Source organism: Anabrus simplex, chromosome X (assembly GCF_040414725.1).
Source record: "Anabrus simplex isolate iqAnaSimp1 chromosome X, ASM4041472v1, whole genome shotgun sequence".
NCBI lineage: Eukaryota > Metazoa > Arthropoda > Insecta > Orthoptera > Tettigoniidae > Anabrus > Anabrus simplex.
Window position 1 is genome coordinate 85,066,501 of NC_090279.1, and position 72,089 is coordinate 85,138,589.

The window sequence follows — 72,089 nt, forward strand, 5'->3', positions numbered from 1 at the left end:
TTGCCTCCTTGGTTCCCATTTTTTTGTTGTATACTCTTATGGATTTCATCAATGATTGTAATTAAGATTGGAGGGGATAAAACACATCCATTTTGAAGTTCTGTTTCTACTTTGAACCAGTTTGTTTGTCCTATCTTAGTATTCATACTACTTACTCACTTTTCGTTCATGGCTTTTATAATATGTTCTTCACCTCTCCCTGCCTTCTTTTTTATCAATGCATCCGAGACCACTTGCGATGGTACACTGACATATGCCTTCTCAATATCGATAAATATCATCACTGAATCCAGCCTAAATTCCCATCTGTTCTCCGTCACGTTCTTTAGGTTGAACAGATTAAAAACTTTTTAAATTATGTTTACACTGAGTAAGGAGTATGACAACATATGTAAGTGAAACACAGATAATAACTGGTGCCAAGAAAAACAGAGTTTGAAGCCTTTTGAATGCCGTGTTATCAGAAGATCTTGAAGATCATTTTGATAGAACATGTCTCAAATAAAGAGATAGTGAATAAGCTTAATGAGAGGAGAATGGTTTGAGAGAATTTGATCCTGGGAAGGAAAATTTTGATAGAACACATCTCAAAGAACTGTGAACTTGTTCAGTTAGTTTTGAAGCCGATTGCAAAGGATAAAAATGGTAGGAAGATTCCAGTATATGGACCCCGGTGATCAGAGTGATATGCAAACCGTAAGAAAGGTCATCTTGTTGCGGTTTCAGTTGCATATAAAACTGTATGTTAGATAGCTATTAATACGATATAAGGTGTCATGTAATACTTTTTTTTTTGCTATTGGCTTTACGTTGCACCGACACAGATATGTCTTATGGCAACGATGGGACAGAAAAGGGCTGGGAGTGGGAAGGAAGCGGCCGTGGTCTTAATAAGGGTACAGCCCCACCATTTGCCTGGTGTGAAAATGGGAAACCACGGAAAACCATGTTCAGGACTGCCGACAGTGGGGTTCGAACCCACTATCTCCCGAATACTGGATTCTGTCCGCACTTAAGCGACTGCAGCTATCAAGCTCGGCCATGTAATACCAGGGGTCCTTTGACTATGATCTTGATATCGACAGATAAGTTAAATTATATTTCCTATGGAAGTGATCACTGTTTTAGAAATCATATAAAACTGCAGGTCCTTAGCTTTGATTGAAGTATCAGTCATAGAAAACTTGAGGTCCTATAGGTATGATCATAATATCAACTGTCATGTAAAATTTCGGGTTTTTTGGTATGATCATAATATTGATGGTCATATAAAATGACACGATTGTTGCTTAGTTTGTTGACAAACACCATAAGTATCAATGACATCAATAAGGTAATATATTTTTCAGGCTTATGTTTCAGTGTAAGGTCAGTGGAAGTAATCAACCATACCAGTACCTTCTAACTACTTCAGTTTGCAGTGCAAAATGGACCTGAAAGCAAAGATCAAAGAGGAACCAGCCTGGCTTGAAGGAAAAACAACTGCATCACGTGTAAGTCTCATTCCAGATAACTTTATAGAGGTCAGAAATTAACCCCTAATAGCTGAATAAGTTTGGCAGGAGCATTATTTTCTATGTGCTTCCTCAGTATTAACACCAGCAGTCACCAATTGCTGAATGAGCATCTATGCGTAGTACAACTTTGTTTTGCTTATTTGTCTGGGAATACACCACAACGCACTACACAAAGCTGCCAACTCTTAGGAACTTTAGGTTGGGCTTGGATTAGTCTGTACTTTTTACTGTCAGTATTGAAATTACTTTGGTTTAGGGGTTGCACTTTTTTATTTTTTCCCCTCTGATTAAAACAGAGGACGGTTGGCCAATTGTACTTTAAAAAACTAATATCCTCCTACACTACTGCACCATTATTAGCACCACATGTTAAAAATTATTACTCCTACCATAATTAGTGTAGAAGAAATTAAATCGCAAATCTTTCATTAGTGTTTTTGAGCCTGGATTCACGAGTCTGCTAAACGAAATGTCAACACAGGTGTGATTATTCTGGGTTACCCTCACATCCACAATATGCTGGAAGACATTATGTGTTTTAAGGAATGAGCAGATTTGCCTATGACATACGAGGGATGAAATAGCTCAAAATCTGAATGTACATTCTCTCAAAATAATTATTTTGTTCAGATATTGAATTCTTCTAGAAAGACAGAATAGTGATTAGTTCTTTCTATTCCTCAAATACAGGTCAGATTCTATGTTATATGGAGAACCATGTCTAAGGGCTCTAGAATGTATGATTTCTGAGAATGATTTCTTTTATATGCCCCTTCTTAGTGGGCTCTGACACTTTAAGGACTTAAGGCACATTAAACAGATTATTTTCTTTCCTCTTTGTCATTATTTCCCTGTCCTTTTTGTGCATCCTTTTCATCCATTCCTTAGTTCAGCTACTCTTCTCTTCTGTATTGAATGTGTTAAGTTGGCATATTCTAGAACTTGTTACTTTAATTCACTTTTATTAGTTACTTAATTTACATAAGAACATAAGCTTTTAATCACAGTCTCTCCCCCTTGTAATGCTGACAAGGTTTTATGAATCTAAGAGTGAAATTTAAATGTCTCGTATTAGATCATAAAAGATCTTCTGAAACTGCAGATATTAACTCCAACACTGCTGACTCTCCCTTGACGGTGTCCTCATCCCCTCAGCTCCTCACAGAACACTAGATAACATGCTTATAGTAGTGCAATATTTCATTTCCAGCTGCTTTAACTTTGGGTTACATCACATCTTTCACTGTTATATGACTGTGATAAGTCTGCTTCTTTCATGTTTATGTTTTTTATTTTACACTTGGAAGCATTGAAATATGCTGTTTCAAACAGAACTGTATTAATGTTTTATGTAGCCCCTGTGATCTCAGCAAAACCATGGTAGAGAATGTGATTCCATTATTTCAAGTTATTTTAATCTGCCTATAAGCAAACTCTATGCAGAGAACAAAAAATCATTTAGAAATGTTGTAGCACTTCTAATTGGTTCAGACAACTTTTATCATTTGATTGATATGATTGAACATATGAAAACATTTCATACAATTTAGTGTTTATGCCTATGGCTGCGTCCTTCCAAATTCTGTGTGAGATAGCCCCCATTCCATCTCTGGTATTATATCTTCTGGTATGGCTTGAAAACGTTTGGCATTTTATATTTTGTTCTCAGTCTCATCCTTTCTCTGACATAAGGAGTGAGCAAGAATAGTAACACCATTCTCAGTACAGCCTTTGGTTATAACAATCCTCTGCTGGTAGAAATCTTCCTTAAACATTAGTGAAATTCTGAAAGTAACTGTAATACTGGAAATTAATGAATTAAGATGCTCATTTGTTGGTGACTGTATTTGTAGATGTGTGTTATGAGCATAACTAATATTTCTTATTTACCACAGGAAAATTTTGAACGTGTATCAGAAGTGATAGCTCTGAAAGAAGAAGTTAAATCAGAGTTAACGGAGCCAGAGTCATCGCAGGAAGACTCTCTTGAGGTAATGTATATAATATGATAATCCATCGTCAGATAATGGAAATGGTAGAAAATAGCTCAACAGATACGAGGGTTTGATCCATCTTTTTAGTGCACATGATTGATAGTCCTACCGATAATATACTTTTTTATGAGATTGACTGTTTACATATCTAGTTTTCACTTTTCCTTCAAGTTGTTCCACGATCTTGCGTTATGAATTGTGCAGCAGTTAGGATTATTCCAAAGAACTCTACTCTATGTCATTTGGTAGCTGGTATCATTCCTACTAATACTTTTGAATTTGTTAATTAGTTTTGAACACAAAGTAGCTGAAAGGCACATTCTTTTGTTACTGTTACAGAATATTTTGCTAGTCGTTTCCATATGAAACACCTTTGTTATCTTATTGATTATATTAATTATTGTTTTCTAAATAATACAGTAATTTATTGATACAAATTGCAGGTGATATGCTTGTTTAGTGTGAGTGTTCGCTCGTATACTACACACATTGTAGCCATCTCTTGGCAAGAGAAAAATATTCTTTTTCTCCCTAATGTGGTCTGTGATGATACTAGTCCAATGTGACTTATAATATTTGTACCAGGAGGTGCACCTCAACCCCGCACATTGAAAAGAAGTGCCTTAGGGAACACTATCTATCGAACAAAACTTGAAACCACTAATGCATAAAGTTGCGACATTGATCAGAAGATGTCACTACTGAATAACTGAGTATGTTATTTTAACGTTTCCTAAACTGACTGGATTTGTTTGTTTTGTTTTTCTCCATAGATGTCCCCACAAAAAGCTACGGTCATGCACTCTGGTGCAAGGTGGAATAATTACTGATTTAAAGAAGTTTTGGGTTTATAAGTTTCCTCAACTAAATTTACTTTCATTTATTTTGATACTTCAATGTTTTGCAACACTTCCTTCTCATCTCGCCAGCTTTGAAGTCTGGCCAATCACAAAGTTTCTGTATTTATTTTTCAGCTAATCATAAGCTTCTTGTAACTTTTTGAGTATCAAATAAAATGAGAGGGTGTGGTCAGATTTTGCCCAGAGCCTTCTCGAACCCTCCCATCGGGTATAAAAGCTGCGACTTTTTCTAGTCACCTTGTCTTATTCTCGTTAAATTTCTGAGTGTGTGTTAAGACAGGAGGCCTAATTCTTTGGCAGGCAGAACGTCAGCTCAGGTAATGGCCACCAGTTTTCTATATCTGTAGCTATCTCCTTAAACTCACAGGAGGGGAAGCTTCTAATATTTAACTATGTAACCATCTGTTTTCAAAAATGTAAGCTTTCATTCTGCTAATGTAAAATTTCATACAGACTTAAACTGTAAATTGGGGATAGAGAGTGTGTTACCCTCTCGAATTCCCCTTCAGTTTATCTTGAGGTGACTACAATCTTGTAACCTTTTTCTTCTGTAAATCACTCATTAACTTCTCCTTCGAGTCACCTCAGTTGTGTGGAGTTAGCCACTGCATCATCGGGCTACAAGCCCAAGTGGGGTTTCAAAACTTGGTTTTCAAGGAGTGCAAGTTTACGACTGCATACATTTTGAGTTTGGACCAGTAATATAACCTGTTGTTCTCTTCCATGAAGGCTCAGTAGTATGGGTACAATATACCGCTGTGTAAAGGAATTGTAGGTTGTGCCTAGAGATGCCAGAAATTGTATAGTTTTGTGTAATGTTTCCTTGAGTAGGCTGTAAGGAATTGGGAGCACAGAATCCTTGGCTGAATTTAAAGAGCATGTAAACTCTTGTCTGATATTGGTGCAATTTTCAGTCGGGCCTTTGGAAGGCCGTATGTGTAACGTTTGGAGCAAGGTGCTCTGGAACTGTGTCTTGGGAGATATCTCTCGTTATCTAACCAAACGCAACATGTGTGGCGTTGTAAACTTGTAAATTGGAGCTGGAAGCTCAAAACTTTTAATTTCCAACCCTTGGATTTCTATTCTTGTTTACTATTTTGTACCTGATATTTTGTTCCTTGACCTAGTGAAGAATTTTGTTAAATTTGAGATCTGAAAAGAAATATAACCTTTGTTTTAAAGTTTGTTTTAAAGTTTAAATTAATCTTTGATATCGTAGATAGACCCATTAATGCTGACACCTTCTTTCACTTCTCTGCGTTCCACAGATAATCTCGGAACAATATTACTTAAACATGCAATGAATAAATAAGCCATTAAAGAGTTACCTTGCCTTTCTGTTTCATACATCGTAAGGGATAGTGTTTGTGAATAGACGTTGTAAGTTCACCATTACTCACCTGAACATTCGTTACATGAATAATTCATCATTACCAGGATGCACATTTGATCACTGTCATCGTCCACTTCATAGCATGCGTGTCATCTTCTTTTACTATTACTATGTTGCTATGGGGTATTTCATTGCCCATTTATTGAGATATTCATTTCACCATCTCATCCAGGAGTCCTGGGTTAGCTGCTGAAAATATAGCCATGTGGGCAAGGTTGTGATGAGAGAGGAAGTATAATCATGACCAGAGAGTGTAGTAATTGGCTCTCCTATAAGGAAATTGGTTGTAGTTAGGTAAGAAGTGTCAAAAGGTTCATCATTTAGCTTTGGTGAGAGGATGTATGTGTTTCAAGAATGGTACATTCTTTGTTGGTGAAGCGATAAGAATCCATCACTTGTCTGGGGCATTAAATCAGACTCATGACAGCTGCTTCCTAGATTCCACCAAAGTGTGGTGTTGCAGGAGGCATGAAATGCCACATCAGTCCCATGCCTGCAGTTGTGCAAAGAGTTGGTTTTCTGAGGGTTATTTTGCAGGAAGGCCTTGATTTCTGTAGCTGCTCCATTGAAATTTGTGCCATTATTGCTGTAAATGCTTAGGGGTTGACCTCTAAGTTGATAAAGTGCGGAGAGAAATGTTGTTGTGGTGAGATCGGGTATCATGTCTAAGTAGAGAGCCTTATTAGCTAGCAGTCTGGTCTTGTTCGATTTCACACAATTTTGTTATTAGATTTGGGCCAGCATAGACTGTTCTAGTTTTAAGGAATGGGTATGTCGGGGTTAAAGGCACCATTTGTGTATTTCTCATTAATTATTCCTCTATGTAACACTTTGCATAGAGTAATCAGGATCCTGATTTTTATTCCCCCAGGTGTGAGATCATGGCTGATGATGCGTATGCAATGGGCGAAACATAAATTAGTATGACACGATGTAACACCTGAGATGTGTATGAGTGTGGCTTCTTTCTGATCCCCTTTCTGAAGAGATCCTAAACTTGTCTCTCAGTGTGTTGAGTGCTAGGATGAAGTAGTCCAAGGTGTTCTGCCATCATAATTATATTTGTGAGGTGATACAGAATTTCTAATGTTTCCAGTCTGCTAGTATTGTACTATAGTGCAGTCATCCACTGACAAGAAGATGGCCTTCTTGATCTATGATTGGATAAATAGTCTTTATATGGGTTGTTAGTTTCCTGCACAACATTAATATAATATTTGTGTAAAGGGTTCAACTCCGATACAAACAGTGGACTTTAATTTCACTCCGTGGGTTGTTTACAACAATCTCAGATAATTATATGTTTCAAATCTCATGACTGGTCCATATTGAAATGTACATTAATTCAACGAGGTTACAAATTTTATTGAAATCCTCGTATTCAATACACATTGGGTTCTTAAGAGTAAGAATTTCATCTTGTCATACTAATATAAGGGTACATGTTTCGCCCACTGCATGTGCATCATCAGCCGTGATCTCATGCCTAAGGGATTAAAATCACGATCCTGATTAGTCTAGTCAAAGTGTTACATAGAGGACCATGTGTTATAAAATGGAGGAAACTTAGTCCCATGCCTGCAGTTGTGTGAAGAGTTGGTTTTCTGAAGGTTGTTTTACAGAAATGTCTTGATTTCTTTAGCTACTCTGAAGAAGTTTGTGCCATTATCGCTGTAAATGTTCAGCCTACAGCCAACAGCGCATAAGCTCAATGCTCTGCCCATCTCCTCTCCCTCGCCACACCCCCTTCCCTCAATACCACACAGATACAATAGTTGAAGTGCAAGTGTCATTTGTTCTGACGCTACAAAGGCAACTAGTTCATACCAGAAAGGTTGACGGTGTAGGTAAATGTATACACAGTGTTTTTCACAAAATTTAACCCTGTTTTTCTCTGATCATAAATATTGTTCTACCCTCGTCTCGTTACTGATTCTTCATTACACATCCCTCAGTAGTCGATTTGAACATTGAAGCTGTAGCCAACTTCAAGCATAAGCGTCTCCACTTGACTAATTCGACAAAAGGAGGTTACCACATCAACTAGTAAAAACATACATAGCAACACACGATCATGAACCTTTTTTCACTTCAACGAAAATAAAAAGTGAGTGGCCTCCCCATACAAATATGGTTTTGCTGCTGCTTGTTGTTTTAAGGGGCCTAACATCGAAGGTCGTCGGCCCAAATAAGGGTTTAACAGGGTGTCCACCTACATGGAAAACCGCAAAGCAGGGAATGTCAGAGAATTCGATTAATAGCGGGAAAACCAGGAAATGTCAGGGAATTCAGAAAATATCTAGAAATTCGTTCTTTGGCCAGATAAAATGGACGTACCTTATTTATCCCTTAATAGAAGCACATTTATAAATTTTTTTAACACTAATCTTGGGTAGGCTTATGTCTTTTATGCCAGGAATAAATTGTGAAGGAAACTGAATAAACATTCAAACAAAACCAAGTGTGATATTGAATGTGAAGTAACCAATAGCCTCAGTGGCTATATGGGTAGCCTATAGCGCTCTGATCGGTTGATCCAATTTTCAATGATTTGATTTGCTTACTATTGTATATTCTGTGTTGTTGCTGAATGGAGAGGCCTATATTGCATTTTCAGCTTTCTAATCGCTTAAATATATGGCTTCATCAGCGAAATATGCACATAGATAACAGGTGACTCTGTTTGTTTACTATGTAATGACGTGTGCGATAGTCACTACCTCGTAAAATGTAAAAAGAGACAAAAAACACTGACTGAATGGAGGTAAGTGTGAAAATCACTTGAACTTAATACTCATTCAAGTGCTCATTCCTATTGCGTTTATTATTATTATTATTATTATTATTATTATTATTATTATTATTATTAAATGTGCTGTTGTAGGTAAACCTTGTGTAAATGAGTAATGCATCGTGACACCATTCGGGCTGCGCCATGTTGAGTTTCTAACCTATCTGATGAAATGGTTCGTCACGGACGTGGGTGAGTGAGGCTTCTCAGTAATCAAGTGATTTGAAGGTGTTATACAGCAGTGGAAGTGATAAAAACTTGCGGCAATGTTACGTTTGTATTTATGAATCGTACGAACACATTTTGTCGGTATTGTTCTTTTTCTTCCAAATTTGCATTGTAAACAAAATGGGCCGCCAAAACAACAGACTTAGAAGCCCAGCCACTACCAATGATGCCAACGTAGACCACCTCATGAAGTGCACGCTGGACGACTTTATTAACTCGGACAGCTTCCTTAAAAAAAAATTGTGCAGGCCATTTTGACCTGCATAACAGAAATGGTTATAAGAGAACTTGAAAAAAGTTTAATATTTAATGTCGAAGCATTTTCAGAGTTAATCAGAGAAAATCTTGATGAAAAGGAGGTGGAAATCCACAAAATGAAGGGGGATATGGACTCCAAATGTTATTCATTGGAGCGATACAGCAGGAGGAATAATGTAAGATTTTCGGCATCCCCGAATGTTTGAACGAAAACTGAGATGAACTAGTGCTCAGCATGTGCAAAGCAGTAGGTGCATATGTTATACTTAATAATATTGATAGGTGTCACAGACTAGGTCCTTGATCACCATGGAAAACAAGACCTATCCTATTCAAATTTGTGTCTTATCACTCATGGCAGAATGTCTTCACTAGGAAAAGGAAACTGAAAGGCTCATCCACAACAATCTGTGAAGATCTTACAGCTACCAGAATGTCCATCATGACGACAGCAATCCTGTGTTTTGGTCTTAGAAACACTTGGACTGACTCAGGAGACATCATAATCAAGAAGGCTGACGGGATGAAATTAAAAGTGTGCCAGTTAAAGGAACTTTCTATGGCATAAGCTTCTCTTGCAGTGCTATTTGATCACTTGACTATGTGAGTCCAAACCCATCGTTTACCGTAAGTCACAGCTGAGGAGCTAGCTTTTTTATTTTTCCAAGTATTTGTCTATCTATCTATCTATTCATTTACTGTATTTATCTATCTGTCTAAATATGTATTCACTTAATGTGTCTTCTTATCCTACCACCTGTCGATCTACATACTCTTTAATGAAATTTTCCTAACTCGTTCTCTTTTAAGTCAGGCCTCCATATTACGTGTACATAGCTCTAACGTCAACACTACGTAGAAAAAGCTCCTACTTGAGTATTCTGTATGCCTAATCTGCTGTTGCACATTATCACTATTATTATTACTGACAATTTAATGGTACCTAAAATATGTTAATTGCTGACCATTAATAGGGTGTAGTCACATGCTGTGTTTTAGTTTCATTTCAGCAATTGGCAATGCATACCACAAACAGCCAAAATCCCTCTGTCCATAGCAATATTTTCCCTTGCCACACTTCCTCTTCCCCACCTATCCCATCAACCTGTCTATCTGCTAGTCCATTCACCCTAATCTGCCCCTCCTTACAACTCACATTGTCCAGTCAGCCCTAAATAGACATAAAAGCACACTTCACTTATGTCACCTTAGTGCCAAGAGTTTAGTTTCTCAACTCATATAGATGAACTAAATATGTCATAGAAAGAAAGAGATCCACCTAATCAATACTAATTTATTAAAATTTTCTTCTTAACAACAGGACCTGTTTCGACTCTTCACACGTCATCCTCAGCTGTCATGTACATTTACATTATAATACATTTTTTTAATAGTTGTGCCTTGCCCATAAACATTTCATATTTGACTGACATTAGGTAATATGTTTCAGAGTGAATAATACTGTTTTTTATGTCTAAGTTTAGAAAACTATTATATATTAAAAAGTTACCACTTTTTGAACACATTAAAAGGATCACTACGTATGATAAAACTTTGCTATGTACATATGACCTTGAATTATATCATTAACGTTCAAGTTTTACGAGTAAAACAAGTTCCTAGAATGACTTTGTCATATTGCGTTGTTTTTAGTCTTTAGGTCTATGTTACTTAATTTGACAAGGTATAAGCCTAAGATAAAGTATATTATAAAAGAATACGCAGCTACATTTAAGCACATTTTATAGACCTTAAGACTAAAAACACAGCAGGCACAATTTACCAGTCGGTGTTGCGCAGAGATATTGATGTGGACCTGTCTTCAGAACATACTAATGCACATGTCCTATGAATATAGACTTCCTATCTCTAGTCTTTCATGGTGTTCTGGATTTTATGGACATGAGTGTATTTCAATCATTCACAAAATTTACCAACATCAATAAGTAGATCAGAAGCGATAAGAATCTGCAACAGCAGAAAGTAATAGAAAATATTATTTCAAGAATGAAGTTCCTCTGGAAATGAAATTAATATTTAAAAAATTACTTAAAATTTTATGATTGAAGTTGATTTATTCCTGGCTGGTAACGTCTCATGATTGGTCCCTTTACGACCCTTTAGGGTTTGGTGGGATCTTCCCTTTAAGTTAGACATTCCGGAAGAAATATCCCTTGCAAGGTGCACCATGATGAAAGTAAAGATTCCTCTTGCAAGCAGCATGATGATTCCCCTTGTTCCTTGTCTTGCAGGCTTCTCGTAACAGTAGGCTTCCTCTCTCTCTCTCTTACACAAACACACACACACACACACACACACACACACACACACACACACACACACACACACACACACACACACACAAACTCTCTCTCTCTCTCTCTCTCACACACACAAACACACACACACACACACCCTCTCTCTCTCTGTAACTGAAGCGGCACATTGATATGTGTTCCAACCATACCTATTTAAATGTCAGTCGACACTTACTTGCGGGTTCAGATGATTTATGCATACCACACGTGTTCTGGAATTAATATAGTCATGGTTATGTGTTGTAGAAGACGAAATAAAGTGTTCCCTTTATGAGACATCACGACTAATAAACGTCTCTTGGCGAAGAATATCTTGTAGAATTGTAGTGGGAAAGCGAAATGAAGTTGTGCTCTAAAGTAGAGCAGTATGAAATCAGTAGTGTAGGAGCTGAGTAAGTTGAGCGTCGATTACACACTGCTTTTATCTGTTCTCAGCCTAGAAAGTGATTAGTTGGAAACCAATCATAATTTTTTTCACGTCTTCTTAAAGTATGATGGTTCAAAACTGTTCTTGTGAAGAGTTCTGAAAACTTGCCGGGCGGTGGTAGCCTTGAAAATGTTAACTGTTCATATCTGTCGCATGCTAACCTCCTGACCAATAAGAGAAAAGGAGTGGATTGCCACACGGCCATGCAGCAATGAGCCTAAAGGCGAATTTCTCCAGTGTTATCAGATCCTGGCCTTCACCACAGCTGTTGTAAATGACCCACTGACCGAATTAAATTAGGCTTTTGCGGCAATCTCAATTTTAACTCCAGTTATGCCATCTTCGGTTACAATATGTTGTAGGTGAAAGATTTCTTTCCACAGTATACACTGCTGTATAAATGATGCAGAAGTATTAAAAGTGTATTATTTCGATATATTGATGCGGAATTAGTAAAATTGTAGAAATCGTGTGTGTGGTGTGAAAACTGCATTTTCAGTATAAAGTGTTGTGTAGAACTTTAAGGTGAAACTATCTGTAGACTTGTACAGTGCTTATGTAGTGTCATTCTACATTATTAACAGTTAACTTCTCTGAGATGCCCAGCTATCTTTTAGCTGTTAATGTTAATACTATAATTGGTTTTACAGTAAAATAATGATAATCATTACATTTATTATTTCTTAATTGTTATTTCACCCATGTGTCATTGAAATGTGTTTGATCCAACCCTGTCTCCTCACTTTTGGAGATAAATTGACCTGTGAGTATTTCTCTATGCCCAGTTACCTTTGATCCATGATTCCCGTTTACAGCATATACCCTGCAATTGATTGGTATTTTCGTATACTTCTCTTCCAAATATTCCATGCGATAATTCTGGATGTCGGTTTATCTTCACATATATGTGTACTTTGTTTCTTAATATGGATAGATCTGTGTTGATGTAGGACAGTCAAAGTTCATAGAACTATTGTGATAAACCTTTTTCTTTATTGTTGTCTCTTTTTCTTTGTCCCTCAGTGAGAGACGTTGCTTGTTGTATCGTGTGGTACCAAATGTTCACATTGTCAAGAAATGTTAGTTGAAGTGAATTGTTTTACTCTAACTGAAGTGCTGTTAGGTTCAACTTGCATTAGCTTGATCACCTCAAGAATCATGTCTTTTGCTGTTCTTCTGAGTAAGGTTCTTTCATGGGGTTACTTCGGAATGTGTTGCAAGAATATAAGCATAAATTTGGAAGCATTGTATAACGTAATTACAATGCCAATAAGCTTGATAAGTCTCTTAAAGGGATGCTTGGTGAAGGGCATACAGAGAAGCTGCGAAGAAGTAAGGGCCACCTCGATCCTAGATCCGACGAGCATACGTAGGCAGCCCATCTTGACTTCAAGGGAGGAAGGCATGCTCTGCATAGAATTTTGGGAATCTACTTTACTACTTTTGGACATGTATATGAAAACTTACGTCCAAATGTGCATGTACATCTGGGGAACTGTGAAAGCTGAATTTCTAAAATAAAAACTTACTTTTTAACGTATTGTTTGAAATTACATATTAATATACTCTCACAGTAAGTATTGGAAGAGAAGGAATTCAAGCAATTGCTTCCTTGTTGTACTGAATAACTGGCCATGTAGCTCTTGGCCTGCATTTATAAGATGCTGGGCTCGAACCCACCGTCGACAGCCCTGAAGTGCTTGTTTCACATTTTCACAGCAAACAAATGGTGCGAATGTACCTTAATTAAGGCCACAATTGCTTCCTTCTCATTCCTAGCCATTTTTAGCTCATCATCGCCATATGACCTATCTGTGTCGGTGTGAAAGAGAAATGGTAGAAACCATCAAATAAACAATATGCCGTAGGTTATGTTCAATTAACTTTCATTAATATGGCTTAAATTTATGATTATAACTGGCCACTGTTCTTTGACTGATAATTACATTCAAACTATTCACGTTTTTGTCTCTTTGATAAATCAAGGAAACTAAATTTTATGTACATAGTCAGTGAATATTTACATTCTCATAAGTTCCATAAATTTATACTTTAGGAATATTTGTTGCTTCAGTTAAACTATTGTAGTTAGGATACATCTAAATTGGCTTAGAATTATTGTAGAATAGTTATTCTATTAGTAAATATCATTCCTGCTTTATTATTACTTAATCTTTTCATTCTATTGTTCCTGTTAACCTGTTGCAATTTGGATAATGTAAATTAGATGTAATTAGATTTTAAGTTGTTCGCTTTGGAAAGGCCAGAAATCTCATGACATTAAAGATGTCTGTGAACTTATCTGCCAGGTTACATCCAGCAGGAATGGTGTTGATTTCATTGTGTGCGCAAGCATGCAAGATTGAGTTGCTGAGGTTCAGTGCTACTCCGGCAGCCTTATGTGAATTACATTCGACGTTGCATCCTCTCGAACTTGTGTTTTCTATGTCACAATCTGGCTGTGATGACCTGGATAAGGAAGAGCATTGGCAGGAACTACGAGGTCATGTTGCAGCGTATCCTGAAGATGAGTTTCCACTTCTCTGTGATGACCTTAATGCGCATGATGGTCACTAAGAATTTTTATAGCTGCCATGGTGGTAATACTTTCGGTACCTGATATGATGATGGAGCTCATACTTGAGGTTTCACTTGTGGTGACTGCAGTAAGCAAATTGACCTTATTGTTGTTCAGCACCGTGATCTACGACGAAGAAAGGATGTGAATGTCATATCATCTGACTGTATTCCACCTCTGCTTAAGGTAGGCATAGCGGATTTAAGGACCTCTATGCCCATGAGAACATCAAGTGGTGGAAGCTTAAAGACTAGAAGGAGACCCTAGCAACAACATAAATTTTCCTCTTGTTGATTTTAATGCATTTGACAACATGTAGACACATTCTACAGATCTTTCACTGCAACCGTCACAGTAAACTTGGGTACGATATAACCTAGTTCCTCTTGTATTGAATATCTAACGTTCCTATGGATGATTGCAGTCCAAGAAGAGTTGTAGGATAAGACGAAGGCATACTGTATATAAATCTCAATCGAGACGCACTCACTGTAATGACCTGTGTACGAGGTGTATCAGAACTATACTGACAGGAAAATCAGGGATGCTCTTCGTGGAATGTTGTGAATGATGGTGCAGTCAGATTCTCAGGGAAATGTTTCCTTTTGAGGAAATTAAAGTGACCTTGTTACTTCCGGTCATGCAGTTCAGATTGAGACTACTTAGCCACAGGTTCCTCAAAGACAATTCTTTCCCTGTATATAAATTGGCTTTCACAAAAGACTCCACAGAACACAGGGAAAGAATTGTCTTTGAGGAACCTGTGGCTAAGAAATCTGTCGCTCAATTGAGATATTGATTAGAGTATGTATGAAACAGCTATACCAGATGAATGAATACTTAGTGTAGTAGCACTCTGTGTATAGAGAAAATGTGCTAAACTTAAAGCTTGTAATTACACAATAGTCGTCTTGACTTGTGTTGCATGCAAGCTCTTGGAATGCATTCTTTCTGATTATGTTATACACATTTATGAAATTACCAACTGGCTCGATACAAGGTAGTTCAGGTTTAGGAAATGTTATTCCACTGAAGCTCATCTTGTGGATTCCAACAGGATATAGCAGATATATTAGATTCAGGAAGTCAAATGTATCACGATTGACATATCTAAGGATTTTCTTAGGGTAGATCTCGGGAAACTACTGACAAAAAATTAGTGCGTTTGGGATAGATAAAACAATGGCTAAATGGGTGACAATAAAGATATGGCCAAATTATTAAACATTAAAAATTTGAGAATTGAACACATGAGATGTTACCAATTTTTAAGTTCATGACATTAGTACTTGGTATGCACCCCCTTAGCTTTCATGAGCGACTTGATTAGACTGGGCATACCCTCAAACAGTATTTTACACTGACTCTTTAAATCGTCATCATGACACCACATCTGACCGAGCTTCTCAATCAAGCCAATTTTTGTCGTTATTTTTACTTGGACTTTTCTTTGCTATCGGCTAAGGATAATCTATGGGGTTCATGTCTGGACTGTTTCTAGGCTTTGTGGAAAGGAGGCCCATCTTGCATAAAAATAAATTCACTTTGGCCAAACTACTCTTGCACCTGAGCTACCAAACGGGTTCTTAATACTATACTGTTCACATCTGATAGTTCCTTCTACAATATATAATCGTCCACGGCCATACCAAGAAAACACACTCAATCTGGATGGAATGCTTCTCCTTATCTTCTGACATATTGACTTGTCTCTTCTTCGACAGGAAATACCAATTCGTCACTAAAGCAAACCTGAAATAAATAAAACAAATAAGCCTAGCATTAAATGCAATAAGCTGTAAGGTTTAAAAGAAGAATTTCATACATTTACTGTGCTATACGTTTACATCACTTAGATTCGGTTATAATGGAATAATGAATGATAATTTAGGAATTACAGTAATTGTCATGGACTTGCCTGTTTCCATTCATCAGATGACCAATTCTGGAGAGTCTTGGCACACTGGAACCTCTTTGCAGCCATAGCAGGGGTAAACTTCGCTTTGCCTTGAGGTCATCTTGCTTTCATTCCAGCATTAAACAGCTCTCGCCTCAGAGTCCTGGCTAATACAAAAGACCCATACTCTTCTAATTTCTTACGTAAATCCAAACTAGTAACCTTGCAGTTGTTTACTGACAAATTAATCAGTTTTGCTTCCTCCTTGGGTTGGTTTCTTCTTTTGCCCACAGTTTCCAACATGTTGTTGACATTTTGTCTTGGGCCGATGACCTTCGATGTTAGGCCCCTTAAAACAACAATCATCATCATCATCATCATCATCATCATCATCATCATCACATTTTGTCTTCCCGTTATCTTCACATTTTAAAACTCTACTTACAGATTGCTGTGGTATTTGCAATCTAGAATCTATTTCTTGTTGTGAATGACGTTTCTCAAGAAGTAGCTCTCTGACAGTGCCTTTCTTGGGGAAAGGTCTCTTCGTCTTCCCATAACCTCAAAATTTGACAGTTCTCTAGAACCACACTTAAGAAATACAACTGAACTCCTGAATAGTATCAATATTACATGTAATTTACAGAATGCACAGTCTTAACAATAGGTCACATTGTTTACTTCCAAACAGCAACAATATGCAGTTAATAAAGATAAACAACAGAAAATGCTCACTAACAAAAATGACACAAAACCATGTGAATAATGAAATTACATTGTGGTTCTCACTGTAGCCACTGTATGAAAAAATACAATAGTGTGGACCAGGATATCCCAAGTGGAAACTTTGCCTCCAAACAAGTTCAAGGATTAGGCTATAAAGGTCGGTAGTATACATAAAGGTAGAAATATACCTTTTACCGTTAAAATTTGGCCACGTCTAGTGTATTTCTACAAAATAGAACTCAGAGCATAAGAGTAGGTGAAGCTTTATTTGATCCTGTAACAATTATGGGATTGGGTCCCACAGGGCATTATTATGAGACCTTTATTCTCTCATATATATAAACAATATGAATAATGAACTGAAATAAGTGATGAGGCTCTTTGTAATAAATAAGTTTCAGGATTATGAGTAACTGAAAAAGACCTTGGCAATATTGTAAGATGGACATCGGGCAATGCTATATTTGTAAACGTGGTGAAAAGTCAGTTTCTTTGTTTCACAAATAGAAAGAATCCTCTCCGGTTTTATTATTGTATTGATGGGTGAAATTTCTTCATGGGGATCTCTGTAAGTACCTAGCTATTCATAATAAGGATATAGCTTCATTATGGTAAACATTTAAACATATTGAAAATAAAATTTACAGATCTCTTAATATGATTATGAGTTTTTTTAGGGGTTGTAAAGGAGAGGGCATATAAATCTCCAGCAAAGCCACAATGAGAGTGTGAGACCATCACCAGTATTACTTGAGTAGAGAACAGGAAATGATCCACAGAAATAGCTCCATTTCTTGCGGGTGATTTCTAACAAAAGAGTTGCGTTACAGAGATGTTGCTAAGTTTCAGCTGGGCAGACTTGGAGAAAGGAGACAAGTTGTTTGATTAAGCAGTATATCCTGAGATGTCATTGGAGAGATGTCTTGGAATGACATTGGTTGATGAATACATTTAAATCATGTTCTTTAAGTCTAGGAAAGGTCGCAACATGAAGATAAGTTTGAATTCAAGGGGACAAATTTTGGCAAATGTTCACTTATAGGAAGATGATTTAGTGATTGAAATAATTTGTTTCATATATTTCCACAATCTTTTTCCATTTAAACAACCAACAGCCCTAATTGCTGTGGTTTGATTGATTCATTCATTGATTGGGACATTAACTGATTTATGCTTTTGGTCTTAATGTGATGTACAGAGGGGGATGATGGATATATCTATGCTTCTGTTATAAGCATTGTCCACTTGTTGGGAAAGTGGTGGGAGTACTGTGGGATTATGTGATATTACAGTGAAGTGTTTTTGGAAAGAAAGTATATAGGAACATGGAAATGAACAAAGAGGTGACAAGTCAAGTGATATGTAGGAAGATGGGAACAGGGGAATATGAATATAAGAGGATGAAGAAAATGGCTAGTCATTGTGGAATTATAGATCAACAGAAAGAGAAACAGAAGCAAGGAATGGTATTGGGCAATGATTTGGAGATACTGTTTACTATTATTTATTTTCCTAAAATTGTACATGTTCACATACACGTATGTGTACATATACTCTGCTGAATATTCACAAATCTGCACCTGAGAACCAGACTATCTTAAGTCCATTTTTTGCCTTTTTGAGATAATATGGATTGTAGATGATGAAAGAGCGCTTTATTGAGCCAGACTATGTTAAGTCCTGTAAAACAATAATTTTACGAATTAGCAGCGTCAATCTAATCTTTAGTCCTGAGAATCCTGTGAGCCAACTTATCCTAAGTCCACTTACGATACTTTGGTTCTAAGCAAATCATAACTTGCGATAGCCTAAGTCCGTTTAAGATAGTTTGGCATTGAGATTTTGTGTTACCATTGTAGTTTAAGTCACATTATTGACAAGGATTTTGTTGACTTAGGCAGGAATATTACAATTGTTTTCCATGTTCTGCTCGGTTTCATTCATAAGGAGCAATGAGCCGTGGACGGATGTTGGTTGATCTTCCACTGCAGCTAAACCAGTGTCCAGGAGGTAAGAATAATATTGATTAGTACAATATATTTTTGTGCTCTACAGATATTGAAAAGTAATTTTTTGACGTTTTAGGAAAGAGTCTTCCTCTTGTTAATCAATTTCTTTTACAGGATTTAATGACAATGACAATGAGCTTAAGGGAACAGAAACTGCCTTTCCTTCTATGAATCTACAAGTAGATAAAAAAAGTGGAAGTATTAAGTTCACCGCACTTTATAATCATGAAAGATTATACTGTATTTGTTTTTAAGAGCCAATGCAATGTGTTCAAGAACCATTATTCAAGCGTGTGCTCTTATCTGTTGGATAGTAGCTTTAAAATATTTTTGTCCGCAGGCCCCTACTGTTACGATGCCCGATTTTGTGAAGAAGAAGAAGAAGAGGACGAAGAAGATAGTGGAGAAAAGGTGTACACTCAATTAGAATGTGTTAAAGTGAATTTGCACTACACTGACGTAGGTTACAATGATCAAGTCTCCACGCCTATTTACCCGCCGCTTGTTTCTGAAGAGATTAAAATAGAATGCAGTGCCAATTTTCAAGGGCTTGTGGGTAGTTCTGGTAAGAGATCACAGCCCCCACAAGAGCTTCCGTTGGAGAGTGACTCTAATGATACCCCATCCAGTGCCCTTTCTTCTGTTCGTGACATCAAGCAAACAGAGCGCGGAACATGTTTGCTCCCCTCTCGTACAACTGGTGCTAGATTGGTTCCGTACTCAGATTCTGAAGATTAAGTTAAAGATTTTGAAAATAATAAGAATTTTTGTAGGAAAAGGAAAAGGAATACTCTTTTGTGGAAGAAGAATGTGAGGAAAGTAAAGTTATTAGGTGGAGAAGAATGTGTCTCTTCAGCTGGTTAGTTCGTTGGTAAGCGTGTTCTTCGTTCTGAATGTAGAAACTGCAGAATGAAATGTTCAACAAAGGTAACTGAGGTTGAAAGACATTAAATATTTAATGAATTTTGGAGCGCAGAGAAGAGTTGGGACCTTAAAAGACAGTACATTATTTGCAGTTATAAGGCATAGACCACGATGTCATGAGACACAACAGCAAAGAACAGCAACATATATTTACCATTTAAACGTGTCAAACAATAAAATCCCCGTTTGTCAAGGAATGTTTTTAACTACACTGGGGATAGGTATTCAAATGGTGAAAACTGCCTTGAAAAAGGCCAATGGATGTGGTATGATTGAAGTTGATGGAAGAGGTAAACATACGCCATCAAATAAAATCTCAGAAGAGCTTTGTCGTGACATTAGAGCACATATTGACAGATATCCAGTTTATAAGAGTCATTACAGCAGCGAACGAACGAAAAGGAAGTACATAGGAAGTGAACTGAATCTATCAAAAATGTATTCTTTATACTGCCAAGAATGTACCAATGAAGGAAAAATAGCAGCAAAGAATGGTTGTTTCGAAAAATATTCAATGAAGAGTACAACATCGCTTTTAAGTTGCCAGATAACGATACGTGTGACAAGTGCGATGAATGTAATATCCAGATAAACCAACAATCGTCCACACAACATGAAATATCTGAAATTATGAAAAGGAAGAGAGAGCACTTGGAAGAAGCCACCCGACGCTACAAGAAAAAAGCAAATGACAAGGAAACTTGCGCCAAAAATGAGAAAGTCGTAATGGTGGACCTACAAAAATGTTTACTGACACCATATCTAAACAAATTCAGAGTGCTACTACCTCAGGAAGTTATGGACACTAAACTATACTCTATAAGATTCCACACTAAGACAGTCCTAGTGCATGATGTACGATGAAACCTATGGAGGCCGTGGAGGAAATGAGATGGCTTCATGTTTCTTGAAATGGGCAAATAATCATCTAACTGATGAAACACACGTCCTCACTGTCTGGTCAGAACAGAAATCATCAAATGATTATCATGTACTTCTGGCTTATTTCAAAATGGAAAAAATTACAAGTTATTAACCACAAGTACTTGTTGCGTGGGCACACCCACATGGAAGTGGATACTGTACACACCATTATTGAAAGGAAGAAGAAAAGGATCGAGACACAAAACATCTGTACTTGTAATGATTGGATAAACTTAGTAGAAGAAAGTGGAAAAAATCAAAGTTGAAAGAATGTGTTTGGCAGATTTCAAAGATTTCTTGGGTTTTTCAAGCAAAGTCAACAACATGATTGTTCTGAGGAAGAAAAACACCCTGGGAGAAAACGCAAATATTTCTGAAATGGTTTGGATCCAGGTGAGAAAAGACAAACCATACACCTATCAGTACAAAACCTCATTCCTGGATGAAATGTTCAAATAAGTCGATTTGAGAAGGAATACCAGAAGTGCCAGGACATCTTTCCCACAAACTCTTCCTGTGATTAGAACTGTTAAGAAGTCAATTAGTAAAGAAAAGTATAAGGATTTGTGCACCATCTTGAAGTGGGTTCCAGACGAATATCACTTGTACTTCAGGAATATCAAGACTGAAGAATCCGTCACAGGAGACTACCCTGACTCGGAATAAAAATTGCCTGGTTAGCAGTTTAACATAAGCGCAGTAGCGCTCAATGCTGTACTGAATTTTATTGATGTTTTCTTCCATGTGATTTTTATATGTTTATAATAAAGTCGATTTGAAAGGAGTTAGTGCTATAATTATATATTTTAACATGTCTTTTTCCTATCCTAAGTCCTCTCCACATCCTGACAAACAGATATCTTAAGTCCACAAAAGTATTTAAAAAATGAGAGAACAAAAACCCGTCATCACAGTATGAGGTACAAGTGCTTATGATTATATAAATGTAAGATAAATGTTATTTCAGTCTCTTGTTATGACCTTGTAGGGAAATTTGCGAGTAAAATTACGTTTTCTGGTTCTACTGTTAAGCTTACCATTTGGACTTAAGATAGTCTGGTTCTCAGGTACAGAAATATGTAGGTGATTTTAAATTTACAAATTTGCAATGTTCCTCCCTTTCTATGCTACTGTGTCTACTGCTGTCCAACAGTGTGTTCCGTTTCATGTTCTTATATCTCATCAATTGTTTGAAAAGCATTGGCAAAAGGGACTCAGGTTAAAACACAGCAGGTCATTGTGCACGTTAGGTTCCAAAAAGGGTAAAAAATAAAATAAATAAGTAAATGAATGTAAATTTTAACCTAATAGAATTTGTATAGTATTATTTGAAGTAGTTGCACAAGTGGTATGTGTGTTGACTATGTTTGTGAAACAGAAAATATTATGAGTAAGAGTTTGTAAATTCTATACATTTATTAAGGATGAGCTGTGTGCTTAATAGGAAAAAATTGCAAAAATTGTATAATACTGTTTTTAGGAAATTGTCTTCTTCTCTGTTCTTTTAAAATTTAGTGCTTGATAATAATGTATTTTTGGGTACCTTTTGCCACCAAGGTAGACACCTCTCTTGCATTTAATTGGATTTTCATTTGATTGTTCCTTTCCATTATATATATTTTTGAATGGGAGATAAATTAATTATACTCTTCTTGTGCCACTATGAAATTTATTTTCTCAGCTGTTTCTATTTTAGGCCTATATATTTTTATTTCCTTAATTCTTTATTCTACTTTTCTTATTTCTTACTGACAGCCTTCCGAAGATACTAAGGAGGAAATATTCATAGAGGAACAAACTGATGATCAGCTGTTGCCATACATCAAAGAAGAAACAAAGTACGTATACTACAAGTCTTATACAATAAGGAATATGTTGTACCTATTCACTGTTGTGTTCAGTAGTGGTTGGTTTATCTCCAAAAGTGGCCATTTTCATCAGTTCAATCCTGTCTCTACAAGGTTACATTTAAACACTAATATCTGAAAATTCTATTGGTTAAAATTATCTAAAATATTCAGGAACTTTAAGATCATTTTTAATGTTCCATCATGTACTCGTAGTTTTATTCAATATATATCTACAAAAAGAATCTCTGGTAAAGCTACATATTTTTGAAGTGTATTTGTTTACAATACCTTTAAGCAACCATGAAAAAGTGTTCTTTCTTTCACTTTCTCTGCATCATTTGTTCATCACATTTGTATCATCTGAAATGCTATATGAAACTATTGCTTCCAGATATTCTGAGTAATATTTTTATACGTTCATGCCAACAGTGACACACAGAAAAAGCGGTATTTGTAGATTAAAAATTAAATCTAAAAAATTCGAAATTGTTAAGTTTTATGTACATTGTAAACAATAAATATTTAAAACTAACATAATCAGTTTCATTAATCAATATAATGATGGCTGAGTTCAATAATGTGATGACTCGAAGAATGTCATTTTGAAATTATTTGGTTAGATTCCTTTTTTCTGATCATTTCTGTTCTCTTATGTGTTAAGCCAGATTCCTCCATTTGTGGACGCCAAAGCAGATAATGTGTTGTAGAAATGAAACTTTGAGGTCAGTTATGCTACATCTTCGGTATCATAGTTTTCAAATAAAACTTGTGCATTGTTGTAAGCAGAAAAAATTGTGCTATTGAATTTATGTTCATTCCAGTGATGTGGTCACACTTTCTATTTCATTTTAGTGCTCATTGTCAGTCAGGTGCTTCTAGTGTGTTGATTGCAAACATACTTACACAATTAGTATTAACCAATAAAATGGACAGGTACAAGTGGAGTTTTAAATTTGTGCAGGTTGCCTAAAAAAATTCAGAATTCTTCAAGTAAGTGAATTTATTATCTCATAAAAGTAGATAAATAGGCGGTACATTATTGCTTCACATCCGTAGGTTTACCCTCAAAGTGCCCTACACGTGACCCCCGGGTGGTGCTAAGAAAGCAATAACTGTGGCTGCTGGACCTATCTTTTTAAAGATCCTCCAGCAATGGCAGAAGTATTTCATGGAAATGGCTCTTCTCAGGGCTACCAGACAAGAAACATCGGACCTTTCATCCATGTTTTCGAGCTTAATGTAGAAAGCATCAGCAGAGCAAAATGTGACTACCTGTCCAAAGTTATCCTGAATAATAATATAGTTGTTGTGGGTATACATGAAATCCATACAGCCAATAAAGAAGAGTTTCAGAAAAGGGGCCTCATTAATGGTTTCACAGCTCTTGGTGCAACATATCACACTGCACATGGTATAGCTACTTATGTTCGTAATAATATCCAAGATGCCTCACTGCTCTTTCAAAACGAAGACAAAGACGAAGACATCCATTGTGTTGCTGTGCGAGTGGCACATGTTACTATTTTTAACATTTATAAACCCCCAAATGCACAGTGGTCAGGTACCGTACTCCCGACTGCTCAACACCCTGCAGTTTATATAGGCGACTTCAACAGCCATCACGAACTATGGAAGTACTCGAATAACAATGAATGTGGAAAGAAACTCGTAGAATGGACAGAAATGAACAATCTCCATCTGATTTTTTGCCCAAAAGATCTTGGTACTTTCCAGTCAGCTGCATGAAATAGGGATTTCAATCCTGACTTGTGATTTGTTAGCTGCAATGAGGCAGGACAGCCCTTACATATCAGTCGTAAAGTGTTAAGACATTTTCCCCACAGTCAACATGGCCCCATTGTAGTGGACATTGGCATCAACATTCCTGTTGTACGGTCAATACCACATGCTCGGAGGAACTTCAGAAAAACAAACTTGTCAACATTCACCACTGAACTGGATAAATGTGTTCGGTGGATTGCTCCCAAGCACAATTACAAGCGTTTCGTAGATGCAGTTATGATGGCAACTAAGAAGAAGAGTATGCCATAGAAAATAATACATCCCTGGTTGGAATGCAGAGACTGATGCACTCTATAACGAATATCTGCATACTGGTGATGAAGACATAGCTGATGAACATCTTTCGAGCATGGATACTACCCGGAGAGAACGGTGGATTGAAACAGTGGAGAATATCGACATAACTCATTCCAGTAGAAGATCTTGGGGGCACCGCAGAAAACTTGGAGGAAGGACACATTTGGTGAAGGAACAGCCTGGAGTTACTCCGGATGAAGTAGCATCTCACATCGTCACCACTTCCCAAACTCCGCCGGGGTGAGTGGCACAGACGGTTGAGGCGCTGGCCTTCTGACCCCAACTTGGCATGTTCGATCCTGGCTCAGTCCGGTGGTATTTGAAGGTGCTCAAATACGTCAGCCTCGTGTCGGTAGATTTACTGGCACATAAAAGAACTCCCGCGGGACAAAGTTCCGGCACCTCGCCGTCTCCGAAAACCGTAAAAGAGTAGTTAGTGGGACGTAAAGCAAATAACATTATTATTAACTTCCCAAACTCCATCAGATAAGAAACATACCAAATACATACGGCGCCAGCTCCAAACTCTGGGATCAAGAACACCATGCACATCAAGGTATTCACAACCGCTTACGGTGCAAGGCATCAATGCTGCTCTCAAAGACGTTAAACCAAGTACAGCTCCAGATTTTGACGACATTCATCCAGAATTTCGCATTCATTTAGGTTTTTTACCGATCTTCTACAGAACAGACAACTCCCGGAAGAATTCAAACGAACGAAAGTGATTTCCATCTTGAAACCAGGTAAGCCTGCCAATGACCCAAGCAGTTATAGACCAGTTGCCCTTCTTTTTGAGAGGCTATTCCACAACAGAATCAGCGCAACTATTTTTCAGCGTATTACAGTTGATCAAGCTGGATTCAGGCCAAATCGCAGCTGCTGCGATCAAGTGCTTTCACTGACATTCCACATGGAAGCAGGTTTCCAGAAACAACTCAAGACCTCAGCTGTATTCATTGATCGTACAGCAGCATTTGACGCAGTCTGGAGGGAAGGATTAATTTACAAGCTTCTCAGAATTGTACCCTGTAGGACCATCGTGCAGGTTATAAGCAATATGCTTGATCACAGAAGATTTCGAGTGTGTATGGGAAATAGTATGAGTAGAGAAAGGAAGCTCAAAAATGGATTACCCCAAGGATCGGTACTGTCTCCCCTACTGTTCAATTTGTATATCTCTGATCTCCCAGAAATATCATCACAAACATTTTGTTATGCTGATATCATAACACTAGCTACTCAAATTCGAGACCTTAGTGTGACAGAAGAAGTGCTACGAAGAGACCTGATTTCACTTGAAACATACTTCAAGAATTGGCAACTGTGTCCTAACCCTAACAAAACAGAAGTGTCATGTTTTCACCTGAATAATCGCCAAGCTGGCATTAAACTTCACATAGGCTTTTGTCACCAAGAACTTCGGCATAGCAGCTATCCCATATATTTGGGGATTACACTTGATCGCACACTATCTTACAAACAGCATCTTATGAATCTGTCCAGAAAGCTCAAAACACGTTATATTATCCTTCAGGAATTGTATGGCTCAAGTTGGGGTGCATCAGCAAAGTCTTCATGATCTTCTGCTTTGGGACTGGTTTTCTCGTGTGCTGAGTACTGTGCACCAGTTTGGCTGGATAGCCCATATACAAGACTAATTGATACTCAACTGAATGCTTGCTTGCGGTTGATATCTGGTACTATCCAGTCCACATCCCTTTATTGGCTCCCAATTCTGTCAGGTAAAATGCCACCTGTTTTAAAAAGATGAAATGCTACCATCCGAGAGTTCAAGAAGATAGAAATGAACCCTCAACTGCCTGTTTTGGATGATATTCCTGTTCTCAAGGTAACGAGGCTCGAGTCATGACATCCATCTTTGCATGATGCTGTCGCATTGGCTGATGGGAATTTTCACGCTTTAGAAGAATGGAGAAGTCGCTGGAAAGTTGCCACAGACAGTTCCTTACACAACATCTTTTCTGGTGAACATCATCTACCGCGTAAGATTTGGACCACTCTGAATCGGGTGAGAACAAATCATGGACGATGCAGGGATGCCCTTTATAAGTGGAAATATATCTCATCACCAGAGTGCGACTTTGGTGCATCTCGGCAGATGATCCCCATATTGTAAGTGAATGTGCACGACGTTCCTACACAGGTAGCCCGAGTGACTTTTTGGAACCAACAGAGGAAGCCATACAGTGTATCACTCAACTGGACATTCTGCTATAAAACATGTTTCTTGTCTGTGTATATTTGTAAATACTATATATTTGTATATATGTATCTAACTTGTTGCCCTATGCTAATAATAATAATAATAATAATAATAATAGGTAAATAACGTAGTGATATAATATTCTTTCAAAATTGTAATTATTGTCACTGACCTTACAAAGTACCACAAGTGTATGTCCTGTTTTAAAACATTTAATGCGGTAGTGTTTTTGAACTGTAGTTGTGACATTGCTAATTAATTTTTTGCTGTCACACCTTTGTTGGTTACTGTGTGAAATGATCTTTGATAATCCCTGGGAAATGATTCTATAGTCTCGGATTGGTGCTCTTAACCAAGCCCTTGTATCAGCAGGTCATGCGATGGCTAGTCGTAGCCTAAGGTTTGACTTCAAACAAGATTTGTGGTGGAAACTACGAATTCTGTATGGTTTATTTGATTTTGTGAGTGGTTAGGGTCTTCTCGGCTCTTATGTGATGCACTGACTTGTTCCTACTGTACTTTCACAACTAGTGGCAAGAAATATTCATGTCTGTCCTCAGAACTACCCAGTACCAGCTCACACTCTCTGTTTCTTTGTAATTCATATGTAACAGGACACAATAGGCTACGTTAGAGAACAATCTTGTATTATGACCAACAGTAAAAATGTTGCTTATGAATCCTTTTCACACACAAAATCATATTTCTATTTTTGATGGAGTCTAAATTAGCTTTCTACTTTCTAAACATATTTTGTGCAGAGACCAGCAAAGCGACATGCATTTTATGTGCCTTCTTTTTTCTTTTTTTTTTTTGCTATTTGCTATACGTCGCACCGACACAGATATGTCTTATGGCGACGATGGGAGAGGAAAGGCCTAGGAAGTGGAAGGAAGCGGCTGTGGCCTTAATTAAGGTACAGCCCCGGCATTTGCCTGGTGTGAATATGGGAAACCACGGAAAACCATCTTCAGGGCTGCCGAAAGTGGGGCTCGAACCCACTATCTCCCGCTTACTGGATACTGGCCGCACTTAAGCGAGTGCAGCTATCGAGCTCGGTTTCTTTTTTCTTGGCATATATGTCAGAGGACAGTCCATTGTCTACGTAGCTTAGTCCATTTTACATCATAGATTTTAGGTGCTTCTGAAGGATTCAGTCGACCGGATCTTATCTGCTACTTCCCACTTTGTTTTAGATCTCACCTCAGGCGCTATTGTTTCCTCACTCTCATTTCAGCAGTCTACAAATATCATGCCGCAACTTAAATGACTTCCTTTAAAATGTCTAAAATATTTGCCATGCCAGTTGGGTATTGAATTACATAAGAAAATATTTTTAGATTCATAAAATTTCCTAATTGCTTACTTGTGGAAATACACGTATTTCTGAGGTTACCAATTAGTGTTGAGATTACCTTCCATTTGTGGAGAGACACATCGTCCTGAGCTAACTAGTGATGAGGCTTACTTCCGTTTGTGTAGAGACACATGGTCCTGAACTAACCACTTAGTTACGTGGCTTCCTTCCAGCTTTAGAGCGTTGAGTGTCACATGGCCCTGAGCTGACCACTTTGTGCCACACCTCCATGGTCTTCATATTTATAGGCCTGATCGGAGTGAAAATAACAAACTGATTAATATGATCGTCTGCTGTCTATGACGTATGTAAGCAGAAATATGAATTGCAAAATTCTATTCAGGCTAGAATACACTGACGGACTCCCCTCTTGTAGGTACTGAGACAGTATTACGGATTTAAAACTGCTTTCCCAAGGAACGGTTTTGATTTGGCCAATTAGCCGTAGAAAACAGTGTCACGTTTATATTCTCAACTTGGATTTCTCCTACTTGTAAACCATCATATTTCTTAAGTAATTAATTTATTCTCTGGGACTTGCTCTCGATACTTAACTCTCATTCTGCTGTGTGCTGCCATCTGTTATGGTGTGGTCAAAACGGGACCTCGCCTCCGACCAATCAGGGAGCTCCTCGCCATCTTTTTGAACTGCTCTCTTCCAGCGGGAGTAGTCGGCCATTATGAAATGAGAAGAAGCTTGGCCATGATGGAGGAAGGACATGCTACTCACTCGCTCCGGCTTTTGGCCTTAGCGCACATTATGGATCCGACATAATATATTAGTGCGATGGCTTTCAGCCATTCTAAAGGTTTAATTTTTAAATTTTGAAGACCGTCCTCCTTTCTGCAGTAAATGCAATATTTTGTGATATCATTACGTGAGTATGGAGCAACTGACGCTTTGATGTTACTACAAGCCTGATTCTGCAACTGTAAGTTTCTTCTTCATTTAAATTGAACTTAGTCGCCGGAGACCGGAATGATGTTTTGGAAAACATGCCCTCTTCTAGAACTTTCGTGTGTTTAAGACCTATGAAAAAGCCATAATGCTAGTTGTTGGTTCAAAAATTTAAAAGGCAGTAACTGTTCTAGTTTTTCGGGTTTCCTCTGTAAAAATTTATATATATATATATATATGTATATAGTATACATATCCTAATGATCTGGATATGTGTGGTATGAAGGTGTATTACGTTTCATCTAGTTTGGGAAATTATGAAAAGTTATGATTATTATTAATATGGAGTTTTGGGAGATAAGGTATATCTCCTCTATATGTACTTCAAAGGAACTCTACCTCTTGGAAAGGTTTTAGGACCATGTGAGTTTTCTCCAGGGTATCAGAAATTTAGTTTGGGTCTCTTTTAATATTATTCCTGCTTTTCCTTTTATTTTTTTCTTGTAAAATGAAAATGAATGAGTTTTGGAATTTCCGTGTTCCTTATGTTTCGACCATTGTTATGCTTTGTGATTGGTCATTGCCAACTCTTGATGGCGAATGTTGGTTACTATAGCCACTCTGTAGTGATGGTAGTGGTTGTTTTTGGGATTCTGTCGCTTTTGTAAATATTTTATTTTGGTGTCTGTGTGACTTTAACACTTTATCCAAACTTTCTTGACTTGATATTTTCCCGGTTTGTGTTTGTTCGGCTATCTTAACGTCTGTTTATTCTACTTGTGTTTATGTCACTCTAGACGTAATTACCCTGATCCCCTTGTGAAAGCTCCATGATCACACTATCCGGACGAATATAATAAGTTAAATGAAAGTAAAAGTAAATGAAGAGAAAACTTGTACTTTGAAGGTCACCCTTTGTAAAGCACCCCAAAGGCACTACTCACTTAAAGTAATTATCATGTAGTCATGTACCTTTTACACTTATTTCTGGTTGGCCGACCTCAGTTTTTCAGGAGTTTTCCTCAGTTGTTAATTACCTTATATTATTGTTAGTTTTTCTCTTCTATGGACGGTTTTATTTAATTTTATTTTTATATTAAAAAAAGGTTGTTCTACTTTGGGTATCAAGATTAAATTATTTTACCTTCTTAAAGGTATGTTGTTGTTCTTTCTTTCACTTTTTGGTGTTGTGATGTCCAGTACAGGGGTTAATTTAAATTATCCACGGTTTGTTGTGACACTTCTCCACTTGTTAAGGTAAGTTTTTCTTGTTCTCTTGTTGTTGGAAGGAGTGTATAGTGTCTGATTAAGCTTCCACTTATTTCTTACGAACTGGTGCAGTTGTGTAAATGCTAGTTCATACCTTGGGCTGGCCGTTATGGTTGTTGTTGTGGTGTTTTACAATGTAACGGCACAGTACTCATAGAATTTCACCGGATATTCAAACTGTCCTTCCCAATTAACACAGATATACCCATTTTTTATTTTGTTGAGTTATAAATTTTTCTTCACAATGCATTTATAGGAGTCACTTAAACACGAAATCGAGAAGCTTTCAGCCATTCAAACACTATTTTGTGATAATAAGTTTTTATAGATATCGGACATAGGCTTTAGGGGAGAAAATTTGAACATACAATAAACTAATTTGAATGTTAGGATGTGTAAAATATCCTTTGCACTCCATTTTTGTAACAGAATATTCGTCAGTCTGCATCTGGTGGCAGGGTCCGGTGTTGTGGTTCATTGACTCCAGTTAGTTCGGTCTCGGGCCATGTCTGCATGTAGTCTTCCAACTTTCAGGCCGTTGTGCACTTTATCAGTCTATGCTGTCTGGTTCGTTCCTAGCGCCTCTTTTCACCGACTTTCTGTGTAATACTCTGACTTTCCCAATGTATCGTCCTCTACACGCAACACTTGGCCAAACCAGCGCACACGCCTTTCCCCAATTTTCTTCTGGATCGCTGCAATGCCAAAACGTTTTCTAATAACATCATTTGAAATATGATCTAGTCTAGTTATGCCAGCCTTCCACCTAAGCAACTTCGTATCCATGATGCTTATTTGGCGTTCTACCTCTAGAGCTGGGCAGCATTCGTTGCCGTAGAAAACGACAGGATGGATATCGATAGGACAGATATCAGTTCGGTAGAACTTAGTTTAGAGATGACCCTTCGTCCAAAGTTCGGAAGGGCACCTGTTGTCATTCTCTACTTCGGTCAGGCTTTGTATATCCTTAAGTTGACTCCATCAGTAAGTTGGCCATAATCATAGATTGTGGAGCCAATATACTTAAATATCTCTACTCGTGCTATATCTTCAACGTCAAAATGCATGGTTCCAACTTCTCGACGATTTAATGCAATGTATTCTGTCTTGTTCTTGTTGAGGTGCGGGGCTTATTGCGCTAGTCGATTGTTCCAGTCTTCTGTTTGACGCTGCAGGTCTAGCTTATTCTCTTCAGCCAAATGATATCATTTGCTTAGAGAAGTGTCCATGGTATTGGACTGCGCAGGTTTGTGGTAATTATGTCCATCACAAGAATAAGCTGCAGTGGTGATAAGCCGGGGCCTTGACGGACTCCTACAGTTATGCGGAAGTCATCAGACGCTCCTGCGGCAGCTTGAACACAACTCATTTGTTCTTTGTAGAGCAATTATACCCTCTCAGCTAGGTGCTCTGGAATGCCATGTACTTGTAGGGCTGACTGATTAGGTCATGTAGTACCCGATGGAACGCCTTCTCAGGGTCCAGAAATTTGTGATAAAGCCTCTTATTCTTTTCACAGTGTTTCTCAAGTAATAGTCCGGCAGCATGGGTTTCTCCTATTGCGCCACAATTTTACACAAATCCAGCTTGGCTTGTTGTATGTTTGGCTAAATCGCTAATCCTTTTGTCGAAGATTTGTTCTAAGTCTCTCGTTGCGAGGCTCAGAAGTATGTTCGGGCCGTGATTAGAAAAATCGCCAGGGCTTCCCTTATTTCTGAATTGATACTCCGTCGTCAGTCTGTTTGTTTATGACCTTCTTTGATGGTATGGCTGAAAATCTTGCTTTAACCACACTGCTGCATCCCCCCATTGAGAGAAACAAAACTCTGCTGGAAGATAATCGGGGCAGAGGGCTTTCCCTGATGTCATTTCCTTCAGCATAGCCTGGACTTTGGTGACGTCATTTTCCTACGTTGGACCTTCAACAGCGGAGGTGATTAGGATTGGTAGATACGGAAATTCCATGATTGAAATTTAGTCAAAATAGTTCCGCCAGTGTACTCGCACTTCCCGCCTGTCCAGTAGCAAATCGTCTGTTTCCTCATTGATGCCGTAAAAACGTTGGACTTCTGACGTTTTGCGTTGGCTCGATTGGACTAGCCGTTAAAAATGCCGCTCGAATTCGCGCATGTCATGTTTCACATATAGTCCTGCCTACCGGTTTGATTATGTTACGGCAAATACCTCCTTCATTTTACGAGTGGCAGCCTCGTAGGCATTCCAACAAGCAAGAAAATTGTGGTACAGCAGCTTCTTCAACCGTACTGCATATTTAACATCTTCATTCCTTAGCCATATGTCATGTTTAATCCTTCGTTGTCGTCGCCCTGACTTAATTGTTCCAGGAATAGAGCGAAAGGCATCTTTCAGTTAAGTCCGGCTCACTTCAACTATGGTGATTTGTGACTCTGTAACTTCTGCAACGACGTTAGTCTCCTTCTTCAGGGGCAACCATTTGATCCGAATTTGTCTATTTCTTGTGAAGTATTGGGCTCTTGGTGACTTTATCCGCAGCTTAGATGACTGGTCTTTGTTGCATCGCAAGGATTTAATAAGGGACAACTGTTATCTCTAGAACATCTTCGAGATTTCACTCTCTCACAAGGATGTAGTCAATGCGAATTGGATGGGAGCCCCTGTAGTACTGAGTAGATGAATATCACTCTTTTTGAACCGTGTGTTTGCGATGATCAGTTTCTGCATAATCGCGAATTTGTTGGGCATCGTCGTTCTTTTCACTAGTCCATGAACGGCATGGACTGTTTGTTCTTCTTTCCTCGGTCCGACACGTCCATTCAGATCAGCGGCAGTGGTAAGATAGTCAGCGGTCTTCTTGTCAGGCAGTGCTCAGAACGCATCTTTGGTTTCCATGAGCACGTCAGTTTGTGGAGCGTTGCTGTGAAAAATTGGAATTTCCTTCTTTCCCCAGTGCGGACGAGTTACATCAAGCGATTGTCAAACTATTACACCTCGGAGACTGAACCGTCAAATTTAGCTGATATGACAATGTGAACACCATGAACTGTCCTTCGGTTTCTGTTGTACACCAGTTAGTAACCACACCTCTTTTCCCATGACTTTTCTCCATTCCATCTTCTTTTCCGCACCTCTCAGATGCCTACAAGCTATCTCTCAAGTGCAGAGTCTTATTCGCTACTTCATCCAGGCATAATTCAATGATGGGATACAAAATGGGGGTACTAGCATGGTTAGCCGTCACAGCCCGTGCGACGGTAACCCTAGCATACTTTTCATGCTGACTGGGCCCTGCCAATGCGCGTCCCTTCCAGGGGCTGCACTAACCTTGGCTCCGATACCATGAGAAATATTTCTGTATTGATATAACGGTATTATTTTACGGCCGGCTTGTCTTGAGCATTTTAGAGCTCATGACAGAAGGGAGTAACGCAGCTCCGGACATGGAGGACAGATGCATTTTGCAGCCACTCCTCTAGAGAAGAAACGCTACCCTCTTTTCTGCATTAACTTCCAGAAATTTAGTGTACCTCTTCCGCCACCTGGTCCCTACTTAACGTCTCCATCTCCGCCAAAGTTGCCATTAAAGACTTTGTACATGTTTGGTACGCGAGAGCTTTTATATTTTGCTCAAGTTCATCGGCAGGCCAACGGGGAACCCGTATCCGTCACCTGGGACGCGCCACGAGTTACAGCAATATAGCTGGTTCGTATAGAATATTTATCAATGCAAAATGAAACATTATTTTACCGAAACCTAATTGTGAACCTGATAAATTACTTGTCACAAGAATCACGTATTCACGTAAAGAAGAAGGGTTACAGACGTTTGCACCTTTGCTTGGCGTGATATGCCACAGAACGCATGACATACAATCCAGTGTCGTATTTTCTGCCCCCTGTTGTCTAGTGGTGTCAACATCAATATCTTGTTTGATGATCAAGAGGTTTAGTCTGTCATATCTGGAATCAATGTCCCCCATTCATTTGTCCAGTTATTTTCACCAAAGAGTGCAGTAACAATACATGGTCGAGCCTCCCATTACTTTGCTTGTGAGCCAGTCATGCATTCGACTGGGCCATGTGAATTCATTACATACAGCATGAATTTTAGAGTACCTGTTCATGTTACGATATATTTTAGCCTGCGTGATCGATTTTCCCATGTGGCAGTTGTAAGCGGATCTCACCTTTAACCGTTCTTCCGTAGAATATGTAGAACTACTCTGTGGTGGGGAGACAGGCACAGAATTGGATGCTATCCAACTATGTTATGAATGCACTAAAAATAATCACGTTGCCCGTGATCTTTTGAAATAAATAGAATAACATTCCTTCCTTTACATAGCAGCAATATCCACTACGGTGCAATTCAACGTCTTGTCATCTCGAATTTTGGCTCAAGCCTTGATTTTCATGCTCCTTCTATCCGTATTGTTAAAGTAATACTTGTATGAATATTCAAGGGCATGATAGGTTGCGTTTGGTTTCAAAATCAGGATATTAGAACATTGTAATAAAACGCTACCACCAAAGCCATATTCTGTGTTGCCTTCATAATGTCTTTAACAGCAGTGTTTGAGGAGAAAAGACAGTATCAATGCTAGGGAGGGAGCCGTCGTATACTTGTTATATTTCAGCTTTTCCAGGATTTCATCAGTATTAGTGGTTTCCGTGTTAAATACAGACTTTAAGACGTAGACTGATGTAGTACATGATAGTAATTATGAACGTCCTTGTATAAACCTACCGTCCTATATATAGGTTGGCTATGTTTGATTGCACATCAAAGATACATATTTCGGAAAAGCGACACAGTGACATAATAAAATGCTATAGTGATATGATAACAATGTACAAATACAATATGTATATTTGTGTGACAAAATAACATTCTTAAAAGATTAGCCATGTTTCAACAGATCTTGCTGAATGTCGGCAAACGTTCTCAACTTTATTAATATCTACAACACAGACATCCTCTCAAACAACCTCAAGAACAAGGTCCTTTACAAAAATTATTACTTGCCTGCGACAAAGCGCACAGTGGTTCAACAAGATCAAAACTCCAAAGCATATGCCGTTCATATGTAGGAGAACATACTACGGATTTCGGTAGAATAATATGTGCTGGATTAAAGAGCTTGCATGAGTATTTACCCTTTTAGGCTGGACCACTTCTCATGCTTTCTTCAAATGAGGTCTATTAACTCGTACATTTCTAAACCGTGACAAGTTTCTTGCGCGTGATATCGTGATTAAGAAAAGACGCAACACATTCTCGTTACAAGTGAGAGGTTTTGAATTTTAACCTCAGATAATGGTTACTCTCAGGAATGTAATGTTTATCAGTAACGAGCTCTCTGCACTGGATATCAGTGATTGGAATGTCCAGTAGCAAATCCCCTGTGTGAGAGTTGTAGTGGAGTTGGCTGTTGAACTATTGGTCACATGGTTTTAATTTGTCACTGTAGATCGAGACCCGAGGTGAGCTATAGAGATCATCAACCTCCGGACGGCGGATCAGCTAGTTTTAGGTGTAGTGTGTGCAGTGACATCCTGGCTGGGAAGTTGGACCTCTTGCGACATCTGAAGAGACACAAGGAAGATCGACCCTTCAACTGCGATCACTGCGGAAAGGTGTTATGTAGCCGTAGCAGCTTGTCGGAACACCTCAGGATCCACCCGCTCCAAGTGTGCGGATTTTCTGATAAATGCTTTACAAAGAGGAAAATGCTGACAGCGGACACGCGATTGCATACAGGTGCGATTACAAACGAATGCTCAGTATCTCATAAAAATTTGAGGAAAAGGCCGGACATTATGCGGTCTCACACAGGCGAGAAGCCATACTGCTGCAATGTCTGTAGCAAATCATTAATACATAAAGGCAATCTAACCAAACATATGCGGATATATACAGGCGAGAAGCCATACAGCTGCGGTGTCTGTGAAAAATCATTCATAAAGAAATTCAATCTAACCGAACATATGCGGACCCATACAGGCGAGAAGCCATACAGCTGCAATATCTGTAGCAGGTCATTCATTCTGAAAGGCATTCTAACCGGTCATATGCGCATCCATACAGGTGAGAAGCCATACAGTTGCAATGTCTGTGGCAAATCCTTCAGGAAGAAAGGCAATGTAACCGAACATATGCGGACCCATACAGGAGAGAAGCCTTACAGCTGCCGTGTCTGTGGCAAATCATTCATAAAGAGAGGCAGACTAACCGATCATATGCAGACTCATACAGGCGAGAAGTCATACAGGTGCAATGTCTGTAGCAAATCATTCACAAAGAAAGGCAATCTAACCCATCATATCGGGACACATACAGGCGAGAAGCCATTCAGTTGCAATGTCTGTGGCAAATCATTCACAAAGAAAGGCAATCTAACCCATCATATGGGGATACATACAGGCGAGAAGCCATTCAGTTGCAATGTCTGTGGCAAAACATTCAGACAGAAAGGTAGTCTCCCCGATCATATGCGGACGCATACAGGCGAGAAGCCATATAGGTGCAATGTCTGTAGCAAATCATTCATACAGAAAAGTATTATAATCGGTCATATGCGGACCCATACAGGCGAGAAGCCATACAGCTGCAATGTCTGTGCCAAATCATTCATAATGAGAAGCAAACTAACCGATCATATGCGGACCCATAGAGGTGTTAAGCCATACATTTGCTATGTCTGTGGCAAATCATTCATGAAGAAGGGCAGTCTGACCGATCATATGCGTACCCATACAGGCGAAAAGCCTTAGAGGTGCAATATCTGTGGCAAATCATACATAAAGAAAGGCAGTCTACCGATCATATGCGGACCCATACAGACGTAACTACTGCAATGTTTGTGGCAAATCATTCATTCTGAACAGCACACTAACTGTTCATATGCGGACACACACAGACAGGAAGTCGTACTGTGGCAAATCATTCAGCCGGAAAGACACTCTATCTCATCATATGTGTACCCATACAGACGAGACTTTCTGTGGCGAATCCTTAAGCAGGGAAAATACCATGCTATTCATATGCGTTCTCACACGGACGAAAAGCCTTACTTTTCCAATGTCTGTGGCAAGTTATTCCGCAGTAAATCCGTCCATGCTATTCACGTGCGGACACACATAGATGAGAAGCAATAATGCTGCAATGTCTGTGGCAAGTAATTCAGCAGTAAATCCGTCCAAGCAAGTCACAGACGGACTTGAGTTGCAATATCTGCAGTGTGTTCGGCAAATCATTCATCCAGAAACGCGAGTTAGGAGATCACATGCAGACACACTTAGGCGAGAAGCCATATTGCTGCAATATCTGTGGCATATTCTTCAGCATCAAAGTCAGCCTAGTAATTCATATGCTGACTGGCACAGGCAAGAAGCCAATCTCATGCAATGTTTGAATCAGGGTATTCAGCAGGAGATCCCACCTAGCACGTCGTATGCGGTCTCACACGGGTGTAAGGCGCACTGTCGCAATATCTGTTGCAAATCCCTCATCCAGAAAACCGACCTACCAGTTCACATGCGGACTCACACAGGCCAGAAGCTATACTGGTGTTATGTCTGTGATAAATATACAGCCAAGAAGGTCTCTTTAACATTTCAGATCAGAACACACACGAGTGCTCTGTTTTGCGATAAAATGTTAATAGAATCATTTAAGTTAACCACGCACATGTAAACCACACTGATGAGATACCGCACTCCACCGTGTTTCTTGGCAAATCGTTCGCACGCAGCTTAACGTCCCACTAACTACTACACAAGTGTCCGGAGTTCCACAAGACCTCCAATTCCGGAGATGTAGCAAGGCGCATGCGATCGCACACAGCAGAGAAGTAGTAAGCTCTTCAGCTAGAACAGCACCTTTTCTGCGACCTCATAACATACATCGGGGAGCGGTCCATCCTTTTGTACCATTTTCTCTGAGAGAAAATCTTCAGGTAACATAATGCTAGGTCCGTGTACGAAAAGAGCAAAGGTCATTTCATGAATTATCTCCTCATCAACCACACATATATACAACCGCTAGTTCTCAACCATGGACGGCCCTTTTTATGTTTTCGGACCAAAGTAGAAGTGTGCTCATCAACAATCGTTTGGGAGCCGTCCAGGACGAGGATAAGAATTAACTCGGATGAACACAGAAGGATCCTATGACAAAGAAAACTGGTAAAAGACTAGAAGCGCATGAAAGAATTATTCAGACTTATGAATAAACAATTCAAGGGAATTAACAAGTGCCGAATCAAGTGATAATACGATGCAATTTAAGAAATTGTTGCTGAAACCTGAGCATATCTGTGCTCCCGTTTCCTACATGTCGTGTTTTCTTTTAATTATGAGTAGACCAGTAGCTCAAAACTGTACATGCTCCCTCGGCACTTGTACGATAATATTGTGTCTGTTAGCCGGTTCTGAATGCAAATTGACAGTTCTACTTCAGTGCCCATAGCTATTCATGAATGTCACGTAATTCTCGAGGGGAAACATTTTCTTTCAGCACTAATTGTAAACCTGCGGTTTTCCCGGATCTTGTCATCAGTTCTTCTGTAACCGAAGATGGACGCCCACTTCGTTCTTCATCGTGCACGTCACTACGTCTATCATTGAACTGTCGGACCCACCTTCTCACCATTGAATCACTCATCGCATTTTGTCCGTAAACGTCGCAAATTTGCCGATAAATTTCAATTGGTTTCACTTTCCTAGCATTCAGAAAACGAATCACAGATCTGATTTCACAAGCGGGGGGATGTTCAATCAACACCGACAAAGCGTACGTGGCTGACAGCGATCTCAAAATGGCACACGCTTCTTCTCCTACCGTGCATGTGCGGACCTGCGATCGCAGCGCTGCAGCGGAGATAAATTGAAACGGAACTTACTTTCTGGGCGTGCCTCGTAAAATGAAGACTTCCTCTGGTTCAGATTCCACATTATACTAGAAACCCTTGGTCATGATCAAGGTATATATGTTCATGAAAGACAGGAAGTTTCCTTGCAGAAGAGACTAATTCATCTTGGTGTTGCTTTATTCCCAGTTGTCCAGAGACTTCTTTGGTTACATGGTAAATTGACTATACTATATGATATTGGTCTGGATGGAAAAGGTATACGAAACGTTGCCAACCTGTATTAACATCAGTTCGCATCTCTTAAGGTTGATAACACCAACGCCTGTGCTATTGAAATAAAGCAAGGGATGAGGCAAGGCTCTGTTATAACTCCACTCCTCTTCAATAACTTCTATGAAAGGGTGCTTTTCTGATATCAGTATTGTTAAAAGAATCGTGAAAAATAATCTGCCATATGCGGATGATACCCTTCGGTTTGCAATAAGTGCTGAAGATCCACAGATATTAGCGAATTGTGTGGTCAAACAGAGTTGTGTGTTTAAACACGAAGAATACTAACTTAATGATCGTAAGAAAACATGTCATTCAACCTGTAAAGTGGAGAGTAGCTTGCACATCACTAAAGCAAGTACAGTATATTAGGTCTTTCACCTGCATACTTGATCACAGCCTGAGCAGTCCTGTTGAAACACTATGTCCCAAAGACTGCCTTCAAGAGAATTATTTAAATCCTCTGTAACAGGGACTTCATTTTCTCCGTCCATGTTTACTTCGGTTCTGTGTATCTCCTGCCTTACTTAATGTTGTTGAGGCCTGAACACCATCCTTTGAGATGTGGGGCTACAGTACTCCGAGCTGGAGGTCACGTACAATATCAGAATCAATATCATTCGAATTTTTTTTGCTAGGGGCTTCACGTCGCTCATTCGAAATTATGAGGTACTGCAGTGGTCTACACGTTTAGAGAATAATAAGTTAAAACCAGATTCATGCTTTTCACGTGAGGAATGAAGAAGCATCTTGAAACTAGCAGATCAGGTGGATGGCAGAGGTACTGGAACACAGTGATACACCTATGTACCTGTGGCCACACTTTGCAAGTATCAATGCGCCAACTCCGAAGCAAAACTTCTCTCTCACGATGCTTTGACATGATCAGGCTGGGCTCCTCATCCAGATCGCCTGAAACTTGCGAAACTTGAATAGAAGTTGCTCCGTAACTACGGAGAGGCCTGGACGACGTGGAAGTCTTCAAAGAGAGTGCGAATTGCGACAACGTAAAGAATAACATCCACCTGATACTAGTGCTCATATCTGGCACTAGGCAGCACCACTGTACTATGTATAATCTCTCTTGTAATTTTTACTGTATTATGCGACTGACACAAATAAATAAACGACCTCTTTTAGTTTATCACAAAGATATACTTTAAGGAAAGATGTGTAGTAGAAGAAGGAGAAAATCTTGGCTACGGACTGTACGAGAATGGTATGGACTCGGTACCCCAACTTGCTGAGGACAAGGGTCAGATCGCCCCGATGACAGCCGACATATGATTAGGATATTGTAGAAGAAGAACAAGAAGATGAATCATTGCTAGATTTATATTGTGAATATATCTGTACAACGTAGAATGGAATAAGCCTGAATTATTCCGCCTCGTGTGGCTTAAATACTGTTTTAATAATGGTCATGGCGTAACTTTCACTGCTGAATGTTTCATACGGCACAGCGACACACGGCGCACTTCCGTCTCGGAATCCAAGAGAAACAGTGCTTCGCGATGGCGTGGTGGAACATGAACCACGTTTCATAGCTAAGTCTAATTCACGGACTAAAATGTTCGACGTTCTAATACAGATAAAATATGAGGATCATGAAGTATTTAATGTGCAAATGTACAACGTACAGTATGATAAATATATGATGCACAGTATTGTAGTACCAGTATATAGTACCGGTAATATACAGCGTTTCCTTCCTCATTACGCGCTTACAATGGTACTAAAAGCAATCAATTTTTCCGTTAAATGCACATTAAAACAGTAACTAATGTGAATAATTATAAAATGATTAACGAAATTTAAAAACAGTTCAAGATAGTTATTCTATGTGTACGTAATCCAGTTGCAAAAGTAGTCTAAGTCAGTGGACCAACTTGAATAATTATAAAATGAGTAATTAAATCTCAGAAAAGCCCAAGTTTGGTATTATGTGTACAGTAACAGACTTGGTCTATTCCAGTTTAAAATTTTACTTCGAATTGAAGTTTAAAAAAAGTAATTTTAGAAGCATTTGCACTTGGCAAACGGAAGCGACTTTCTCTTATAATATGACCCTGCTTTGAGAAAAATAATGTAATGACCTTACATTGTAGAGTGCATTGTCATTTTAACCATTTGACTCGCGATTCGGAATATAAAGAGTCTCGGCTTATCTTCAGGGCAATGTCACGCGGAGTGAGGCGAGGAGATGAACAAAGCACCGTCACTGTTTCAAAGCTCTGCTGTTCCGAAGCATCGATGGTTCCTGTTCACGCGACACGACACACGAAGTGATCTCAATGTTTCGAAACAGTGAAGCCTTGATGTGTTGATTGCGGCGGCACAGTGTTTCGAAGCCTACTGGACCTACGGTATAAATGTAAGGTAATCTAGAGGCACCTTCTCTGAAATATAAATGCACATTTTTCGCTTATGAACATTGAGAGTGGATGGCAGTTGTTCATACATCTCAGTAGCTTGTACCGTCACGCAGGAGTGTTGGCAGATATCCACCTCGTTAACACGGGGCGCATGACAGTACCTCGCAGTGTTTCGTCGTAAATAAGTACAGAAATATTACGGCAATCACCTCACAACACGATGGCAGCTGCTTTAAAATTGGAGATATATTTCTTTCTCTTCTACTCTTTCTTTTCAAATATTAAATTTTACACTTTGCTAAACAAATACCAATTCAGGTACAAATCTGGCTTGTTAGCTTGGGTACAATGTAGAAAAAATTAGATAACAATAAATTAACAATATGAGCATGAAGCTCCCTAATTACAATTTTTAAATCAGCGCTACTGATCCTTTCAATCAACTGTCAAGGAGACGGATCTTTCAATTTCTACATCAGGGGAAGAGCTTTTTGTTCTACAAATTCACATTTTTGTAGACTATTCTCGAAATTTATAAGTTCCTGGCCTATCCAGGCACAACTTACATTTAACAAAATGAAACAGGACTTCCTGTCCTAACTGCTCAGCAGTCTAACAGCCTAAAAATGAAGTGAATGATGTTAACTGTAACAGGGGCAACAAGTACCCATCCTACCTGACCTTTGGTAAAAACAAAAGGTAAAGTTACTGGCCGAAAATCGAAATGGTAAGGAGGCGAACACATTCACTACTTGATATTTACATAAAATTCTTAAAACCCCATTTGGGCTTATGGCCCGACGTTAGAGAGGTGACTACATGGAGAAAATATTTAAGTTACAGAAATGCCAGGTGGATTTTAACGGTTACAAAATCATGGTCACCTCAATGTCAACTTGAGAGGGAATACATGAGAGTTACTCACTCTCTATTCTCTGATTATGGTTAAGTTCTTTTGACTTGTTTGAATTTTACATTTAAAGTTTGAAATATACGTTTGACAAAATAAAAGTTACATTACTAACGGTTTGAAACTTTCCTCTCAAGCTAGCTCTCAAAACTATCACATAGTTAAGACGAAACTGCCATTATCTCGAGCTTGTGGACCTCCAAAAGATGGACGAGGGAGCCTCCGTTACGTACACGCTCTAGACTGGAGCGGTCACAAAGGACATCAAGGCTCATCAGCCCTCGGCTTTTATAGCGGAGAGGAAAATACAGAAAATTCTGGGCGAAGGCCCTGACACACCCCGAATTCTTATTGGTTAATTTAATAAATATCAGAAATTTTTTGATTGGTCGATAAATAAATATACAACATTTTTCAGCGGCCAACGCTTTAAACGTGTGGGAAGAGATAGCAGTGTTGATAACCTTTGAACATCTAAAACAAACACTAAATATTCCAGTTTAGGAAACCTTAACGCATAAAATTTATCCTGAATTTTAATAGTTCATCTACACCCCAGAGGGCACAACATAAGTCGATAGTAGTGACATATGTCGAGAAACGTTCACACTATTTCCGAAATGGGTTTCAGATTTCATGATCTTCATGGACTTCTACAAGTCACCAGTTTTAAATTCACGAGTCGGGCATACCTCTGGTACAGTAACCATGGCATGGGTCTGTTATGTTCTAACACACCAGTGGGTGCGAGATGTGTCGTACATGTGGATTTGACTCTTGTTTGCGATCTGATGCTCTTCCCGAGGCCAAGGCTACGCGATGGAATGTACCGGTAATCCCTATTGCGTGTTGGTGGTGTTGCGTATATATGAAGAGGAAAATTCTGCGACAAACACAAACACCCAGTCACCGAGCGTGAACCAAGACCAATTACAAGATTATCAGACCTGAATGCATACATTAGCGGCACTAGCGGCATTAGTACACACACACACCAGTTTAAACTGCCAATGCCCACATAATGTACGAAATTGATCTATGTATTTCATTTTAGATTATGTTAGCTACATTACGAAAAACAAAGCAAAACAAAAAATCCAGAGGAAAAGTGTTCCACAAAAAAAAAAAAGAAATACAGGGATGCCACCTGTAGATTACATTGGTCAGTATAGTTACAATTTGTAGCCTGCTGGTAGCCTACTTTCAATTGCGAAAACAGCTGCTGCTCCTAACGCATATTGGACTGTCGCGGCTGCTGGGCCGGTTTAGATCCTTGGTAAGGTTCAAAGGCTACGAGGTAAGCAAATCGCGTAGGAATTGATCACAGTTTAAGTCCGAACCTTAGAGGTTACCCCTTGCTTGGCGCTGTGACTGCTGTAATAGGAAACCATAGCTTCATCCACTGCAAGATCACTTGAACCGATTCCCTCAAATTGCTGCCCAAAGTTTTGATTAAGAAATTTGAAGTATCTTTGTACCTTGCTAAGTTCATATGTTTTCCAGATGCGTTTTACCAGTCAAAAATAGTACAGTGATATAAAACCTTATGCCATCTGAATTTATGTCTAATATATGGTTCCTGTGCACAACGTATAATTTTGACATTTTCACAATGAGATGATTCTTCTACAATGAACAGTAACTCAAAACATTGAACTGGAGACAGTTGCGGTCCGTCATATTCTGAAGTTGCCTCATGCCCGTTCCTCACCCAATCGGAAAATAAAATTCTCCTCCGTAGCTGCCCTCAACTTATTGTATTTTTCCTTTGAAGGTGCTCGTTTATTTTTCCCAGAAAAACCAGGCGCCTGCTTCATTTCATTAGAAGGTACCGGCGTACCATCATCTGCTGATATATTTATTTCCATTGTCAATCTCAACATTCTACCGGGAAGGGGATTGAGATCGACAGAATTAGTTGCCTCATCGCCACTTCTCTCATCTGTAATATACCTGTCATTTTGTAGAAACATAGTAATATCATCTATAGATCTATAGATCTTCCGACATTTCTAGTACCTCATTCAATGCCAGACTGAAAAGGGAGAGAAAACATGAACTGAATATCAGATACTATTTATAACTGAAACTGAACAAAAGTGCCTACTTGATGTGACCAATGACACATATAGGTAACATCATGCCTTTCATGTCAATAACACATGTTTAAATTATCATATTATGCTTAAGAATGTATCACTTTCATTTCTGACCCTTTAAGCAATATACAAGCATAAACTGCAAAATATAATTACATTTTATAACACGCTTTCCATGTCATAATAACGCGCACTTGATTCTCCTCTTCAATCCAGTCTGTTACCTCTTGTACTTGAGCGTGAGCTGACTGACCAGTGCAATTTGCGAATTTAAAATGTTCCATTTCAAATCCCAAGACTTTTCTTTGAGTACGTCCAACAGGCAGAGAAGTTCAAACAGGAAATTTGATTAATATTAGGTCTCACCTGTAGGTGACATTCGGATTTGACAGATTAAGAAAGGATTTCAGCTTCGTCATTCCACAAAGAGAAATGCATTTTACTGAATGATTCCTTTTTGATAACTCGTTGAGAACTTGCTTCACAATTTGATACTCCAAATGTAATGTAGACTAATAGACCGCCTCAATCTTGATTCGCAGTGTAGCTTTTTCCTTCACTTTTGAAGGGAATTCGACGATGCACACTTTCTAGGTCAGCGGGATGGGTTTTTAAGGTTGATACAGTCACTGGGTTCTTAACCAAAATTTCCGAGCTATGAATCTCTGTGGAGCATGGTAAGAATTATGAAATGAAAAATCGTGTACCTGTTGTTTGAAACCGACATAAATCTCTAGGTCTCAAGGTTATCACTCCCTTCACCAAAAGCAATAAGATACGTAAGAGACTAACATCATCACCCTAAATCGAATTGGTGAGAGGAGATCGATTTGGCTAAATTTGATGAGAGGGAGAGATAAAATTATATACACCCAGCACTTGTTCAGCATGTGTAGCAAGTAGGCCAAGGTGTGAATATGAAAGGCAGATTAGAGCAGAAGTAGGGTGAAGCAGTTATGTACAATTAAAAGGTTGGTACAGAATAAGATGGCATCAAACCATTCTATGGGCTGATGACACAAACAAAAGCAACAAGAAATGTAGAACGACATAGCGGGCTTTTCGGTACATTTGTTGAAAAGTAGAGGTGACAATGTTCAGAAATTATGGAGGACTCCATCGCAATGGTTTGGTGACTGCCCGGACCCTACCCATCCAAACCAGTGGTCTTGTCACTAGGCAGACCAGTGGTCTTGTCACTATCCAGACCAGTGGTGATGTAACGTAGGGTACTAGAATCCTGGGGGCAGCTTCCCGGCTTTAAACTAGTGCTATGCCCCCCACCCCCTCCCCAGATCGCCTTGGTGAGCAGTCATCCCTAAGCTTTTCTCACCAGCCGGACCTAACCTATCCAGCCAAATGGTCTTGTAAAGATTCCCAAGTTGGCAGCCTTGTTTTGCCACTGTTCAAGCCACGCCATATTGTACATGTTCGCAAATGGTGGAGATGGAGATGTGTTTACACATAACCATCTTAATATATTCATTGGGCTGTATAAAATGAACCCATTTATCTTGTTGTCTGTAAATTATCCTGTGCCTTTCGTCGGAAGGAAGATGATCGGGATCTCCTTAAGTGTTCTTCACACAACATTGATCGAGGATGCCATGCAGCCTACCAGTAAATATTGGCTGTATTGAATTTTGCACAAGTTGCTTCATTAATTGTGTTTCTCCAGATGGCATATCATCTCAATTCTTGTATGAATGGTATGTAGTTGGCGCGGAATGAGTGTTGTCCTTTAGTAAGTTTGCAACACAGTAAGAAGCTGAACCACAGCTTATAACTTACTTTTGTTATACTGAATAGCGCTGCTTTAAGGGCTCATTTGTCCATAGGCTGTCTGAGCTTGGCTCCTTACTCATTGTATTTCCTCCATATTATTCTCTTGGAATCCTGAAAGTTAACTGTGAATTATCCGGTTTTAGAAAACAAGACGGCAGGAAGTGGGTACTTTAGGTGCGATTCAACTTTTGTTGTAATTTTCATAATGAATTGATTATAATTTCTACGTTAACTTAGTTTAATTAATGAATTAACCTTTCCCGCAGTATCATAAATGTGTTTGGAATAAAGAAATCTGTATAAACAAATTAACATAAATTAATATGACATGCATTGTGAGATTTTAGAATTCTACTCAATAATCTCGTATGGTAGAATACAATCAGTCATGAAGTTTATTGTCTTAACTTACATTTCCATACCCTCGTCTACGGATTCAGTGCCACAAACAAGACAAATCATGAAGGTATGTAATATATATGTAACATGTATCACTCAAATGTCCTCCTTTTCCATATCATACCAATATTATGTGTAATTTACCTGTAAATTTTATAAGTAAAAATTCTCCCTTCGGCAAACTCGTGCCAGTGTATATGCTTCATAGAGAATTTGAGAAGAGGTGAAGCTCGTTATTTAATGAAACCGATCTCCGCTGGCAATAGTTCCCCTATACATGACAGCTTACACTGATAAACAGAAGGATCATGGTGGATCAGAGATATCCACGGGCTTTTGTCTCTCTGTGTCTCTGCTCGTCTGATAGCGATCACATGATTTCATTGGTACAAATTGAAACATAGAAAGCTCGGAGTTTCCATGGCACGGTGTAGCTGGTCTGAGCGCAGTTGCTGTTGCTGTATCAAAATGGACAGCAATGCTGAGAGACATGTTAATTAGCAAAGTAGAGATGAGACCCTGGTTATGGCAGCTTTCCAATAAAGGCATGTAGAGAAGTGTAAAAGCACCCTTAACTCTTCGTTGGACAACTCGCTGATGTATCCGAAAAAAGTCTCCTTCGCTTATTCTACCTCCTCATATGTTTGGATAGGCACTGAACAGCTGTTACTTCATTTTGGAACACTGGCACGGACTGATACACACTTCGCTGTGCAACTCCGTCAAAATGTGCGGCGCAATGCAACACGCCTTGTTCCTAAGATTGCTGTGGATTGTGGAACATCTGTTTGAACACTGGTTGCTGCAGACAGTCTTCTCTCGTAATTCATATGCATTCCTAGACAGAGTCGTCTGACTGGTAAACAAATTCTTTCAGCACGTCCCATATGTAGGTGTCTACAGGTGTGAGATCTGGAGTGCCGAACAAAGGACCATTGTGAGGTAACACGTGCTGTACCAAAGAACATAGACATGTGACCCAGTGGACACCTTTCATGTTACAATGACAAACCTGATCTTCATAGCTTGTTTGTAATTCCAGCATTGTTTGTTTCTTTCTACTCAAAATGTATTTGTTAGTTCTTTTACGTCTGAAGTTGTCTACCAAGTGATTGAGACTGATCCACACGTTCATCACAAGTCTACGTACTTGTGAATGTAACAGTTATTGCGAGAGAAGCAATTAGCTCTGTAACACGTGACCTAGCTGTGTATCGGCCATCACTTCCTGCAGCTTGTCACACTCTCTCTTCTCCGTATAACTTGGAAGGAGTGATAAGGTAAGTCTGTAAGGCTTCGAGGCCTCATTAAATTTCATACCTTTAATGTTTACCTCATTAGAAACTGAGTCTAACCATCGTCGTCTTAGTCTGCTACTTCACTTACCCTCTATGGCTGAGTCCATTATTCCCCTCGATAACACATCATCCTCCATTCGCCTTACATGATCCCAAAAATAGTCAGGTTTACACATTTATCGAATGAGTTCATTCATAACTTGGCCTTTATCTCCCTTCATTCTGAATAATCTCCTGCCATTGTCTCCACCTGTTTGAACCAGCAATCATTCTCACTCATTTCATGTCTGTTACTTAAAACTCATGAATAAGATATCCCACTTCCAATAATTTTACTCCCTTGCAGCAATGTTCCTCTGAAAACAGACCGATGTAGAGATACTGTCTCACAACTGCGAGCTACTTGCAGTAACTTTTCACAAGCAGGGCCGTGACTCACAGTTTTCTCGAGATGTCCACTCCTATTCTGTAGCAACTGGTATCCAGAGTCTCAGTTCCATTTACCAGGTCATTCAGCTGTTGTTCCTGATTCATAAACTGACTACAGTAACCTACACCACGAACTATTAATATAAATTTTATACCATGATAACAGGTTTAAGACTTAGTAGGATAACTGCAAGGACTCTGTAGAAAGTAGGCCTAATTTTCACAAGCCCACAATTCAGTAAATGTGGTTGTTAACATACTGAGTATCCGTTCCCATTAAAAATATTAAAATTGTATGATCATCATGCCAATATTTATATTAAATTTTTGTGTATTCTCAGAGTAAATTCAGTTTGTTCAAAAGGTTGTTTGAGGAGAAATATTCTCTTCTCTTGCGTGTATACTTTATTTTATTGATAAACAAATTTTTGAGTGCCTGTAGATAATTGTCTATGCTCGTTATAAAGGTTTATTTATTTATTTAATCGTATGGTGATTATAACTACAAATTTATAAGTTCAGGTCCAAGTGTTTCAGCCACTCTACAGCACTTTCTGAAAAATGAAACAGGTCACTGGGGCTTCCGGTGTAGGTATGAAGAGGGCAGCGCGGGATGACATGGTCCATGGTCTGCTCCTCTTCATTGCATTCACTAATTGGAGAAACCATCCCACCCCACTTATGGTGTAAGAAATTGCAGCGTCCATGCCCAGTTCTCAGTCTGTTGAGGCGACACCATAGTTTTCTTGGGAGGTCGAATCCCTTCATTTTCAGGGTTGGATTTAGGTCATGAGCATTTGTTCCAGATGTAGAAATTGACCACTCATCCCGCCAGCTCTCGTTCAAATTAAAATTATCCCTCAAGAGTCGGCCAGCGAGTATACTTGCTGGTCTCCTAGATCGAAGTCGTCGTGGCGATGGGTAACAACATTTCTGGTGAACTGGTAATGAGGTAGATGACCAGATCTTCTTTGCTTCTCTCAGCAGAGCTTCCTTTCTCCTCAGGTGGGGTGGTGGGATATGACTATGTACGGGTAACCAGTGGCTAGGTGTTGTCTTTACACTACCAGTTATGCAGAGCATGGTATCATTCAACTTAGTATCCACTTTATGCACATGTGCACTTTCCAGCCTTACTGGGGCACAGTATTCCGCTGAAGAGTAGACAAGACTGATACCCGTTAATCGTAAGGAGTCAGCCGAGGCTCCCCAGGAACTGCCACAAAGCTTGTGTAGGATGTTATTCCTTGTAGCGAATTTGTGAGAGAGCTTGGTGAGATGTTCTTTGTAGCTCAGAGCTCTGTGTAGTGTCACTCCTAGATATTTCGGGAACGGGTTGTACTTTAGGTTTTCACCATGGAATAAGACAGATGGCTCGTAGTTTGCGAGTTGGTTGCTGAGATGAAAACATGAAACCTCGGTCTTAGAAGTACTTTGGATCACACGCCAAGACTTGAACAAAGTTGCCATTCTGACCAAGTCTGCTGAAAGAATGCCTTCTCCATCCTCGAAATTTCTGCTTTGAGCTACCAATGCAATATCGTCTGCATAGATGAACTTAATAGCTGTGATTGGTGGTAAGTCATGGATGTATAGGTAGAAGAGAACTGCGGCCAATACTGATCCCTATGGCAGACCGTTATTTAATTTTCTTTTGCGACTTTTAGAATCACATAGGAATACTACAAACTCTCTCTCACAGAGCATGTTGGAAATTAGGTTTGCAATTTCCAAGCAGGGAATTACTCCCAGCACTTTAAGAATTAGTCCATGTCGCCTGACATTATCATATGCACTTGTCATATCAATAAAGACAGCTGTTGATTTTAACTTCTTTTGGAAGCCTGCCTCGATGTGAGTGGTAAGAGACAAAACTTGATCAACGCAGCTACGATTTCCTCTGAAAGCAGCTTGCTCTGGGGGAATTACAGCGTCAATGAGTGGTGCTATCCTAGTGAGGAGGACTCGCTCCAAGCGTTTATAAGTGCAACTGAGAAGTGCTATTGGGCGGTAGTTTCCAGGTCTCTGCTCCGGCTTTCCAGGTTTAAGAAGGGCGATCACTTTTGACCGTTTGAACTGCTTGGGCAGGTTATTAGTCTGAAGGATGTAAGTAAAAAGAGAAAGGATCCATTTTATGCTATGTGGGCCCATATTTCGAAGGAATTCGTTGAAGATATTATCAGGGCCAGCAGCCTTACCGGTTTTGAGCATTTTTATAGCAGCTTCAACTTCCTGAATAGAGAATGGTCTAGACAGTTCCTCATTCTATTTTGTTCCATGTTTGAGCTCGGTGAGCTTACGTTTCACAGTTTTCGTATGGCATTTATCTCTCTTGGCTCGGGTGACTTCAACCATTCTATTCGCAATGGAATCTGGGCTCAAGTTAGTACACTGATTTTTAGAATAATGTTTTCCAGTAAGTCGATTTGAGACTCTCCAAGATTTTCTGCTGTATCTTGCAAAGTCCATATCTTTCACCGTTGCTTCCCACTTTTCTCTCCTGTCCTTGTCTAATGACCGTAGAAGCTGTGAACCTATTTCATGGCTGCCTGTTGTTAAAAGCGTCAGAATAATGGAGGAGGTTTCATCAAAGTTAATAGAGCACTGTCAATGATAATGATTCCGCCTGTAAGCAAACTATTAATGTATGGCTAAGGTTGTGTGTAATGTGTTCATGGGTATCAGACTCAATTTAGCATTAGTTTAGCAACTTCAGGCGATTGTTATCCAAACGCAATTTTATTTATCAAAAAAATTAGGTCCACAATTTGTGAATGTTTATGTGTAGTGTACCATAATTCTGAATTTTTATTCTACCGTACCGTATATCTAGATTATTTCAAACTTAGAACAATACAATCTGTACATCAAATGTCCATAAAGAATGACCGAAACATGCCTGTTCTTTTAAGTAAAGTTGACATGAATTTGTAACCCCCTCCGGAGGTTGAATAAGGTTTTGGATAGGAGGAAAAAACAAAGACATACTTTGCACAGTTCAGCACTGACAATAGAGATCATGAGTTTATACAGTTTAGTCCAGAGTATTTTCAGACGTTAACAGAAGAGACTGAAAATAAGGTAGTTTACATTAACTTTGTATTTACCTTGATAGTTTAGTAATGGGGAAGGGACCTTCCGCATTTGTACAGAATGAAAGTTACGTTCTTGTATTTGTCTGGGATGTTTCTCAATGCAGTGAAAACTTCGGTAATCGTTGTCTCAGTAACTGAGTGGAAGAACTGAGAACAATAGTTCGAAGATTTATTTGGCACCAATCCCAGGCTAATGGGTCGAATAGTTCATGAGAAAGAGGGCGTATACTTTGGCGTGTTTCGTCGTCCGTTACTTTGCTGCGCGCACTATGCACTCCCATTTCTTTTGTTAATACGTGCATTCTCTCTTCGCTCAGTTTAGTCTGGTGTAGTGCTGATATCCTCTGATTTATAAAATCTCTGTAACTTCCCTTTCATTCAAACTGCTCCGCGCTATCCTTCTGCTCCACGAAATGTCATTTCAAATTGACAGCGGGTCAATTAATTATGATAATCAGCTCATATTGGCCGTATTGACTTTGTAACTGATTGGGTGGTTTATCTCAATATCTTTTTTCTCAACTAATAAGGATTCAAAGCAGATTTCAAGGCACTGAAAGAATTACGGTATATGAATTCACCAGATGATGTCAACACTCATATCAGTGAAGAGATTGCGATTTCTACAATCAATCTACATGAGGAAACATCCCGTAATGAAACGTACATCTGCTAGATTCGACTTTGTGCTCTCAAGCGGATAGGGATCAGACTATTTCAAACACTTCAGAGAGAAAGACAGAAACACTGATTTGGGATGATTCATACATACAAGGAAGGTAGAGATCTTTACCGTCAAAGGTATACCACTACCATCTATACAACATTTATTACTTTAAGAGCAACAACAAAATGATGTTGGGCCTGCAGGTATCAATACCTCGTATGGAGGTCGGCAGCGTGTGTATATGATATATGGATGTCGGCGTCAAAGGGATAATGTGGGGCTGTTGTCAGTTGCCTCAGTGAAGGAGATTAAGATACAGTAATTAAGGTACAAGACTGCAGGAAGTATGACTTACCTTTTGTTCTAATTCATGTAATGAATTGATTACAGTTTTCACTTAATTTACTGTAACTATTAAATATCACCTTTCTTGAAGTATCACAAATGTAATTAAAACAAGGAAATAGGAATAAATAAATTTACGGTAAATTTTTGTGGCGTACATTGTCAGTTTTTAGAACTCAACTCAATAAACTCGTATAAAATATAAAATAATTCATTATGTTTATTAACTTACTCTTGTCACCTCCTCGTCTGAAAACTCACTGCCACAACCAAGACAAATCACGAAAGTATGTAATGTTTATGTTACATATATCACTCAAATATTCTCCTTGTCTATATCGTACTATTGTTATGTATTATTTGCTTGTAATCATAGTTAGTATTTTCAGGGAACATGTACGCAAATTTTTTAAAGAAATCAAAATAAATTTTGCTCTTATAGTATCCCCCAGTCTTTCGTGAATTCAACCATATAAAATAAGTACATATTATTAATGTTTTACGACCTTTTACAGCCCTAATCTTAAATATATGCAGAACTCTGCCACGCCCCTTTACATGTCAAATATATTTAAACTTCATAATATTTCCTGAACAAGTCACTTTGGGCCATTAAAGGTAATATCTATGCAAAAATAGTAAATTTAACTTTGAAAAGTTGGCTAACCTACACGATGTTCATCTTGCTCCACATCAGTAATAAATAAACTATAGTGTTGGTCACAACAGTTTTTCTTAAAATATAAGTAGCAAATATTTCCATAGATATGCCGAGGACAAGGACATTTGGTACTGGCAGGCGCAAGTTCTATGGAAATAGATTTACATCTAAGGAGCAAGAAACACAAATCAATACCAGTAATGGTTCTGGTGAGAGTGAGGTTAAGGTGCAATCAAGTGTTTCAAAAAATTAAAATGAAATATTTGGACGATTCAAACAGCAGTAACTTTAGTGAAGAAAAGATTCCAAACATAAATCCTGGGTCTGTGATAATTGAACTGAGTGTTTACTGAACAAAATATTAGAGTGTAAAGATGTAGATAGTAGTAAAGAGTTTATTCTCAAAACTTATCATTATTATGTGCAGTGTCTGTGGTCTCAGGGGTAAATAATAAGAGGCTCTATAATATGAACACAAGACTAGCCTGTGGTATGCGGTGTATAAAGCAACACAAACTTTCTGTGCAATTATGGATCTTCCTCTACCTCCTCACTGCTATTGACAGAATAGTTGCCGAGGCAGAAATAATGTTCAAGGGGACTTCCAAGGAGGCAGGAACCAGAAAAAGAAATATAAGGAGGAAGAAAGAGGACGAAAAACTTCTGAACCAAGATGAGTATGGGGCTGTAATGCATTAAACGCATCAGGTTACGCCACAACTTTCATTACAAGCAAAGTTAAACTTTAAGTCCAATTTCCTGAAAGTTTAGTTTTCTGACATATTTAGTTTAATAGACCAAAAACTACTCAATCTAGAAGGCTGAAACTTCATGCATAGAATCAGTACGATAATTGAAGAAAAGTAGGCTACAATCATGGACCTATCTTAAAATGTTAGGACTTGACTTCAGCTACACCCAACAAAAAATTGCTGTACTTTTATGTACCAAGTTTTAATTAATGCTGCTAATTCAACTCTTTCTGTATGTTCTCCGTAGTAGTCTACTTTATGCACGCACACATTCTCTGTATACAGTTAAAAATGAAAATGGTGGATTTTTTGATAAGTTTCAGAGATAAAGGTACCTAAAACTGTCTACACTCCCAAAAAGTAAATTACATACATAGGATAAAGTAGGCTAATTATTAAAATACTTGACTAACTAATTTTTCTTTGTTGTTTTATGGTTCCAAAAGGTTAATTCCAATTGTACAGTGAATTTAGGGTGTATATGAAGCAAACTACTGGCGATATCTTGTGTGTGATTTGTAGTTAAAATTATGGTCCTTCACAGACATGTACCCTTAAGTTCAGGTTTATGTGCAAACATGACTGGTACCAGTGTGCATCCTTCATAATGATAATTGTAGAGATTTTAATAAGAAATTTGGCTTGTTGTGAAGTGAAGTGAGTCTCCCCAATACCTGGAAATAGTTGCCATATACAAGACAGCTTAATGGGAAAACAGAGGGAGCACTTTGGATCACAGATATCCATGAGCACTTGTCTCTACATGCCTCAAATTCTCCGTAGGAATCACATGATTTCATTGGTACAAATTGAAGCTTACAATGCTCAGCCTTTCCCTGGCATGAAGTAGCCGGTCTGAGTGCAATCGCTGTTGCTCTATGAAGATTAACAGCAACACTGAGAAGCATAATAATTAGCAAAATGGAGTTGAGATCCTGGCTATGGGAGCTTCCCCCTAAAGACATATAGAGAATTGTAAAAACGCCCGTAAATGTTCGTTGGATAAATGGCCGATGTCTCCTTCGCTTATTCCGTTTCCTCATATGTTTGCGTGGGCAGTGTGTAATGTGTTCTTTTTGAAGCACTGGCACGAACAGGTATGCACTTTGCTGTGCAAGTCTGTGAAAAGTGTGGCCTAATGCGTCATGCATAGATCATAAGATTCCTGTAGATCGTCGAACATATTTGTGAATACTGGTTGCAACAGACAGTTTTCTCTTGTAATTCATGTACATTTATAGATAGAGTCGTCTTTACTGGAAAACAAATTCTTTCAGTATGCCCCATATGTAGCCATCTACGGGTGTGACGTTCGGGGAACTGAACAATCTCCAAAGGACCAAGGTGCATAGATATGTGACTCCGTGGTCACCTTTCAGGTTATAATGACGAATCCTGATGTTCATAGCGTGTCTGTAATTTCAGTATTGTTTATTTTACCGCAGACTTTATTTGATATTTCTTTCCCTAACGGTGCAGGCCTTCGTTTCTGGGTAGATGGTGGCTATACGGTAAGGCGTATTAAAAACAGATAGCACAATCGCCGTTCAATTTGGAGAGATCTAGAACTTTGGTCCTGTGGTTTATTTTTGTGTCCCAATTGATACGTTAGCGCTGCATTTCTCGATTATTATGAAATCCCTCCAACTCGGTTGTGACTGGCATGAGGAAAAGGGGCCTGCCTTTATAATGAAAACTCTCCATCTCTACTGTGAATGGTAGTTGCCAAATGAGCCTGTCATTATAGTAGAAATTACCGAACTCGATTGTGATTGGTGGTAGGAAATGTGGCCTGCCATTATCAAGGAAATTTCCCCCAATGCCTACCTCACATCGGAAACAACGTATGGTGTCCTCCCTGTTTTCTTTCTCGGACTCGCTAAGAGACATGTAATTTAATATAATCTTACTAACTGCCTTTAGAGTAATTTACGGAGAAATCCGTATACAATGTTGAATATCATAGCGAAGCACGGGTACATTTGCTTGTCATTATATAAACTTAGTATTTGATGTACTTCCCAGACTTCATCTACGTCATAGCGTCTAGGATACCTCCGCATGCATAACCTTATTACCAGCTGCATGTGTCTTCTCTGTTTTAACCTTCTTTTAATTTATTTTCCCATATTCTTATCATAATAGTACAAGTTTTGCTGGTGTATGCATCCTTTGTTTAATACCGTAACGAGAGCGTCTGATTCAGCTTCCGTTTCAATTTTACCTATCTTCTTCTCATCCATGTTCCACTCTGATCTTTCTTTTTCTCCTTACAGTCTTCTAGTAGATGAGCCACTTCCATATCTTTATAGCATTTAATGCATCAAATTTCCGGATGTTCTCGTCTTACAGCTTTATCCCTCTCTTCTCCCTTTTCGTTAACATTTCAGTCCTTACTGCTATATTTTTACTAATTATCTTGAGATTATTCAGTACATTTTGTCCTTTCGTTTGTCCTTCAGAGTCTTGGATCGCCGTTGTACACAATCCCATATCTTCCCTTCCTAATTGTGCCCCATTCTTATGTCAGCCAGTCTTCATATATACTACTAGACAGAGATTTCAGCATGTCCCATATGTAGACATCAACAGGTATGAGATCTGGGGAACTGAACAATCTCCAAAGGACCGTTGTGAAGTGAACATGTGCTGTGTTCTGGTTGTTATGAGTTAGGTTAGGTATTAAATGTTTAATAGACTGTGGTAAGTTGACTTTAGCCAGTTGGCTATAATAATAATACTCACGAACATTAATACAAAAACTAATGACCAACCGACCAAGAGCAATGATAATAGGAATTAACTAGGTTCGTGGAAGCATTTAGGCAACCAGAGGCTTGTGTAGAATAGTAGACAAATATTTCAAACAACTCAACGTATAACATGTACTTACGCCAAGAATTAAATGCACAATTCAGAGGACCAAGTTCAGAGAGCAACACGGTATAACATTAATTAAACGAATCACTGGCCAAGGTGCAGTGTACCAGCCACATATTACTGGAATGGTCGGAAAGATAACAATAGTAAAATGCACTTTAAAAAATGAATCTTACATCAAATCTCAGATACAAATTCGAATAACAATAACAAGAATTGGCGAGCATTAAAAAGAAAGGACCCGATAATGGGAAAAAAGAAAAGGGGAAATCGGGGGTGGTACATAAATCGAAGCAACCGTCCCGCGGAGTTGAAAATGGCATAAGTAAAGGAAAATACGTCACATGGCCACACACAGTTACGTAACCAAAATAATGCAAATGCAAAAAACACTCGTAGATGATTCGCTAACGGAGCTGCTGAAATGAATGTAAATGAATTTTGTATTCATCATTTTTTAAAAAAAATTCTTTTTCGTCTCTTATTATTTGCCTGTTGATCCCCACCTGCCTTAAGACATCGCTATTTCATGATACGAATTTGCTTTCTTGCTTGAACCACATCAAATATTTTCTTTGTAAGTCTGTTATTATCCATTCTCTGTACGTGCCCATAGAAAGTTAGTCTGCGTTTGATGTTCGTGTCTATGAGTCTGTCAGTGTAATGGTACAGCTCTTCGGTAGGTCATTTCATCCAATAATATTATTATTATATTTTCCTCCACAACATGTTTCCATTTCTCTGACAATGGTGGCGTATAATGGACAAATTCCTCCCTAAATATATAAGATAAGGCCAGTATTTAACCACCTGGTTGGAAAATGTTAGGAAGCTTATACTCCTGATGGCAAAGTATCAGTTGATGAGAACCTCTTGTTATGGAAATGGTGGCCAGGGTAGAAAGTTTACACACCAAGGAAACGATCGTGTTTCGGAATGGAATCATACAAATAATGCGAAGTCGCGATGAACATGATCTGCTTCTGTGTGTATCATAACGAACAGCTGTAAAAGACGTAAACTGTGAAGACTGTAAATATTACCTGTAGTGTAATATAGTCCGTGTATGTCACTTATGAATTGTAGGTAGGCCTTTATACACAGTATCCGTCAAAAGCGCTAACCAACATAGAAAATGCCGTGGGTGTTATAATTTATTCGATTTAAGTACATGTAAACGTTGTGAATCTACTATTTACATATACAGAAATAAAAATATTTCCATGCAGAGATTGTTAGTAAACTGCCTAAAATATTTAGGTATAAAGTACTGAGCTCTGCTATTAGGGAGAAACAAGCTCTGTACCACAGTGTGAAAACTCTTGGAACTTCTTGCGTAAAGGGTTGAAAAATTAAAACAGGATTTTTAAAATATTAAATACACTATATTCAAGTAGATATTTATCTTAGGGCCCTTCTATAGTTTGTTTTACTCTAACAAGGGGGCATTCCCTACTCGTCACCACCGATTTCGCTCAAATTTATAGAACATGCAGGGCTTGGCTAGAAATGAAAGTGCCCAAAGTAGGAACTCCAGATGGTCAAGCGTATAGAAAATAAAAATAAAAATAATAATGTTGACGCGGCTCTCGCACCGTATAAGCCACTTACGATAGTGCGCACGTCGAGCAATAGTCGGCGTAGCGGTAAGAGCTTGGACTAGTAATTCGCTGGTCGTGGGTTCGACTCCGTTTGTGGAGAATATTTTTTCAATGTTTATATTATTCATTTATTTGAATTTTTTTAATTTTTATGCAAAAGGCATATGGGAAGTCATTTTTTAATGAGCGCACAATTCTAGAAAATTTGGAGTTGCGAACTTTCCTGACGTGTTCAGACAGAAATACTTCTTTATTCTCCTTTATTGACTATCTCCCCTCTTTGGGTAATGTGCCGTAAACGTGAATAGTCGTTTCGCTGTAAGATTCGTTTTCACCTGACAAGTGAAGGTTGCTCCTGGCGGCTGTACACAAAAAATAGATTCTTGCCACAGGTAGAAAAATGTGTGCAAATTAAATCCCAACTTTTTACCTTTTCTATGCCTTTTCCGTACAAATAAATAAATTATTCACCTCTTTGCTTAATTGGAAAATGAATAATATACAAGTTGACAGAATAAACCTGTCTCCACACGGGGAGTTGAACCCACGACCATAGAATTACCAGTCCGCGCTCTTACCGCTTCGCCAACAACTGCTCGACGTGCGCACTTTTTTCTATACGCTTGGCCATCTGGAATTCCTACTTCGAGTACTTTCATTCCTAGCCAAGGCCTGCATGTTCTATAAATTTGAGCGAAATCGGTTGTGACGAGTAGGGAATGCCCCCTTGTATGATGGTTTCTACGCAAGTAATTAAATATTTTATTCAATGAGGAAATCGCTCCCCACCTGGGAGTGAGTCGATTTTAGTCATTCTATAGGGAGAACCATGTGAAGCATATTTAATTCCTTATCATTTTAAGATTCAATCTTGTGTGCGATTCAATTTATTCAGAAGTTTTGGAAAGCTGTGAAGCAGACTACAATTTCAACTCTTGCCTGCCAGTGAAAGAAGGAGGTCTGCTTCCAGAAGTATGGAGAATGTTGCTGTCAAACTGCACTGTTGAGGACTTCTTTTGTGGGGAGGATTCTGTGATAACTGGAGAGGAAAGAAGTGTGGAGGAGTTGGTAGCATAACAACAAGAAGAAGAGCACAGTGAATTGATGCTTACCAGTACTGAGGCAAATCGTAGATATCTGCCATCTGTAGAGGGGCCTGAAAATGATTTTCATAACCTTTATGAAGTTGAAAAACAAATAGAGGATGTTAGAGATAAGCTGGATAAACATAAATCTATTCCGGTCTCTTTCTGTAGGAAGCAGTGTTTGTGTAGTTTTCTGTCAGGAATACGTATGTGTTAATGTTATAATTAGTAATTTTCAGCATCTCAAATTTTACCCTGTATCGGTACATTATCTCCTCGACTTTATATTATGAAGAAGTCTGCGAATTTCTTCTGAACACTCCCAGACGCAAACGAATATTCAAGGCAGTCAGCAACCACTGCACGTGAATTTAACAGAGATTCTGTCACATCACTTCATGCCAGAAGAAAATCCTGAAGACTACGTGCCATGTTTGCTGCCTGCACAAGAGGCAAACTCTGTTGAACACTTTGAGGCACATCTTCCTCTTCCAACTCATCATCACACGGATTCCCATCACTTATAATATCTATTGCTTTAGAAATTGATAAGTTGGCATATATGTCTTTTACGTTACTTGTATGCTATTTTGTGTTACTTTCCTCTAAATTAGAATCCTAGATTCTGTTGAAAAATTCAATTTTGTTGTTCAGTACAGCTGTCAAAGTGTAAAATATTTCTTAAAAAACTGGATAAAATTTGCCATCATGTAGATTGGACTATTTCTAAAATTTACTATTGAACTTACGGGTGTGTTCATTTTATGAACTATGAATAGGGTAGTTTAAATATTCTTTTATGACATTTATGACAGCAAAACCTCGTTAAGACGTTCCTACAGGGGATAACGAAAAAGAACGTGCTAAGCAAGGAAACCTACTACTGTACATGTATATACGAATAAAAACTATCCAACAAGGATACAGAAACAATAAATACGACTTTTCCCGACATGAGGGCATTTTACGTTGTGTAGCCGCGGGTACAGTGTAAACTATATCCACCATATCTAAAGATGAGAGGAAAGTATTATTAAAAGGTGTGAAAAACGCGAGAAAACATATGAAAACCTTTTCTGCTGGGGCTCATAAAATACCCCACGAACCTGCTACGCAGGCGTGGGGGAGAGGTGATACTCCCACGTGGCGCGTCCCAGGTGGCGGATAGTGGGGACCTTACCGGCTTGCTGGCGGACTTGAGGGAAATAAAATACCTCTCGCGGACCAAACACACACCCCCTGTGGGTGGGGGAGGCTGACGAATAATACACCCACGGTATCCCCTGCCTGTCGTGAGAGGCGACTAAAAGGGGCGACCAAGGGATGATTGAATTAGAACCGTGAAACTACTTTTGATTCGTACCATCACGCGGGGAACACCATGGTTTGCCTGTACTTGCGAGTTGTACCACTATGTTCGGTACGAAATGGGTTTGTGTTTAGTAGTAGTCATGAGCCTGGCCTGGGTTTTCCAGTACCCGTGCGTCGTACCCATGTGAGCACCACCGCGGGTCTGGGCGTAGCCTGTGAGTTGTACCACTATATGAGCGACACCGTGAGTCTGCGTTGCCTTTGATTAGTATCCACTCTGTGAGGAACACCACGGGGCCCGTGGGACCGGCATCCGTGCCTAGTACACCTAGGTGAGGAAACTCATTGGTTTGCGTTGGCTATGAGTGGCGCCATTGTGGGAGAAACACCATAGGTCTGCGTTACCTGTACGAAGTACATTACTTGTGAGTAGTACCGTCTTGTGCGGAACACCGTGAGTTTCGCTACTTTTGATTAGTACCCCAACATGACAAGTACCATGGTTCTACTTTACTCGCGACATGTACCATTCTGTGGGGCCTTAGACATGGATTTTGCACCCCTTTAGACATCAAGCATCATTGTGCTTTATGAGTGGTCCCTTGGTCAGTAATCAATTATGTATGATCTTTGTTTGAGTCTGATCCACTGTATTTTGTTTGTTTGTTTCCCCCTTTTTTGTGGGGTTCATGTCCATCCATTCATTCTTCATGTCATTATTATTATTTTTTGGTCAGTGGATGAATTTGACTTTTTTGTTGTTTCATTTCGTACCATTAGGGGCCGATGACCTCGATGTTAGGCCCCTCTAAACAACAAACATCATCATCATCATAAAATACCAAATGCCCTGAGTAGGGAAAATAGGCGGAGCTGGCACAGGGGCTACTGCGCAAGATGGCCGCGACGCGCAATCCACCTCTAGCCAAGCGTTACGTCCTCTGAAACCTCCAGACAATAGGATGCCGTTATCTTATGGAATACTGTCGAAAGAAGCTACTGAAAAGGGCGCCTGACTTGAGAGAGCATGTGTTAGCGAACTCGGGGTCTTTAGCTGAGTCTAGGCATGATGTATTCTAAGTTGTTGTCTATCTAACCTCCCTTGGCCAACTCTTGTAGGAAACTTTATTATGGTGTGGTGGGGATCGAGCAGAGTAAAGCTCCTCCAGGGGCACCCTTGTCTTAGGTAGGAGTCGAAGAACATGTGCTGTTGTTGTGTCTGCATTGGTGGACTAGGGGTCTTTAGCTGAGTCTAGACATGTTGTGTGCTAAGATGTTGTCTATCCAACCTCCTGGGCAAACTCTTGTAGGACACTTCATTCCGATGTGGTGGGGTTCTAGAATAGTAAAGCTCCTCCAGGGGCACCCTCGCCTTAGTCAGGATTCGAGCAACCTATGCTGTTGTTTTGTCTGCATTGGCGAAATTGCGGGGGTCTCTAGCTGAGTCTAGGCACGTTGTGTGCTAAGCTGTCGTCTATCTAACCTCCTTGGCTAACTCTTGTAGGAGGCACTTAAGCCCTAGGTGAGCAGAGTAAATGCCACTCCTAAGGATTCGAACGTGGAGTTGACATAAACTGAAAAACTAAAGAGCTTAATTGCATTCCAAATATCCTCACCCTTATTGAAATATGTTTACGATGGAGGTATACTGACTACAGTAAATGACTACAGTGTACATGTCAGCGGAAAAAATGACTTTGCGAGCTAAACTGTACTTTTCCAATCTGGTGTTGTAAAGGAATGCGACAACGTGTTATGACGCAAGACATCTGACTTGAGAGAACCCGGAGTCTTCAGCTAGAGGTCAAAGCTTGTTCGGTTACGTCTCAAAACTCACGAGTCTCAGAACTCACGGGCTATAATTACTAACAAATAGTATCAAAACTGACGACTACAAACTGGTAGCTAAAGTAAACATTCTAATGAGTCTCAAAATTCACGAATCCTGACAGCAGGTGCTTGCGATGACTGCACGAGGGATGAGGTGCGCGGTGTCTCACGCCTCCCTTCAACCCATGTTTTTCCATCGACTTAGGGCAGTCATCCTGGTAGCAGATTGCCTATCACTTGTTTATCTAGTCTTTTCTTAAATAATTTAAGAGCCCCTGGTGGCCCTTTTTAGTCGCTTCTTACGATAGGCAGAGGATACTGTGAATGTTATTTTGCCACCCCAACCCAGGGGGAAAAATAATGGTTAGTGAATGAAAGCGACCGAGGTGTATTAATATCATTATTTTAAAAATATTTTGCTGTTGTATTAAAGTTAATATAATACATTTCTTACCTTTCACATAAATTTATAATACTGACTAAGGGCCTCCGGGGAGGTCTGGTGCAGGTCTTTAGAGTTGACGCCGGATAGGTCACCTGCACGTCTGTGAGGATGAAGTCCTACCTAAGATGAAGTCTAATGCTGAAGACGGCACGAACACCAGTCCCCGAGCCATAGGAATTAACTAATGAATGTTAAAATCTCCCACCCGACCGGAAACCGAACTCGGGACCCCCTGGACGACATAAAATTAAAGTAGGTATATTTCCCACTGCTAGTTAAAAGAAACTGTCAGTTGTTAGTACTGGGGCTTAGCTCCATAATGCGCCAGAAGGCGGCATTTATTTGAATAAGGTGTTTTATTTAGATATATTAGGTGTCAACATTTGGAGATTCATTTGGGAAAAGGCGTATTTCTAATTTTCGTAAGCGTTCATCTATTTGCTTACTTCAATCGGTTATCTACCAGGTACATTTAAACCGAAAAAAATATCCTTGTCGCATCCCATTATTCCGCGCGATATAAATGAATGATATTTGAAACTCATTCGATTATTTTATTTGATTATTTATTCCATTGTTTAAATAATCGGATGGAAGTTATTTGATTATTAAAAGTATTCGATTAACCCATCACTAATAGGGTGGACATTTAACCATTCAAAGAAGGACTGGCCTTGCTCGTGAGTTTTGAGACTGGCCCAGGTAGAGAAACTTGTTCTTACTAATCCTCTTCCTGGAATTCGTGAGTTTTGAGACTCGTGAGTTTTGAAACTCGTGAGTTTTGAGACGACACGGCTTGTTCGTGGTGTCGTTACTACAACTCTTGCTACTATGATGACGTCACTCCACCCAGATCACTTTTTTTTATGAGGTGAGGTGGAGGGGTAGAATTGCGTCAATGGTATACTGCCAGTCGTAAGGGTGACTAAAAGGGAGGGCTAACTCTGGCGAGAGCTGTGCTAGGACACAGTGGTAAATAGACATAGAGCCTTATAGATGCATTCCCTAATTTCTTCTTTATCTGTTTACGCTCCAGGGTCGGTTTTTCCATCGGACTTAGCGAGGGATCCTACCTCTACCGCCTCAAGGGCAGTGTCCTGGAACTACAGACTGGGGGTTGGAGGATACAACTGAGGAGGATGGCCAGTACCTCACCCCGCCTCGCCCGCGCGTTAACCTCTCAAAACCTAACTGCTGACGTAATTATGGTCAAAAGTGTTAGGTTAACCGATGCATTTGACACCAGGCTTAATTTTACAAGGGCGTTACAGTCTCCAGTTTGAGATTCGATCCTACGCTCAACCTAAATAGACGAGATGGGACATGATCCAGGGATTTTGATGCTGAGATTGATGGAAGCTGGTGGCTAGACATACGACTAGGAATATGATGTAAGGTGTAATACAAATGCTTTATTCATAGGGGGCGTATATTGGGAAGCATCTTCGAAGTTCTAGATACGGAGAGCCTACCATGCACATATCAGCAAGAAATAACTGCATGTGCAAGTTGACTAGCTTTGGATGTATTTGCTGACACATAGAATGTAAAGTTCATTTTTTCTAGAAGTTCGCAACTTAGGTACAGTACAATCACACAGGAAGACCTAACCTATCTTCAGACTAAATACCCAATATAATACGTAAAAAATAATGTGCTGCTGGAATTTAGCCCTGCAGGAGTTCGCGTATTATCAGAATTCCCGAATACATAATAAGATCCCTACCTACACTTCACGTTCGATGCCCCTGCAGGCCTAACGTTGCGTTGACTACGCAGTAACCTCCCAGGACTTGACATGGTACCAGGGAGATGGTGTAAGACTTAATACATATTCTTTATTCATTGAGGCGTAACGCTGAAAAGCGACCTTAGGTCTTGGAGAGTTGAGCGACCGCGCAAGGTATCAGCCAAAGAAAGACAAAGGCTAGAAAAGGCGTGAAAATTAAACACTCCTTAGCCCTCGTAAACCTAATAGCGTGGGGGCTCGGAAAAGAACAAGAGTTAACCGTGGAAGGTCGGATAGGATAGATAAAAGTGAGTGGCCTAACACAAGTAAGTAGAAGCACGCGTGTACATGGGCTCTTATGGCACTAACCTGGCGGAGGCTGTGCTAGGGCTTTTTTCACGTATTACCCTAATTCGAGGTTCTATCCTCCCAACCGCATGCCCTTCCTAACTTGCGACTCTCGGTGGAGTCATGTAACGTAGGTTGGAGGGTGATGGAATACTGCTGAAAGAAACGACTAAGAAGGGGTGTTATGGGTTCTTAGCTTCCGAGCGTGGTATTAGCGGCTAGAGGACCACAAGCTGAGTCTGGAATTAATTGTATTTGTTTAAGTTGCTTTGAATAGGGAATCGAGGGTTGCTATTAATTTGAAAGGATGAACTATTCCCTAGAAAAACTGCTCTACCAAAAAGAACTAGGACGGAATAAGAGAATTTTTAATTTAAAAATATAATAAGTTTGAAACTAAAATTAAAAAGTGAAGAATATCAATCACTCTCACAATAAAGAAATCTGCAAAAGTTCACATCATACATAATTGTTAGGCCGTAACAATACTAGAAGTAAACATTCAACTGTCAACATTGAGAAATACAGGTAGTTTAATACAAAACGTGTGGCAAGTGAGGGCTCTATATAACAAATAAATTCAACGTTTAAAGCATCCTTTTTGCGTGCAACTTATTCTTTCCTTCTTTCTTTCTTTCTTTCTTTCTTTCTTTCTTTCTTTCTTTCTTTCTTTCTTTCTTTCTTTCTTTGTTGGCAACCTGACTACAGTGCCAGTCAGCTGTCGAAGTAAGCCTCCAGAACATTATAACAGGGTTGCCATGTCTGCAGCACTTCGTAACTGAATCAATTTCCCTTCAGGTAATTCTTATGGTGGCCTGTTTCACTAAAATGTATCCCATGTAAACCAGCTCTAAGGAGGTGTTATTGTGTGTTCCAGCCTCGGTGCGCACTCTGTGCGGCACTTTGCGGATTACTGGCGTAACATGTGGAGATAAGGTAACTGCAGCTGAAAGAAGATACCAGAGTGGTGGAAGAATTGGAGAGAACTAATGAGGAGACAGGGAACAGCCCGAGTTTATTGGAAGAAGTGCTGAAATACAGTGAGATGGTGATAGAACTGAGGGAGGAGGCATTTGAGAAGAAAGCAATGGATGTGGAGAAAGCACGCAAGGACAGAGAAGAGGAGGTGGAGAGAGCATTAAAGAAGAGAGAGGAGGAAATGGAAAGAGCTTGTAAGGACGGAGAGAAGTTTGTTGAGAAGAGAGAGCTGGCGTGCGGGATGAGAGAGAAACTTCCTCTCCAGAGAGACAGAGAAAGTGGTGGAACAAAGAGGAAGGTCCACGGTGGCGGGAACTGCTCGTCCAGTACGAACCAGGTCAAGAAATCCTTCAGCAAATTCTACATCGGGCCTCTGATCAGGGATATATCAATTCGTTGAATTTCCTTCTTGCAAGAAATCCCTGTGTGGACTGGATTAGCACCGATTTGAACCATGTTGCAGATAGAGGACAGCTGCATGTTGTGGATGCTCTGGTAGGAAAGGAGAAAATCGAGGTCGAGTGGACTATCTCTCCTTTGGAAGGAGTGACATTGATATGAACATTGGTACCCACAGAGAAGGAGTACCTGCACTGACCTTGTCAGCCATAGAGGGCCAAGTGGAGGTGGTCATGTACCTGGTGGAGGAGGGAGGTATTACTGGGGAGTTGCTGGGTACTACTCTTGTACAAGTTGCTCAGTGGGGTCACCTCGATATAGTGATGAATCTCACCACACTAGACCCCACTAGTCTCAATGCTAAGGCTAATAGTTGCACATCTCTGTCCCTTGCCAAACGGAGGGGGGAAGCCACCATGAGGTGGTACGCTTCCTAGAGCAGTGCTCACTGAACAAGTAAGTTACTTGGACACACAACAGTAATGTAGTGTGTCTCCCTCTATCGACACTATGATCCTTACCTGTGCAGTGGAGGTGAGGAGGAGCCCTTCCTCCTCTCAGGAGGTTCAGTGCAACAACAGTGAGGGATCCTACCGGTAACAAAGAACTCTGTGTTGTGTCGTTGCCTAGAAGCGAATGGTATTCTGTGCTAAGGTTTGTACCAATGCAAATAAATTGTTCCAAGGTAATAAAACTGTTAAATGTGAGTTAGTGTTGGCCCCAGCCCCATCTTCCTTGTGATTAAATTAGCAGCTCTCTGCAGACCATATGACGCTCTCTAATTGGGAGTTGAGTAGAGTAATATACTTGCACAGTATCGTCCAATTAAGTGGTTGAAGCCGCTCTACAGGCTGTTGACAGTGTGGATAGTCAGCACCATAGATCATCCAGGTAAGTGACCTCGAGAAACGTTTCCGTTGAAGACACCGGCAATGAAATATGTTGCATGATCTCAGATAGGTAGGTAGCCTTCAGATGTGGCACAGATGGGAAACTTGAAATATTGTACGTGCATTTCCCATCACACAGGTGACAAGCACTTCAGTCATCTTATAATTTTCATGTTTTCCCTCCTCACCACTACATTTATGCTTTCAGTAGTTCCTGCATTGAGCCTAGCAGAAGTTTTTGAATTACCTTTTAAACAAGGGTGAAGGTGAGAGTCGATGCAAGTGGCTGTGTCAGCGGAGAATAAGGCAGACATATGATTCACGTATCCCAGTGCTTGAAATGCAATTTTACCAGAGTATGAAATCAGGCTTGAAATTAGAAAGTACATTCTGAGTTTAATTGTATGGTATTTATCAAAATAATCATTAATGATCTCAATTAACTTATGACGATAAATATATCTTTTGCAGTAAATATTTGGTTTGAAAAGCCGTTGGCTCAGTAAACTCGCGTCGCCACCCTGAAGTAGTGCAGCTAATTTCAGGTGCACCCCAGTGAAGATGCATATACCTTTTTAACCACGTACCTGGAATCGAAACCTAGCTGAAGGTTATGATGCCGTGGTTTCATTGAAATGGCAGAATGGGTTTGATCATAACAAGGTTGAAAGGAGGGAGCTGATGACTGTCATACTGAGCCATGTACAGGGGGAGAACGGCCAACAAAACATCAAAACCCTATTTGGGCCCGAAGTTACAGAGGCTGAGCCTATACTACTGAGGTGACTAGATGGAGAAAATCAAAGGTACGAAAGCTACAGACAGAAAACGGTTACAAAGACATAGTCACCTCTAAGTCAAGTTGATAGGGAACTCAAGAGGTGTCACACTCTCTAGTCCCGAATTATAACTAAGTGCTTTTCGGCTCGTTTAAAATTTACATTATACGTAGATATTTACATTTTAGAAGACTGAAAATTTAATGTTACATTATTAAAGATAGGAAACCCTCCCCTCGAGTTAGCTTTCAGACGCTGTCACATAGTTATTAAAGGGCTGCCATTACCTTAATCTGCTGGAATACTCGATGAAGGGCGAGACGCCGCCGCCTCATCTATTAACACACACTCAGTAGACTGAACGATCAATAAGGCAAGGTAGCTCGAAAAGGTACCAGATTGTATATCCGAGAGAAAGGTTCTAGAGAGCTCTGGGCTAAGGCTCAACGCATTTCCAAAGTTTATTGGATAATCAAAAAGGTTCAAGATTGATCCTATTGGCTAAAAGGAAAATATACGAAATCTTATATTGGTCGATATTTGAAGTTAGTGGACAGAGATAGAAGTGTTGAAAACTGGAATAAACCAAAAACAAAGCATAATCAACTCAGTTTAGGAAACCTCAAAATAAAAAATTACTTTAAGATTGAATAGTTCCTCCTCACACTAGAGGGCATACCATGAGTTTTTGGGTAGAGATATCTGTAGATAAAAGTCCAAACTTCTTGCGCTAGTAGTTGCGACATTCATATATCAGATGGCATTCTTCAAGGCGCTTCATTTAAATGAACGGGGCGGGTGTACCGTGCAGTATACACCTTCCCTACCTTAAAGTCTCTCCTCACAGTTAAGGTTTGACATTTTACTTGTTAGAAGAGAATATACCAAGTTGTATTTTACAGACAGAAATTTTCTTGAAAAAGTTCATTTTTAAGAAATTACGTTAAAACCAGTCTTTAAGTCTTCTTTCAACCGTACCAGTACAAGATATACAGTTGAAGTTTTGACGGCAAGAGCAGCCGCCGCAGCCTGTTGCCTGGTGGGGTCGCCCGGATCCCCAAGTACTCTCAGATACATCTCTCCCGCTACATTGAGAGGGGTAGCCTAGGTGATGGTCGCCACAGACCAGATATAGTGATAATGCTCCAAGATGGGCAGGCGGTTGAGTTACCGCACCACAGCCCTCGCCGGAAAGGATGGTGTTCCAGTACGCCGTTGTGCAGGAGACTGGGCCAGAGCAGAGTGGGCCGTTACCACACGCCAGCATCCATCGCCAGATAAAGCTGTCATTTATTTGGCGACAGAAATTGTCTTTGTGGGGAGCGAGAGTTGTGTATTTTTCTAAGTTGGAGTTTCAGATCAGGCGGGCTGCATGTGTGACTAGCAGGCTTGGGCTTAGAGGCGAGCAACGGGATAAAATAAACCTCACTAGAGGGGAACGATGCATAGCATTAAGTATATGCATAGGATACTGCCGTTAGGTGGATATGGGATGGTGGTGGTGGTGGTGATTATTGTTTTAAGAGGAAGTACAACTAGGTAGAAGGCCTCCCCATATACCTTACAAAGTGATATTTTAAAAAAAAATTGTTGCAGAACTGACGCCGAAGAAAGATAACAGTTTTCTTACTGCCATGACTTAGTGGCCTATACTGCAAAACAAAAGATTATACCGGTTTAATCTGCGAAAGTGGGCTCTAAAAAACCTCTCAGTGGCTGAGTAACTGACCAAGAGAGTGACGGGAGTTAAGAAGTCCATAAAATATAAGGCCCATGAAATCTGGGGCCAAATTTTCCTGCAGGTACGAAATTCTTAACCATAACTTGATCAAAAACCTTTAAATTGGTGGGCCTACGTATACGATAATATCTCTCTCTAACCTTTTCATGAGAAGCCTTCAGATTACTTTCAGCCTTCTTCCATAGGTCTCTGATATTATCAGGACCTATTGTCTCTTGTAATCTGTCATTGAGTGAGGAAAGAATAGACAGCGGCGTGTTGAGAAAAAATTTATACACGAGAGAGGCGGGAGTGAACTTGTGGGACTCATGAACAGCCGAATTTAAAGTAAAACATAACCAATGCAGAGAAGTATCCAACTTGGAATGATCTCCATGATGAAAAGCGATCAACGCAGATCGAAAATTACGATTGATCCCCTCAGCCAGAGATGATTGAGGCTGAAGTTGTTACATGGGATATGGACAGATTGAAACTGAATTTCGCGAATAAGTTACAAGTGTAAGCCTTTGCATTATCTGAAACTATATACTGACAGGGACCAAAGGAAGCAAAGATAGTATTAAGACAAGAAAGAGTAGACTGAGCGGTAGTCAGCTTAGTGGGAAACAACCATGAAAATCTAGTGAAGCCGTCTACACATACAATAATAAATTTATTCCCGTTCCTGTTTGATCCCTAATGGGGTCTCATTATAATATTTGAAGATCATTGGCACAAGAAAGGTTGGAACCATAACTTTCTGATCATGCCTCGAAGGACAACACAAAACCCCGTTACTCAATACATAAGGAACAACATGTTCCTCAGAAGAAAGGGTTTCCATTATCGGATCCAGCACGGGATCTTCTGGTTGATAATTCTCAGTATCACGAAACAGCGTAGGGGTATCCGTCAAAATAGCATTAATACTAGGAGGTGTGGGCATAGAAAGAGAAGAACTAACTTCCTGTTCACTGGTCTCAATATCACTAGAAAACATGTGACTTAGTCCATCAGCAACTACATTTTCTGATCCCCTAATGTGTCGTACATCACATAGGAAAGCTGAGATCCTGATAGCCCAACAGGCGTTACGTCCGTTACTACGAGGCCACATTAAGGCTGCTTGTGAATTTCCAATTCAAATTTGACATGTTCCAGATAAATGCGTAACTTCTGCAGGGCAAGCAAGACTGCCAAAGCCTCTAATTCATAGCTAGAATACTTTACTTCACGAACCGATAAGGTCCTAGACGCATAGAAGGTATGCCGCCTTCCGAGTTCCGTCTCCTGAAAAAGGACAGCAGCCACAGCAGATGAACAGGCATCACTTTGGACAATGAATTTCTTAGAGAAATCGGGCATGGCTTGTACAGGGACGTTACAAAGAGCTAATTTAAGGTCTTCAAAAGCTGCTGGCTGCCACGGCCCCCATTCAAATTTTATACCTTTCTTGCGAAGTAAGTTCAAAGGGCGCCGCCCTAATAGCAAAGTTAGGAATACATTTCCTAAAAAAAATCACCATGCCTATGAATCTAGCGATTCCGTTTATGTCCTTCGGAGGCTTGAAGTCACGAATAGCCTGTGTTCTGGGATGGTCAATATAAAC